This window comes from Salmo salar, chromosome 18, assembly GCF_965601325.2.
Source record: "Salmo salar chromosome 18, fSalSal1, whole genome shotgun sequence".
Taxonomy (NCBI): Eukaryota; Metazoa; Chordata; class Actinopteri; order Salmoniformes; family Salmonidae; genus Salmo; species Salmo salar.
In genome coordinates this window covers 96,481,849-96,551,160 of record NC_138308.1, presented here as the reverse complement: position 1 = coordinate 96,551,160, position 69,312 = coordinate 96,481,849, and the positions used below count along the sequence as shown (strand labels likewise).

At 42.3% G+C, this 69,312-nt stretch overlaps 1 protein-coding gene and 2 long non-coding RNA genes across 3 annotated transcripts; 2 read left to right on the top strand and 1 right to left on the bottom strand.

Annotated features, from left to right (window-relative positions):
• Positions 1 to 15,693: 15,693 nt before the first annotated feature.
• LOC123728652 (uncharacterized) lies at positions 15,694 to 19,972 on the bottom strand. The gene is made up of 3 exons (XR_014381502.1): positions 19,874 to 19,972; positions 19,330 to 19,415; positions 15,694 to 15,979 (listed from the first exon to the last, which is right to left on the bottom strand). It is a non-coding gene; the product is annotated as an uncharacterized LOC123728652 (long non-coding RNA).
• A 5,138-nt stretch (positions 19,973 to 25,110) lies between these two features.
• Positions 25,111 to 40,168, top strand: LOC106592598 (endonuclease domain-containing 1 protein). The gene is made up of 3 exons (XR_014381500.1): positions 25,111 to 25,253; positions 28,574 to 28,830; positions 36,705 to 40,168. It is a non-coding gene; the product is annotated as an endonuclease domain-containing 1 protein (long non-coding RNA).
• A 23,042-nt stretch (positions 40,169 to 63,210) lies between these two features.
• On the top strand, positions 63,211 to 66,881 carry LOC123738283 (endonuclease domain-containing 1 protein-like). Its single transcript, XM_082965366.1, has 2 exons — positions 63,211 to 63,766; positions 64,007 to 66,881. Exons 1-2 carry the CDS (start codon positions 63,419 to 63,421, stop codon positions 64,706 to 64,708), a joined length of 1,050 nt encoding a protein of 349 aa, XP_082821492.1. The 5' UTR covers positions 63,211 to 63,418; the 3' UTR covers positions 64,709 to 66,881.
• Positions 66,882 to 69,312: the final 2,431 nt, after the last annotated feature.

Sequence of the window (69,312 nt, the reverse complement as noted above, 5' to 3'; positions counted from 1 at the left end):
AGGAAGGAAGGAAGGAAGGAAGGAAGGAAGGAAGGAAGGAAGGAAGGAAGGAAGGAAGGAAGGAAGGAAGGAAGGAAGGAAGGAAGGAAGGAAGGAAGGAAGGAAGGAAGGAAGGAAGGAAGGAAGGAGGGGAGGGCTAGAGGAGGGGCGGAGTGGAGATATGGAGGAAGGGAGAAATGGAGAGACGGAGGGAGGGGGAGGGAGGGGAGAGAGGGATAGAGGGGAGAGAGGGATGAGGGGAGATATGTGGGAGGAGGGGAGAGAGGGATGGAGGGGATTGAGGGGAGATATGTGGGAGGAGGGGAGAGAGGGATGGAGGGGATAGAGGGATGGAGGGGAGAGAGGGATGGAGGGGAGAGAGGGATAGGGAGAGGAGGGATAGAGGGGAGAGAGGGATAGAGGGGAGAGAGGGATAGAGGGATGGAGAGGAGGGATAGAGGGAGGAATGGAGGGAAGAGAGGGAGAAAATGAGTAATGCTTCCTTTGATTCAATCACACACACACACACCTCTCAATGTGGCGAGGTGACACCTGGTGTCAGTAATCACGTGGCCCTACATGTGTTCATGTTGCACCAGCACACAAATACACACAGACGTAAAACACCTTCAATCAGCGAGATCATAGAGACGGCTGAATCATCCGGGACAGAGAGAACTACAGTAGGGGTCAGCATCATCGCAAGTACTGTGTGTGTGTGTGTGTGTGTGTGTGTGTGTGTGTGTGTGTGTGTGTGTGTGTGTGTGTGTGTGTGTGTGTGGTGTGTGTGTGTGTGTGTGTGTGTGTGTGTGTGTGTGTGTGTGTGTGTGTGTCTCTACGGTGCCATTTTGTACAAGGAAAACAAAAGATTTTGCCGCACAGAAATGAAACATATTTGAGGTATTAAAGCGGCATTCCACAGTTTAAGCAATAAATAAGTTTCTCTCCCGCCACTGCCACTGTTACTGTAAAAGGTTGAAGGATCATTGAAGCTGGAGACTCATATCTCCCTCACTAACTTTAAGCACCAGCTGTCAGAGTAGCTCACAGATCACTGCACCTGTTCATAGCCCATCTGTAAACAGCCCATCTATCTACCTCATCCCCATACTGTATTTATTTATCTTTCTCCTTTTCACCCCAGTATCTCTACTTCATCTTCTGCACATCTACCATTCCAGTGTTTAATTGCTATATTGTAATTATTTCGTCTCTACAGCCTATTTATTGCCTTACCTCCCTTATCCTACCTCCTTTACACACACTGTATATAGACTTTTTTTCTATTGTATTATTGACTGTACATTTGTTTATTCCATGTGTAACTCTGTATTGTTGTTTGTGTCGTACTGCTTTGCTTTATCTTGGCCAGGTCGCAGTTGTAAATGAGAACTTGTTCTCAACTGGCCTACCTGATTAAATAAAGGGGAAATAAAAAGTAAAAAAATAAAAAGGATGGGCCTGAAGAAATGTAACCACACTCAAATCCATTAGACAGAGCTATGGATGCAAGGACTGACCATCCAATTCCCTCGATTACCAAAGCCAAAACATTTTGAATTGCTTGCGGTTAAAGTGAACGTATATAAGGTCTCCCACCGCCCTCGACTGTTACAGACCGCCCTCGACTGCTACAGACCGCCCTCGGCTGTTACAGACTGTTACAGACCGCCCTCGGCTGTTACAGACCGCCCTCGGCTGTTACAGACTGTTACAGACCGCCCTCGACTGTTACAGACCGCCCTCGACTGCTACAGACCGCCCTCGGCTGTTACAGACTGTTACAGACCGCCCTCGGCTGTTACAGACCGCCCTCGGCTGTTACAGACTGTTACAGACCGCCCTCGACTGTTACAGACCGCCCTCGGCTGTTACAGACTGTTACAGACCGCCCTCGACTGCTACAGACCGCCCTCAACTGCTACAGACTGTTACAGACCGCCCTCAACTGCTACAGACCGCCCTCAACTGCTACAGACCGCCCTCAACTGCTACAGACCGCCCTCGACTGCTACAGACTGCTACAGACCGCCTTTGGCTGCTACAGACCGCCCTTGGCTGCTACAGACTGGTACAGACCGCCCTCGACTGCTACAGACCGCCCTCAACTGCTACAGACTGTTACAGACCGCCCTCAGCTGTTACAGACCGCCCTCGGCTGCTACAGACCGCCCTCGACTGCTACAGACTGTTACAGACCGCCCTCGGCTGCTACAGACCGCCCTCGGCTGCAACAGACTGCTACAGACCGCCCTCGACTGCTACAGACCGCCCTCGACTGCTACAGACCGCCCTCAACTGCTACAGACCGCCCTCGACTGCTACAGACCGCCCTCGGCTGTTACAGACTGTTACAGACCGCCCTCGACTGTTACAGACCGCCCTCGGCTGTTACAGACTGTTACAGACCGCCCTCAACTGCTACAGACTGCCCTCAACTGCTACAGACTGTCACAGACCGCCCTCAGCTGCTACAGACTGTCACAGACCGCCCTCAGCTGCTACAGACTGTTACAGACCGCCCTCGACTGCTACAGACTGTTACAGACCGCCCTCAACTACTACAGACCGCCCTCGGCTGCTACAGACTGCCCTCGGCTGCTACAGACCGCCCTCGACTGCTACAGACCGCCCTCAACTGTTACAGACCGAGCTCAACTGCTACAGACTGTTACAGACCGCCCTCAACTGCTACAGACCACCCTCGGCTGTTACAGACCGCCCCGACTGCTACAGACTGCTACAGACCGCCCTCGGCTGTTACAGACTGTTACAGACCGCCCTCAACTGCTACAGACCGCCCTCAGCTGCTACAGACTGTTACAGACCGCCCTCGGCTGTTACAGACTGTTACAGACCGCCCTCAACTGCTACAGACCGCCCTCAGCTGCTACAGACTGTTACAGACCGCCCTCAACTGCTACAGACTGCCCTCAACTGCTACAGACCGCCCTCAGCTGCTACAGACTGCTACAGACCGCCCTCGACTGCTACAGACCGCCCTCGGCTGCTACAGACTGCTACAGACCGCCCTCGGCTGCTACAGACTGGTACAGACCGCCCTCAGCTGCTACAGACTGTTACAGACCGCCCTCGACTGCTACAGACTGTTACAGACCGCCCTCAACTGCCACAGACCGCCCTCAGCTGCTACAGACTGTCACAGACCGCCCTCAGCTGCTACAGACTGTTACAGACCGCCCTCGACTGCTACAGACTGTTACAGACCGCCCTCAACTGCCACAGACCGCCCTCGGCTGCTACAGACCGCCCTCGGCTGCTACAGACCGCCCTCGGCTGTTACAGACCGCCCTCGACTGCTACAGACTGCTACAGACCGCCCTCAGCTGTTACAGACCGCCCTCGACTGCTACAGACTGTTACAGACCGCCCTCAACTGCCACAGACCGCCCTCAGCTGCTACAGACCGCCCTCGGCTGCTACAGACCGCCCTCGGCTGTTACAGACCGCCCTCGACTGCTACAGACTGCTACAGACCGCCCTCGGCTGCTACAGACCGCCCTCGGCTGTTACAGACCGCCCTCGACTGCTACAGACTGCTACAGACCGCCCTCGGCTGCTACAGACCGCCCTCAACTGCTACAGACTGTTACAGACCGCCCTCGGCTGCTACAGACCGCCCTCGGCTTCGGGAGACGCACTTACCTCTCTTTCTGATGTCCTGGACAAACTAAATGACTCTGAATTGATTATTTTAGGAGATTTTAACTGGGACATGCTGATAACTGTACCCAGACTCTTTTAAAGAAGTGTGTGGCTCTCTGAATCTGAAGCTCAATTCATTAATGTTAACGCTATTGGACATTATTCTAACAAACACCACTCACAAATACACACGGACTGGGATATTCTGTAATGATATCAGTGATGAAATACACATGGACTGGGATATTCTGTAATGATATCAGTGATGAAATACACATAGACTGGGATATTCTGTAATGATATCAGTGATGAAATACACATGGACTGGGATATTCTGTAATGATATCAGTGATCACGGTACAATCGCTTGTGTTAGAAATACAAAAAATGACCAAAGCCAAACCCCGTTATATTTTTAAAAGACATTTTAGACAGTTTGATGAGCAAGCGTTCTTACATGATCTGTACCATAATATTGACAGAGTAAGTCTGATTCTGAGATGTTGACACTGCATGGGACAAATTTTTACATGAAAGTTGTGTCCATTTGTCATAAACATGCCCCTGTGAAGACATGTAGAATCAGTGGAAGGGACGATCCCTGGGTTTTCAGATAACTTGGCAGAATTAATTAGAAAGAGAAATATCTCTTGGGCTCAAGCTGCTCCTATTGACTGGGCCTCCTTCAGAGCGCTAAGAAACAAATGTAGAGGATTGATCAGGAAGTCCAAATCAGATGACTATTTAAACGCAGTCACAGAGAACCTAAACAACCCTACCAAGTTCTGGAAGCTAATCAAATCAGTGGCAGGTTCTAATCTATCCTCTAGCCTTCCTGACCATTTAATGATGGATTCTAATGAAGTGAAGGATAAAGGGGATACTGTAGGGGTTTTTAACAAGCACTTCATATGTGCTGGTTCCGTTTTTGATAATGGTGGGGCCCAGGCCTCTAATGTAAGCTCTGTTTCTCTCTTTCTGTCTTTCTCTCGGAGGACCTGAGCCCTAGGACCATGCCTCAGGACTACCTGGTATGATGACTCCTTGCTGTCCCCAGTCCACCTGGCCGTGCTGCTGCTCCAGTTTCAACTGTTCTGCCTGCGGCTATGGAACCCTGACCTGTTCACCGGACGTGCTTGTTGCACCCTCGACAACTACTATGATTATTATTATTTGACCATGCTGGTCATTTATGAACATTTTAACATTTTAACATCTTGACCATGTTCTGTTATAATATCCACCCTGCACAGCCAGAAGAGGACTGGCCACCCCTCATAGCCTGGTTCCTCTCTAGGTTTCTTCCTAGGTTTTTGGCCTTTCTAGGGAGTTTTTCCTAGGGAGTTTTTCCTAGCCACCGTGCTTCTTTCACATGCTTTGCTTGCTGTTTGGGGTTTTAGGCTGGGTTTCTGTACAGCACTTTGAGATATCAGCTGATGTACGAAGGGCTATATAAAAATAAATTTGATTGAAATTTGATTGATTGTTACAGTCAACAATGGTATAGGCCCTCATGTGAACCATTTTAACGTTGAGCCTGTTTCTTATACTGAGGTCTATAAAGCACTAAAAGGCTATAGACACTAAACAGGCTGCAGGTCCAGACAACCTGGACCCCCTACTTCTTAAAGATAGCACCCAGTCAAAAGCATAGACACTAAAAAGGCTGCAGGTCCAGACAACCTGGACCCCCTACCTCTTAAAGATAGCACCCAGTCAAAAGAATAGACACTATAAAGGCTGCAGGTCCAGACAACCTGGACCCTCTACCTCTTAAAGATAGCACCCAGTCAAAAGAATAGACACTATAAAGGCTGCAGGTCCAGACAACCTGGACCCCCTACCTCTTAAAGATAGCAGCTGATATTATTACTGAACCTGTGGTTCACATTTTCAACTTGTGTCTCTTGACCAATTCCATAACCAGCATTTTGGAAATCAGCTTATGTCCTCCCACTGCTAAAGGGTTGAGATCCCTCAGATGCTAATAACTATCCTCCTATCTCCAAACTCCCTATCCTGGCCAAAGTCTATGAACCCCTAGTGAACTCCCTATCTTGGACAAAGTCTATGAATCCCTAGTGAACTCCCTATCCTGGCCAAAGTCTATGAACCCCTAGTGAACTCCCTATCCTGGCCAAAGTCTATGAATCCCTAGTTAACTCCCTATCCTGGCCAAAGTCTATGAATCCCTGGTGAACTCCCTATCCTGGCCAAAGTCTATGAACCCCTAGTAAACTCCCTATCCTGGCCAAAGTCTATGAACCCCTAGTGAACTCCCTATCCTGGCCAAAGTCTATGAATCCCTGGTGAACTCCCTATCCTGGCCAAAGTCTATGAATCCCTAGTAAACTCCCTATCCTGGCCAAAGTCTATGAACCCCTAGTAAACTCCCTATCCTGGCCAAAGTCTATGAACCCCTAGTGAACTCCCTATCCTGGCCAAAGTCTATGAATCCCTAGTTAACTCCCTATCCTGGCCAAAGTCTATGAACCCCTAGTGAACTCCCTATCCTAGCCAAAGTCTATGAACCCCTAGTTAACTCCCTATCCTTGCCAAAGTCTATGAATCCCTAGTAAACTCCCTATCCTGGCCAAAGTCTATGAACCCCTAGTAAACTCCCTATCCTGGCCAAAGTCTATGAACCCCTAGTGAACTCCCTATCCTGGCCAAAGTCTATGAATCCCTGGTGAACTCCCTATCCTGGCCAAAGTCTATGAACCCCTAGTAAACTCCCTATCCTGGCCAAAGTCTATGAACCCCTAGTAAACTCCCTATCCTGGCCAAAGTCTATGAACCCCTCGTGAAAACATAGTTAAAAAATATGTTAATTGAAAATAACATACTGAGCGGGGTTCAGTCTGGCTTTAGATTGGGGCACAGCACCACAACTAGAGCCATGGCAGTGGCAAACAACATCATCAATGCACTTGTTAAAAAGCAACATTGTGCTGCTCTGTTTGTTGATTTTTCAAAGACATTTGATTCAGTTGACCATGAATTGTTTCTAGCTAGACTCAGTAACATTTGGTCTCAGTGAAGGGGGCAGTAAATTGGTTTAGGAACTATCTTTCTGACAGAACACAGTGTGTATATACTGACAGTCACAAGTCTAGCTTTCTAGAGATTAATAGAGGTGTCCCCCAGGGTTCCATTTTAGCTCCAGTGTTGTTCTCCATTTTTGTTAATGATTTGGGAAAGGGGATGCAACCAGCAAAGCTACATCGAAACTCAGCAAAAAAAGAAATAACTTCACAGATCTTCATTGTAAAGGGTTTAACCTGTTAGGGCTAGGGGGCAGTATTTACACGGCCGGATAAAAAACTTACCCGATTTAATCTGGTTACTACTCCTACCCAGTAACTAGAATATGCATATAATTATTGGCTTTGGATAGAAAACACCCTAAAGTTTCTAAAACTGTTTGAATGGTGTCTGTGAGTATAACAGAACTCATATGGCAGGCAAAAACCTGAGAAGATTCCTTAAAGGAAGTGCCCTCTCTGACAAGATCTTGTTGTTCTTGTCTCTGTTTATTGAAGACTGAGGATCTTTGCTGTAACGTGACACTTCCTACGGCTCCCATAGGCTCTCAGAGCCCGGGAAAAAGCTGAATGATGTCATTCCAGCCCCAGGCTGAAACACATTTGCGCTTTTGGCAAGTGGCCGATCAGAGGACAATGGGCTTAGGCGCGTGCACGAGTCGATCCCGTGCTTTATTTTCTGTCATCTATTTACCTAAACGCAGATTCCCGGTCAGAATATTATCGCTTTTTACGAGAAAAATGGCATAAAAATTTATTTTAAACAGCGGTTGACATGCTTCGAAGTACGGTAATGGAATATTTAGAATTTTTTTGTCACGAAATGCGCCGTGCTCGTAACCCTTATTTACCATTCGGATAGTGTCTTGAACGCACAAACAAAACGCCGCTGTTTGAACATAACTATGGATTATTTGGGACCAAACCAACATTTGTTATTGAAGTAGAAGTCCTGGGAGTGCATTCTGACGAAGAACACCAAAGGTAATCAAACTTTTCTAATAGTAAATCGGAGTTTGGTGAAGGCTAAACTTGCTGGGTGTCTAAATAGCTAGCCCTGTGATGCCAGGCTATCTACTTAGAATATTGCAAAATGTGCTTTCACCAAAAAGCTATTTTAAAATCGGACATATCGAGTGCATAGAGGAGTTCTGTATCTATAATTCTTAAAATAATTGTTATGCTTTTTGTGAACGTTTATCGTGAGTAATTTAGTAAATTGTTAGTAAATTCGCCGGAAGTTTGCGGGGGGTATGCTAGTTCTGAACGTCACATGCTAATGTAAAAAGCTGGTTTTTGATATAAATATGAACTTGATTGAACAAAACATGCATGTATTGTATAACATAATGTCCTAGGTGTGTCATCTGATGAAGATCATCAAAGGTTAGTGCTGCATTTAGCTGTCTTCTGGGTTTTTGTGACATTATATGCTAGCTTGAAAAATGGGTGTCTGATTATTTCTGGCTGGGCACTCTGCTGACATAATCTAATGTTTTGCTTTCGTTGTAAAGCCTTTTTGAAATCGGACAGTGTGGTTAGATTAACGAGAGTCTTGTCTTTAAAATGCTGTAAAATAGTAATATGTTTGAGAAATTGAAGTAATAGCATTTCTAAGGTATTTGAATAACGCGCCATAGGATTACGCTGCAAAGAGGCAGATGTGGCCAGGGCAATAAATTGCCATGTCCGTACTGTGAGACACCTAAGACAGGGCTACAGGGAGACAGGACGGACAGCTGATCGTCCTCACAGTGGCAGACCACGTGTAACAACACCTGCACAGGATTGGTACATCTGAACATCACACCTGCGGGACAGGTACAGGATGGCAACAACAACTGCCCGAGTTACACCAAGAACGCACAATCCCTCCATCAGTGCTCAGACTGTCCGCAATAGGCTGAGAGAGGCTGGACTGAGGGCTTGTAGGCCTGTTGTAAGGCAGGTCCTCACCAGACATAACCGGCAACAACGTCGCCTATGGGCACAAACCCACCATCGCTGGACCAGACAGGACTGGCAAAAAGTGCTCTTCACTGACGAGTCGCAGTTTTGTCTCACCAGGGGTGATGGTCGGATTCGCTTTTATTGTCGAAGGAATGAGCGTTTCACCGAGGCCTGTACTCTGGAGCGGGATTGATTTGGAGGTGGAGGGTTACAGGGAAGACATCTTCCTCCCACATGTGGTACCCTTCCTGCAGGCTTATCCTGACATGACCCTCCAGAAGGACAATGCCACCAGCCATACTCCCCGTTCTGTGCGTGATTTTCTGCAAAACAGGAATGTCAGTGTTCTGCCATGGCCAGCGAAGAGCCCGTATCTCAATCCCATTGAGCACGTCTGGGACCTGTTGGAACGGAGGGTGAGCGCTAGAGCCATTCCCCCCTGAAATGTCCGGGAACTTGCAGGTGCCTTGGTGGAAGAGTGGGGTAACATCTCACAGCAAGAACTGGCAAATCTGGTGCAGTCCATGAGGAGGAGATGCACTGCAGTACTTAATGCAGCTGATGGCCACACCAAATACTGACTGTTACTGTTGACCCCCCCCCCTTTGTTCAGGTACACATTATTCAATTTCTGTTAGTCACATGTCTGTGGAACTTGTTCAGTTTATGTCTTAGTTGTTGAATCTTGTTATGTTCATACCAATATTTACACATGTTTAGTTTGCTGAAAATAAACGCAGTTGACAGTGAGAGGACGTTTATTTTTTTGCTGAGTTTATATGCAGACGATACAGTCATATATTCATGTGCTCCTTCTCTGGTTCAGGCTGCTGAAGAAGCTTTTCAGTCACTGCAGACCTCCCTTTATGGTCTCAAACTGGTCTTGAATGTACAAAAAACCAAATGAATGACCTTTACCAGAGCTCAAACTCTGCCAGAAAAGGTTAGCATTGTCATATCTGGTGGCTTATCCATTGAAAAGTGTCATCCTACAATTAGTGTACCTAGGTATATGTTTGGATGACAAGTTGTCCTTTAAAGTTCATGTGGATAATCTTGTGAGGAAGCTTACATTTTAAATTTGGTTTTCATTTTCGTAATATGGCTTGCTTATGCTTATGGCTAGAAAGAAGCTTGTTCAGGCAAATTTTCTCTCTGTAATTGATTACGGTGACTTGTTGAATATTCATGTAGCCTCCTCTGTCTTACAGAGACTGGACTCTGTTTATCATGCATCCTTGGGCTTTATTACAAATGCCAAGTCACTCACCCACCATTGCACATTGTACCAAATGGTAGATTGGACCTCACTTTATATGTGTTCTTCTACATAGCCCTTTTGGGTAAACTCCCTCTTTACCGCTGTAGTCTGGTCTCCTTCACCACCAGCAGTTCCCATAACCGGTCTGCTAGGTGGTTGCTACTTAAAGTCCCCAGGACATACACAGTATTAGGCAAGACTGCCTTCTCTTCTTGTGCACCAGAGGCATGGAATAGTCTATAACCCATGCTTCATCTAGATATGTTAGTGCCACTGAATGAATTTAAAATATTGATGGGAGACTCTGTTACAGAGGAGTGTAAATGCTTTTTTAAATCTGGATCATGTTGTATTGTATTGTTGTATGTATTAAATCTGTAATGTATTGATTGTTGCTACCTTCTTGGCCAGGTCTCCCTTGAAAAAGAGGCTCTGGGTCTCAATGGTTAAATAAAGGATAAATAAATAAACATTCCATAACATCAACATGATAGGGTTTAACATGTTTAGAGACGATACAGTGTTTGTTTACATGTTTTGTTTAATACGTTGGTTTCCGTGGGGTATGACAGTTGAACTAGCCTACTCTTCAAGAACCAATGGGTTTATATCATTCATTTATAAATCCAAAAATGTATGTAGTAACTGCAGATTTCCCCTTTAATGAGAACACTTGTTCAGGAGCACCAGAAACACGTGTACTTGTGCTTGTATTTCTAAGGTTGAGATACAGCCTACATTTATGAATCCAGCTACATTTACAGCTCATAAAGAAGCTCTCTATATTCCTTTCTCTCTTTCTTTCTCTGTCTATTTCTTTCTCTCTCTTTCTTTCTTTCTCTCTTTCTCTCTTTCTCTCTTTCTTTCTTTCCCTCTTTCTTTCTCTCTTTCTCTCTTGCTGTCACGTCCTGACCAGTAAAGAGGTTATTTGTTATTGTAGTTTGGTCAGGACGTCGCAGGGGGTGTTTGTTTAATGTGTTTCGGGGTTTGTTGGGCAATGTTCTATGTTAGTCTATTTATATGTCTGTGTCTAGTTTATCTATTTCTATGCTTAGTTTATTGGTTTGACCTTCAATTGGAGGCAGCTGTTTCTCGTTGCCTGTAATTGAAGGTCCTATTTAGTAGGGGTGTTTTTTTCATGGGTTTTTGTGGGTAGTTGTTCCTTGTGTAGTTGTGTTCCTTACAGGACTGTTTCTCGTCGTCGTTTTGATTAAGTGTTTTGTTTCGTTTTCGTCTCATTAAATAAAGAAGATGAGCAGACACATTCCCGCTGCGCCTTGGTCTCATCTTTACGACGAGCATGACACTTTCTTTCTCTCCTTCTTTCTCGTTTTATTTCTCTCTTTCTTTCTTTCTTTCTTTCTTTCTTTCTTTCTTTCTTTCTTTCTTTCTTTCTTTCTTTCTTTCTTTCTTTCTTTCTTTCTTTCTTTCTCTCTCTCTGTCTTTCTTTCTCTCTGTGCCACCACATGCATACTGCTGAGGCTGCGGGACAGCAAAGAAATCATTACAACCACTATTACCTGAGTGATTATTTTTCTAGGGGCGCTGGTGCTCCTAAATTAGAAGTCCAGGCAGCACAGCAAAATATTTTAGGAGAATATTCCCCCCGAAAACGGTAGCATTGTAGAGACATGTCGGTCTGTGTGTGTATGTGAACAGTTCTCTGTTGAAACACATATCGCCTGCTGAGAAGTTCTCATCAGGATCATCGAAGAACCTCGACTGTTCAACTTCCCATGTCACACACACACACACACACACACACACACACACACACACACACCACACACACACACACACCACACACACACACACACACACACACACACACACACACACACACACACACACACACACACACACACACACACACACACCAGTGGCGGTCGGTGCAGTTTCAGATGAGGAATGAGGATTGGCCTTATTTCTATTACAGCATAATGGATGACTGTCATTCATATTCCATTCACCCAGTTCAATGTAACAGTGATGGGTTTAGGATACTGTCATTCATATTCACCCAGTTCAATGTAACAGTGATGGGTTTAGGATACTGTCATTCATATTCACCCAGTTCAATGTAACAGTGATGGGTTTAGGATACTGTCCTTCATATTCACCCAGTTCAATGTAACAGTGATGGGTTTAGGATACTGTCCATTCATATTCACCCAGTTCAATGTAACAGTGATGGGTTTAGGATACTGTCCTTCATATTCACCCAGTTCAATGTAACAGTGATGGGTTTAGGTTACTACATGATACTAGAATGTTCCCTGTACCCATCGTGAGGTTGCTACAGCCTGGCCTATGAATGAAAGGTTACAACGTAGGTGTTAGTAATCAAGCGTTGTGTGGTACAGAGGGGAGACGGCTCCCCCTTCTGGATAGAACATGCAACTACAGCAAGGTGAGACCAGTTGTTCTCCAGTTGATCAAAACCTGACTGTCTTCGATGTTTGACGGGTTTTTTAATCCTCTTTGGTACATTTTCACAACTCATAACTGGTCACGCTTGTAGAACAGCCAGTCTTTCATTCAAAACCTGTCATTCTGCATCATTTGGATTGTAAACATCTCTCACCACATAACCATTGATTCAAAATATAAGTTTATTGTGAAATGTAATGAGAACATTGATTTAATCACCAAAACACAGCATAATAATATATTTTTTCTTTTGTCGTTTTAACTACCAGTTTAATCAAATAGCAAACAATACAAGATACGTGTTTCAAATCGTGTACTGTCTGTAATCAAATGTAAGAAAGTAAATGAAACAAACGAAATGAATGAAATGACAGAAACATAATGTTTAGTAGGCATTCATTAGCATCAAGCCTGTCTTGAGCATTTAGCTGTAAATTCTCATCCACATCACAGTGAATGTCCTCATTGTTCATGAATCCAAGCTTGACATTAGTCTGCATTGATGTTGTCGCATGCCTCATCCATGGCCAGAAGGTGGTCGACACGCCGATCGTACACCTTCCACCTCCATGCTGAAAAACAAATCCTCAATAGTGTGGAGGGGAAGGAGAGTATGGGGGCAGGTGTAGAGTCACGAATCAGGGCTGGTCCCGAAAACTATGCCTGAACCACCTCTGCAGGGTGGAACCTGACATTGTCCCACACAATGACATATGTGACCCCTTGACCTTGACAGGCCTGCTCAATTTCACTGAGAAACACAATGACATATGTGACCCCTTGACCTTGACAGGCCTGCTCAATTTCACTGAGAAACACAATGAGGTGTGTGACCCCTTCACCTTGACAGGCCTGCTCAATTTCACTGAGAAACACAATGAGGTGTGTGACCCCTTGACCTTGACAGGCCTGCTCAATTTCACTGAGAAACACAATGAGGTGTGTGACCCCTTGACCTTGACAGGCCTGCTCAATTTTACTGAGAAACACAATGAGGTGTGTGACCCCTTGACCTTGACAGGCCTGCTCAATTTCACTGAGAAACACAATGAGGTGTGTGACCCCTTTCACCTTGACAGGCCTGCTCAATTTCACTGAGAAACACAATGAGGTGTGTGACCCCTTGACCTTGACAGGCCTGCTCAATTTTACTGAGAAACACAATGAGGTGTGTGACTACTTTCACCTTGACAGGCCTGCTCAATTTCACTGAGAAACACAATGAGGTGTGCAGCGTTGTAGGATCCAAGTAATTGTCTACGTCCTACCACACCATCTTCATCTTCAGAGATAGCAGCGCACATGGAGATGTTTCCTCTCCGTTGTCCAGGCACCTGGACGGACGCCCGTTGGCCGATGAGGTTCTGACCCACGGCGCTGAGTTTTGGCCAGATTGAAGAACCACTTCATCAACAAAGATATAGTTGTGATGGTTCACAGCAGCATCAAGCACCATCACTCTATAACAATATATTGTGGCTAGTTATTTTTACAGTATAGTTCCAGTATGATATTGTGAAGTATCATGTGCATTAATAGTAACAGTAAAACAGTATATAGTATCGTACAGTAAAACAGTATATAGTACTGTACAGTTAAACAGTATATAGTACTGTACAGTAAAACACAGTATATAGTACTGTACAGTAAAACAGAATATTAGTACTGTACAGTAAAACAGTATATTAGTGCTGTACAGTAAAACAGTATATAGTACTGTACAGTAAAACAGTATATTAGTGCTGTACAGTAAAACAGTATATTAGTGCTGTACAGTAAAACAGTATATAGTACTGTACAGTTAAACAGTATATAGTACTGTACAGTCAGTAAAACAGTATATTAGTACTGTACAGTAAAACAGTATATAGTACTGTACAGTTAAACAGTATATAGTACTGTACAGTAAAACAGTATATTAGTGCTGTACAGTAAAACAGTATATTAGTACTGTACAATAAAACAGTATATTAGTGCTGTACAGTAAAACAGTATATAGTACTGTACAGTAAAACAGTATATAGTACTGTACAGTAATACAGTATATAGTGCTGTACAGTAAAACAGTATATAGTACTGTACAGTAAAACAGTATATAGTACTGTACAGTAAAACAGTATATAGTACTGTACAGTAAAACAGTATATAGTACTGTACAGTAAAACAGTATATAGTACTGTACAGTAAAACAGTATATAGTACTGTACAGTTAAACAGTATATAGTACTGTACAGTAAAACAGTATATAGTACTGTACAGTAAAACAGTATATAGTACTGTACAGTAAAACAGTATATTAGTACTGTACAGTAAAACAGTATATTAGTGCTGTACAGTAAAACAGTATATAGTACTGTACAGTAAAACAGTATATTAGTGCTGTACAGTAAAACAGTATATAGTACTGTACAGTAAAACAGTATATAGTACTGTACAGTTAAACAGTATATAGTACTGTACAGTAAAACAGTATATAGTACTGTACAGTAAAACAGTATATAGTACTGTACAGTAATACAGTATATAGTGCTGTACAGTAAAACAGTATATAGTACTGTACAGTAAAACAGTATATAGTACTGTACAGTAAAACAGTATATAGTACTGTACAGTAAAACAGTATATAGTACTGTACAGTAAAACAGTATATAGTACTGTACAGTAAAACAGTATATAGTACTGTACAGTTAAACAGTATATAGTACTGTACAGTAAAACAGTATATAGTACTGTACAGTTAAACAGTATATAGTACTGTACAGTAAAACAGTATATTAGTACTGTACAGTAAAACAGTATATTAGTGCTGTACAGTAAAATAGTATATAGTACTGTACAGTAAAACAGTATATTAGTGCTGTACAGTAAAACAGTATATTAGTGCTGTACAGTAAAACAGTATATAGTGCTGTACAGTAAAACAGTATATTAGTGCTGTACAGTAAAACAGTATATAGTACTGTACAGTAAAACAGTATATAGTACTGTACAGTAAAACAGTATATAGTCTGTACAGTAAAACAGTATAAGTGCTGTACAGTAAAACAGTATATAGTACTGTACAGTTAAACAGTATATAGTACTGTACAGTAAAACAGTATATAGTACTGTACAGTAAAACAGTATATAGTACTGTACAGTAAAACAGTATATAGTACTGTACAGTTAAACAGTATATAGTACTGTACAGTTAAACAGTATATAGTACTGTACAGTAAAACAGTATATAGTGCTGTACAGTAAAACAGTATATAGTACTGTACAGTAAAACAGTATATAGTACTGTACAGTTAAACAGTATATAGTACTGTACAGTAAAACAGTATATAGTACTGTACAGTAAAACAGTATATAGTTCTGTACCTGAACAAAACTCAGCCTGTAGTTGTTTCACCTGGTCGTTGTTTCTCTCAAAAGGCACCAGGTAAATGTGTTTCAGAAACACCTGGTGACTCTTCTAAAAGCAGGGTGATTGATGGTAGGCTGATGGATATCACATTGGCAAAGGCGTCATCGTTCTCCTCAATGGCCTGCTTTATTTCAGACAGCCGTATGTCATTCCCTGGCCCTCACCATTTCCTCCACGGCCCACTTCTACTGGTCGGTCAGCACACGACCACGCCCACCACCATGGGGTCTTCTGTCTATTCTGAGGGTAGAACAGAGTCCACTGTCAATAGATCAAACTGTAAGAATACTGTAACGTTTTGTGAATTTACATGCATTACAATATGTAATTTACTGTAAATGTAATGGTAAGGCATAGTGCATATCCTGCAGACTTGCCGCTTTTCTTGCCAAAATATTCTAATGATGGAATTTTTCAGATCGGACTGAACTAATGTGTCAGCCTCTGCCATGCTAAGGCAGTTTACAGTAGTGATGTTCTGGTGCCGCTCAGGCAGTTTACAGTAGTGATGTTCTGGTGCCGCTCAGGCAGTTTACAGTAGTGATGTTCTGGTGCCGCTCAGGCAGTTTACAGCAGTGATGTTCTGGTGCCGCTCAGGCAGTTTACAGTAGTGATGTTCTGGTGCCGCTCAGGCAGTTTACAGTAGTGATGTTCTGGTGCTGCTCAGGCAGTTTACAGTAGTGATGTTCTGGTGCCGCTCAGGCAGTTTACAGTAGTGATGTTCTGGTACCCCTCAGGCAGTTTACAGTAGTGATGTTCTGGTGCCGCTCAGGCAGTTTACAGTAGTGATGTTCTGGTACCGCTCAGGCAGTTTACAGTAGTGATTTTCTGGTACCGCTCAGGCAGTTTACAGTAGTGATTTTCTGGTGCCGCTCAGGCAGTTTACAGTAGTGATGTTCTGGTGCCGCTCAGGCAGTTTACAGTAGTGATGTTCTGGTACCCCTCAGGCAGTTTACAGTAGTGATGTTCTGGTGCCGCTCAGGCAGTTTACAGTATTGATGTTCTGGTACCGCTCAGGCAGTTTACAGTAGTGATGTTCTGGTACTGCTCAGGTAGTTTACAGTAGTGATGTTCTGGTACCGCTCAGGTAGTTTACAGTAGTGATGTTCTGGTGCCGCTCAGGCAGTTTACAGTAGTGATGTTCTGGTTGATTAGTGATTGAAGACCTGGTAGTTTAGACCTGGTAGTTTAGAGATGTCATCTATGAAAGTATTCAGACTTTTTCCACATTTTGTTACATTACAGACTTGGGTATGACGCTACAAGCTTGGCACACCTGTATTTGGGGAGTTTCTCCCATTCTTCTCTGCAGATCCTCTCAAGCTCTGTCAGGTTGGATGGGGAGCGTTACTGCACAGCTATTTTCTGCGTCTCTCCAGAGATTTTTGATCGGGTTCAAGTCTGGGCTCTGGCTGGGCCACTCAAGGACATTGAGACTTGTCCTGAAGCAACTTCTGAGTTGTCTTGGCTGTGTGCTTAGTGTCTTTGTTCTGTTGGAAGGTGAGCCCTCTGGAGCCCTCTGGAGCCCTCAATTTTCATCAAGGATTTCTCTGTACTTTGCTCTGTTCATCTTTGCCTCGATCCTGACTAGTCTCCCAGACCCTGCCGCTGAAAAACATCCCCACTGCATTATGCTGCCACCAGCATGCTTCACCGTAGGGGATGGTGCCAGGTTTCCTCCAGACATGACACTTGGCATTCAGACCAAATAGTTCAATCCTGGTTTCATCAGACCAGAGAATCTTGTTTCTCATGGTCTGAGAGTCCTTTAGGTGCCTTTTGGTAAACTCCAAGCGGTCTGTCATGTGCCTTTTACTGAGCAGTGGCTTCCGTCTGGCCCCTCTACCATAAAAGCCTGATTGGTGGTGCTGCAGAGATGGTTGTCCTTCTGGAAGGTTCTCCCATCTCCACAGAGGAACTCTGGAGCTCTGTCAGAGTGACCATCGGGTTCTTGGTCACCTTCCTTACTAAGGCCCTTCTCCCCCGATTGCTCAGTTTGGCCGGGCGGCCAACTCTAGGAAGAGACATGATGGTTTCAAACGTATTCCATTTATGACTGATGGAGGCCACTGTGTTCTTGGGGACCTTCAATGCAGCAGACATTTTTTAGTACCCTTCCCCAGATCTGTGCCTACGGACAATTCTTTCGTCCCTCATGGCTTGGTTTTTGCTCTGACGCACTGTCCAATGAATTGAATTTACCACAGGTGGACTCAATTAAAGTTGTAGAAACATCTCAAGGATGATCAATGGAAACAGGGTGCACTTGAGCTCAATTTCGAGTCTCATAGCAAAGGTCCTGAATACATAAGTAAATAAGGTATTTGTTTTTTATTTTTAATACATTTCCCCAAAAATCTAAAAACCAGTTTTTTGCTTTGTCATTATGGGGTATTGTGTGTAGATGGATTAAATAACAAAAATCTTCATCAATTTTAGAATAAGGCTGTAACGTAACAAAATGTGGAAAAGTCCAGGGGTCTGAATACTTTCCGAAGGCTCTCTACGTAGATATATAATTATGTTCTTCTTTTGTGTATTTTAGCTGTTGCTTATAAAAATGTCTAAATTGTAAAATGAGTGAAATGTAAAATGAACACAGGGATCTTGTTTGTTGTGTCATAGAGAGTTGCAAACGTAGGTGTTGTAAACTTCCTTTTTCTTCATGTATTTAAACAACTGGCAGATCAGCTTGTAGCTGTTCTGGTCCTGGACTGTCCCACCAACCGAAGTACCCTGGATATTTGAAGTTGACCCATCCAGGAAGACATCATTGCCCTCTGGTACAACACTGTACCCCGGGAGCTTTGCTCGCTGCCTCTCTTTTCCTCCCCCGCAGTGCTCCATTTATGTGGCCTGCACGGCTGGTTGGCACTCTCCCCTAATTGGTGCCATCGGCGTCTCCATTCCGGGTACTCCCAGCAGAGGGAGCCAACGTCCCGGCATGTACCTCCCCTCTATCACCAACCCCCGGGGTCGACCTCCCAGGATACCACAATTATTGTCTTTCTCCTTGCAGGGTATTAGACAGATAAACTGCATCCTGTCCAAGCCTCCAAACCAGAACCGTGGAGAGACATCAGCACTTGTCATTTTTAATAATATAAACTCTTATTGGTTTCCTGTATCTGTGCATGAACCCTTAGAACACAGTCCATTGTACAAAATAAGTCATCCCCAAGTGAGGGACATCAAGGAGATGAACCTCCAACACTCAAAAGCTTGTTGGGTACATGAAGGCTCATGACAGTGACGTTTTTTGTTTGTTCCAGACTCTTTCTGAATGAAGGCTCATGTTCCAGACCCTTTCTGAATGAAGGCTCATGTTCCAGACCCTTTCTGACCTCATTCAACTCATTGTGATCTACATTGAGCACCATGAGTAGTTGAACAAGGTGTTTGTGCTGGGCTGGCAGAAAAGAAAACTTGTACACAGTGCAGTACCCTGGGACAGAAATCACCCACATCTGTATTTTACAATGAGCTTTATAAGTTACAATGAGATGGCAATTCTGCATGATAGAGAACAACATGTGTGGATCTACTTCCATCTAACCATAGTGATGTTGCTGAATAAACTCCTGACTGACCTCCTGAGATAGGGGGATGTTCCTGTTGGACGGGAGGTTCCCAACTTCATTACATCTGTCTGGGTGATGGGGGGATGTGCTTCAGCCTGAGGAGAACAGAGCAGAAACATAAGGGGGGGAAATTACCTTATTGCTCAAATTTCAGTGTTGGTTCAAGTTGCTGAGAACCTCAACTCCCTTTATTAATGTGCAATGGTTTTATAAAGAGTTTTGCATATTCATGGTCTTGATCAAGTTGTATGCAATCAGCTATACACTCGTGGTGGTGGAAAACGGTGTCTTTCCGTTTTTTTCTGTCTTCGACATTAAATCGAGTACTGGAGAAAATAGACGCCTTGCAGCAGAATACATTTACTTATGAACCGGTCCACGGGGAATACAGCCGTCTGTAGGTCGTGCATATAGCGGTGGCAGGGTAGCCTAGTGGTTATCCCTAAAAGCACTGACTCAACATTTGAATTAAAAATTCACATTAAAGTAATTTGTTGGGCATTTAAACAATTTGGTAAATAAATACATTAATTCAATAGTTAAATAAACGTACATTTCAAAGTTATTCGCTATGTTCGCTCAGGAACATGTCTATCCCCAGCGGAGGGACAGAATAAGGCCGCTTCACGAATGTGCGTGTAATCTGTTGCGCATTATTTTCCTGTGCAGACCAACCGGATGTCTATCCAGTCTCAACTAGCGTAAATCCACCAATGGGAATGCGAGACAGTCTCAAAGATCCGTATCATCTACGTGTGGTCCAATCAGATTCGCCCTTTGACCTTAGCTCCGCCCTAACCGGAAGTTTGAAAAACCAAACGGCGCCATGACACTTTCCCCTCATCGGATCTTTGTTTACATCAAACGGAGAGTTACAGAGTAAATATCTTTTACAAGGTTGGATGAAATCAGTTGTAAATCTTATTGCTACATCTGTGAAGTTGTAAGAAGAATGGAAAAGTGAATGTAAAACATCTCAGCAGTCATCTACCTATGATACCCGTAGCATTGGTTTGGTATCGGTAACTACCTGTACAATCACACACCACTTGTCTGCATTTTCAATACTATTTTTACAATCGGAGCTATTTTAATTCATACTATCGCTTAAATTGGTGCTTTGTTGTGTGCTGTAAGACGTCTGTGAAGTTGTGAAATCGTGTGAACGTGATGCAGGCTACAGTTGAGTAACTTTAACATGCTACTGTACAGTAGTTTATGTTTCAGTGTAAAACAGTTTTATTCAACATGTATCAGTCATGGATTAGATAATAGATGTATTATGTTGTCTAGTTTCATGGTGTCATAATCATGATATTTGCTTTGCATTTCAATCTACACATGAATATGGTTCTGCAATGTTAGGTAGGCTATTCTGTTCCCTTGACATTCTGCAAGCATGAATACTTTACAATAATGGAAGATATGCATTGTGTTAATCTTACTATTTGTCCATGTATTGAATGTGACACTCCTCAGCATCATGACACTCCCTTCCTGAATCTGTCATAAAGGGCTATGCATTCTTTGTCCTTTAGTTACACAACTAAATCTAGTATCTGTCTCTTACCTTTCATGCTGTAGATTTACTGTCATGGTGCTGAGAATGCTTAGTACTGTATCTGTCACTTACCTTTCATGGTGTAGTTTTACTGTCATGGTGCTGAGAATGCTTAGTGCTGTATCTGTCTCTTACCTTTCATGCTGTAGATTTACTGTCATGGTGCTGAGAATGCTTAGTGCTGTATCTGTCACTTACCTTTCATGCTGTAGATTTACTGTCATGGTGCTGAGAATGCTTAGTACTGTATCTGTCTCTTACCTTTCATGCTGTAGATTTACTGTCATGGTGCTGAGAATGCTTAGTACTGTATCTGTCTCTTACCTTTCATGCTGTAGATTTACTGTCATGGTGCTGAGAATGCTTAGTACTGTATCTGTCACTTACCTTTCATGCTGTAGATTTACTGTCATGGTGCTGAGAATGCTTAGTACTGTATCTGTGTCTTATGTATTCTCTGTATGTATTAGGTATGAACCCGTGGACATGCAGGTACCTGCAGCACTCCCTCCTGCCTCACGTTCGGCCCCTGTCCCTGGTGATCTATCCCAGGCCCTCTTGTATCCACCCCAGGCTTCTGAACTTGCCCCAGTGGGGTGAAGACCAGAAGAGGGTGATGTCCTTCCTGCCTCAGAATGTGCTGGGGTGAGTTTTAACATAATAAATGAGCAGCTTAGAAATGGTAATTTAATATTTTCTTCTCTCATGATCTATCAATGTCTCAGGATGCCACTGGGTAAATATTATCTAACTGATTAACTTTTCTGTGATGATATGTGGAAGAATATATGTCTGAAGTAAACAGAGGAACTGGCCTAGAGCGAGTCCTGTCTGGTATAATTAGTGGTCAGACTGGACAAGGAGGGTTGGATAAACTCCTCTGTATGAAGATGAGTCCTGTCTGGTATAATTAGTGGTCAGACTGGACAAGGAGGGTTGGATAAACTCCTCTGTATGAAGATGAGTCCTGTCTGGTATAATTAGTGGTCAGACTGGACAAGGAGGGTTGGATAAACTCCTCTGTATGAAGATGAGTCCTGTCTGGTATAATTAGTGGTCAGACTGGACAAGGAGGGTTGGATAAACTCCTCTGTATGAAGATGAGTCCTGTCTGGTATAATTAGTGGTCAGACTGGACAAGGAGGGTTGGATAAACTCCTCTGTATGAAGATGAGTCCTGTCTGGTATAATTAGTGGTCAAGACTGGACAAATCAAAACAAATGTATTTATAAAGCCCTTCTTACATCAGCTGATGTCACAAAGTGCTGTTCAGAAACCCAGCCTAAAACCCCCAGACAGCAAGTAATGCAGGTGTAGAAGCACGGTGGCTAGTTCAAACTCCCTAGAAAGGCCAGAACCTAGGAAGAAACCTAGAGAGGAACCAGGCTATGAGGGGTGGCCAGTCCTCTTCTGGCTGTGCCGGGTGGAGATTATAACAGAACATGGCCAAGATGTTCAAATGTTCATAAATGACCAGCATGGTCAAATAATAACAAGGAGGGTTGGATAAACTCCTCTGTATGAAGATGAGTCCTGTCTGGTATAATTAGTGGTCAGACTGGACAAGGAGGGTTGGATAAACTCCTCTGTATGAAGATGAGTCCTGTCTGGTATAATTAGTGGTCAGACTGGACAAGGAGGGTTGGATAAACTCCTCTGTATGAAGATGAGTCCTGTCTGGTATAATTAGTGGTCAGACTGGACAAGGAGGGTTGGATAAACTCCTCTGTATGTGGAACAGGTGGAACTATTTAGAATGTGTAACAATCAAACCTCCCTATTGGCTGTGTTCCACATTCTAAAGTAGAACCATCATTTTACTTGCTGAAATATTGTCCAGAAATGACCTCATTGGACAGAAAGGGGAACTCCTCCCCACACGCATGTTGAACAAATATAATGTTTCCCTGAAACAAAGGATTCCTGTAGTTTCATGAAATATAAATTGATTCATAGTGTCCTTTGCATGGTGTGATGTAAGTTTCTTTCAACAATCAGTCTTCCAGATAGATGACACAGGAACCTTGATATAAAATTCTTTACTAATAAAATACAATTGCAGACAGAGATTGAGACCCAGAATACCTCAGGAGTCTATAGTGATGATCTGTGTTGTGAAACAGGAGACAACACTCTTTATACTGGGTGGTGTGAACAACCTACCGTCAATCATATCTTAACATTGTTGCATTGGATTAGATACAAGGTATCTCAGATGAGAAAAACATGTGGTTTCACACTCTGCTACAAGCCATCAACCACACCTGTGTGGTCTCAGACGCTTTGCTATTTTCAGAACATCTTGGCCTTGAGGCTACGTGACTATCAGTAGGTGCAGGTAGGTCTCAGCCTGAGAACTAAAGCAGTACATCTCCATTACCCAGTACTTTACCCCAACAATAGTATTTTATTTTCTTAGCAAGTTAAGCTAAATCGTGTTTGCCACTAATGGCTAACACGCTAGTTAGCTGGCTAAATCAGCATGTTGATTGTGCAACAGTATCTTCTAAATCAAAGAGAAATAGGCAAAGCATGAATATGCTGGCAATATGAATAAAGTTTTAATGTAGCCAAAGATTATAGGGTCCCCAAGGAAGCGCTGAACATCACTTTGGTTCCTACCCTGTCACAATAACTGGTCCTTTCATTCGTTGTCATGTCAAACAACACTGTATTCAAAGTGCCCACTGTTATTTATATTCTAACTATAGAATTATAATAAACATTCTATTTCCATGATTCCAAATGTTCACCCAAGTGTTTTGATCTAAATCGCAATTGCAACATTTGGTTAAAAATGAGGCCTAGTATTTTTGCCCATATCGTGGAAATGATCTGAAATGAGTGCAGGAAATGCAGAAATTGATGTAAATGCAGGAAATGATTTTAGGTTGAAGTTTAATTGAAGAGAATAAACCAATCAGAATGTAGAAAGACCCATTGAAATAATTCAGAATATATGTGTTGCCACGGTAGGATCACACACTACTCATAAAGAAAATGTACAACTTTTATTCATCAAAAACATAAAATACCGTCAAAAATGACAAAAATATAATGATATGATATTTTGGCCATATCACCCAGCTCTAGTCGCTACATGACCAAGAGGTTTTGTTTAAATCCATTGATGACTTTTAGTTTTATTGAAGAAGAAAAAAGGTTTTGAGGTCCTAAAGTAAATATTCTATCCTCCTGTCTTTTTGTTAAATTATTGACCTGTGGAACATTCACCTACTGGGTCAATTATAACATTTAATATCCTCCACTTGGTTCAATTGTAAATGACTGGTAGGTCCTGGGAACATACTTAGTGTGTAAAGGTAGCTGAGGTATGTATGTTTATATAAAAATATGATTAATCTAACTTAAATAATATTTTCATAATAAACTAAAGTCTAAAAGTGTTAGTTTGTTCCCCAGTCTCCTCTACTCTGACTGAGAAAAGGCCTCCTCAACTGAAGAATCTACAGCTGCTGAGTCTGAGGTGTTAATCAGTCCAGTGCTGCTCTGACCACAGTGTTGTTAGGAACCACATTTTCTAATGCTACATACACAGCCTTGTGTCAACTCTTACTGTGACCTACTTTAGTTACTGGAAATAAACTCAGCAGAGGTCAGACCACAATACACCAACATAAACAACACCAGTAAATGAAACATCCATTATTGCCATCTTCTGGTTTCCAGGAAGTGTGTTCGACCGTGCTTCTACACCTGCATTGCTTGCTGTTTGGGGTTTCAGGCTGGGTTTCTGTACAGCACTCTGTGACATCAGCTGATGTAATAAGGGTTTTATAAATACATTTGATTGATTGATTGATTGATTGATTGATTGATTGATTGATTGATTAGAGGCCAAATCAGAGGTGGAAACTTGATTGACATTTGATAGCTTCCTCCATTTCATTCAGTTGAACACATCTTCCTCCATTCCATTCAGTTGAACACATCTTCCTCCATTCCATTCAGTTGAACACATCTTCCTCCGTTTCATTCAGTTGTACACCTCTTCCTCCGTTTCATTCAGTTGAACACATCTTCCTCCATTTCATTCAGTTGGACACATCTTCCTCCATTCCATTCAGTTGAACACATCTTCCTCCATTCCATTCAGTTGAACACATCTTCCTCCGTTTCATTCAGTTGAACACATATCTGTATCACGTCCTGGTACGGCAACTGCTCCGCCCACAACAGCAGGGCTCTCCAGAGGGTAGTGAGGTCTGCACAACGCATCACCATGGGGCAAACTACCTGCCCTCCAGGACACCTACACCACCCGATGTCACAGGAAGGCCAAACAGATCATCAAGGACAACATCCACCCGAGCCACTGCCTGTTCACCCCGCTATCATCCAGAAGGCGAGGTCAGTACAGGTGCATCAAAGCTGGGACTGAGAGATTGAAAAACAGCTTCTATCTCAAGGCCATCAGACTGTTAACCTCTTACATCTAGATGTGCCGCTAGCGGAACGCCTCTCCAATATCCAATGATAGAGCGTGGCGCGAATTACAAACACCTCAAAAATCCCAAAACTTCCATTTCTCAAACATATGACTATTTTACACCATTTTAAAGACAAGACTCTCCTTTATCTAACCACATTGTCCGATTTCAAAAAGGCTTTACAATGAAAGCAAAACATTAGATTATGTCAGGAGAGTACCCAGCCAGAAATAATCACACACCCATTTTTCAAGCTAGCATATAATGTCACAAAAACCAAAACCACAGCTAAATGCAGCACTAACCTTTGATGATCAGATGACACTCCTAGGACATTATGTTATACAATACATGCATGTTTTGTTCAATCAAGTTCATATTTATATAAAAAACCAGCTTTTTACATTAGCATGTGACGTTCAGAACTAGCATACCCACCGAAAACTTCCGGTGAATTTACTAAATTACTCACGATAAACGTTCACAAAAAAACAAAACAATTATTTTAAGAATTATAGATACAGAACTCCTTTATGCAATCGCGGTGTCCGATTTTAAAATAGCTTTTCGGTGAAAGCACATTTTGCAATATTCTGAGTAGATAGCCCGGCCATCACGGCTAGCTATTTTGACACCCACCAAGTTTGGCACTCACCAAACTCAGATTTACTATAAGAAAAATTGGATTACCTTTGCTGTTCTTCGTCAGAATGCACTCCCAGGACTTCTACTTCAACACCCAATGTTGTTTTGGTTCCAAATAATCCATAGTCATATCCAAATAGCGGCGTTTTGTTCTTGCGTTCAAGACACTATCCGAAGGGTGACGCGCCGGCGCGTATCGTGACAAAAAATTTCAAAATATTCCATTACCGTACTTCGAAGCATGTCAAACGCTGTTTAAAATCAATTTTTATGCGATTTTTCTCATAAAATAGAGATAATATTCCGACCGGGAGACCTTGTTTTCGTTCAAACACTGAAGATAGAAAATGGAGTCTTCACATGCACGCGCGCACCCGTGTCATTGTTCTCAGAACGACCACTTTCCAAAACCCCTACTGTTTTTCGCCCAGGGACTGCAGAGATCTCATTCCACGTTCTGGCGCCTTCTGAGAGCCTATGGGAGCCTTAGAAAATGTCACGTTACAGCAGAGATCCTCTATTTTCGATAAAGAGGCTATAGAAGGCCAAGAAATGGTCAGAGAGGGCACTTCCTGTATGGAATCTTCTCAGGTTTTGGCCTGCCATAGGAGTTCTGTTATACTCACAGACACCATTCAAACAGTTTTAGAAACTTTAGGGTGTTTTCTATCCAAATCAAATAATTATATGCATATTCTAGTTTCTGGGCAGGAGTAATAACCAGATTAAATCGGGTACGTTTTTTATCCGGCCGTGAAAATACTTCCCCCTATCCTAAACAGGTTAAACAGCCATCACTAGCACAGAGAGGCAGCTGCCCACATACAGACTTGAAATTATCGGCCACTTTAATAAATGGAACACTAGTCACTTTAATAATGCCACTTTAAGAATGTTTACATATCTCACATTATTCATCTAATATGTATATATTGTATTCTGTCACACCCTGATCTGTTTCACCTGTCCCTGTTGTCTCCACCCCCCTCCAGGTGTCGCCCATCTTCCCCATTATCCCCTGTGTATTTATACCTGTGTTCTCTGTTTGTCTGTTGCCAGGTCAACCAGCTTTTTTTTTTCTGAGTCTCTCTTTTTCTCACCCTCCTGGTTTTGACCCTTTCCTGTCCTGACTCTGAGCCCACCTGCCTGACCTCTCTGCCTTCCCTGACCCGGAGCCTGCCTTTACTGACCCCTGCCTGCCTTGACCTGTCTATTGCCCCTGTTGGATTATTAATCCATTGTTAATTCAACTTGTCTGCATCTGGGTCTTACCTTCATACCTGATAGTATAGAATACTATCTATTGCATCTTAGCCTTCGTACCTGATAGTATAGAATACCATCTATTGCGTCTTAGCCTATGCCACTCTGACATTGCTGATCCATATATATACTGTATTTTACACTATCTATTCTACACTATCTATTCTATACTATCTATTCTACACTATCTATCCTATACTATCTAGTCTATACTATCTACACTATACTATCTATTCTACACTATCTATTCTACACTATCTATACTACACTATCTATTCTACACTATCTATTCTATACTATCTATTCTATACAATCTAGTCTACACTATCTATTCTATTCTATCTATTCTACACTATACTACACTATCTATTCTATACTATCTATTCTATACTATCTATTGCATCTTAGCCTCTCTGACACTGCTCATCCATATATTTATATATTATTATTCTTATTCCATTCCTTTACTAGATTTGTGTGTATTAGGTATTTGTTGTGGAATTATTAGATATTACCTGTTAGATATTACTGCACTGTTGGAATAAGAAGCACAAGCATTTCCCTACATTTCCCTTTACTTGCTTGTCAAGGGAAATGCAAGTTTACTTCTTTGAGTTTTTGAGTCAGAGTCGCTAAGCCTTGTGGGATATTAATGAATGTGAACTCAGCAACCGTAATTCCAGAACAGTCCCTCTGTTACAATAGTCTGATGTGTATCTTCTGACAGACTCTATGCTGAGTAAAGTCATGTTTTATCCTAAAACGTTTTTCTACCAGAACCAAAGTGTGGATGCAGTCACTATTTAGAGCAGTCTAATCTCATTAACCCAGAACTATAATATTGTGTGATTCAGTTCTGGGTCCATACGTGTTAGAAACTACAGGAGGTGATAGTATACTATACTATCTATTCTATACTATCTATTCTACACTATCTATTCTATACTATCTATTCTACACTATCTATTCTATACTATCTATTCTACACTATCTATTCTATACTATCTATTCTACACTATCTATACTATCCTATACTATCTATTCTATACTATCTATTCCATTTTATGTGTTACAGCAGTTTCCATGGAAACATAGGGAGGAGTTTATGCAAATCAACCCTATCTGTCTTGACATCTGAAGGAGGAGTCTCTGTAATAACTATTTAAAGCAGTCTGTCCTGACTCAGCTCAACAGTCTCCAGTCTACCAACTGGTCTCTGTAACTTCATCTTTGTCTCTGTGGTGTACAGTCTTCAGGTGATGATGGGGGTATTGAATCATCTCTCTACTCTCCTCCTCCTCTCTCTCCTTCCTCCTGCTCTCTCTCATGTAGTGGAGAAGTTCAGTGATGTTCCACAGTGCAAGAATTTCTTCATGAATGGGACAACTCCAAATCTCCCAGGTATTTTGGTTGGTGGGACGGTCCAGGACCAGAAACGCTACAAGCTGATTTGTCAGTTGTTCAACAACATCTACAGGTTTGCAACTCTCTACGACACGACCAACAGGATCCCTGTGTTCTCAGCCTACACCTTCACTGGTCCTCCTACAGACCCCAGACCAAATCCAACCTGGATGATCGAGCCCCAGGTAGGACTAATGTTTTGTCATATAACATAACATTATTTGTTTACTGCTGTACAGTTGAAGTCAGAAGTTTACATACACTTAGGTTGGAGTCATTAAAACTCGTTTTTCAACCACTCCACACATTTCTTGTTAACCTCTATGGGCTAGGTGGGACGCAAGCGTCCCACCCGTGGTGCACTCCATCAACAGCAGGTGCATTTCAAGAGCGGCAAATTTGAATCCAAATAAATGTCAAAATTCAAATTTTTCAAACATACAACTATTTTACACCCTTTGAAAGATAAACATCTCCTTAATCTAACCACGTTTTACGATTTCAAAAAGGTTTTACGGCGAAAGCATAAATTTAGAGTATGTTAGGACAGTACATTTACAAGAGTTGTGTGTAATGTTTTGTCAATTCAAAGACAGGGTCACCAAAACCATAAAACCAGCTAAAATGATGCACTAACCTTTTACAATCTCCATCAGATGACACTCCTAGGACATTATGTTAGACAATGCATGCATTTTTAGTTCTATCAAGTTCATATTTATATCCAAAAACAGCGTTTTACTATGGCATTGATGTTGAGGAAATCGTTTCCCTCCAATAACCGGCAGTCAAGTCAGCAACACAAATTAAATAATTAAAATTAGAAAACATTGGTAAAATATTATATTGTCATTTAAAGAATTATAGATTTACATCTCTTGAACGCAATCAACTTGCCAGATTTAAAAATAACCTTACTGGGAAATCACACTTTGCAATAATCTGAGCACTGCGCCCAGAAAAATACGCGTTGCGATACAGACTCGCCGTCATGTTGGGGAGATCTAAAATCGAAAATACTATGTAAATAATCCATTACCTTTGATTCTCTTCATCAGATGTCACTTCCAGGTATCACAGGTCCATAACGAATGTAGTTTTGTTCAAAAAAGCTCATCATTTATGTCCAAAAATCTCCGTCTTGTTAGCACATGATCTAAGCCCGCCGGACTTCACTTCATGAACGAGGGGAAAAAAGATATTTACGTTCGTTCAAACATGTCAAACGTTGTATAGCATAAATCATTAGGGCCTTTTTTAACCAGAACATGAATAATATTCAAGGTGGACGAATGCATCCTCTTTTATAACGTATTGGAACGAGGGTGCCCAACATGAACTCGCGCGCCAGGTGTCTAATGGGCCATCATCGTTCCATGGCTCTTGTTCGGTCAGATCTCCCTCCAGAAGACTCAAAACACTTTGTAAAGGCTGGTGACATCTAGTGGAAGCAATAGGAAGTGCCAAAATATTCCTCAGCCCCTGTGTTTTTCAATGGCATAGGTTTAAAGGTAATACAACACATCAGGTATACACTTCCTGTCAGAAAATGTCTCAGGGTTTTGCCTGCCAAATGAGTTCTGTTATACTCACAGACACCATTCAAACAGTTTTAGAAAATTTAGGGTGTTTTCCATCCATATATAATAAGTATATGCATATTCTAGTTACTGGGTAGGATTAGTAACCAGATTAAATCGGGTATGTTTTTTTATCCAGCCGTGCAAATACTGCCCCCTAGCCCCAACAGGTTAACCTCTATGGGCTAGGTGGGACGCTAGCGTGCCACCCGTGGTGCACTCCATCAACAGCAGGTGCATTTCAAGAGCGGCAAATTTGAATCCAAATAAATGTCAAAATTCAAATTTTTCAAACATACAACTATTTTACACCCTTTGAAAGATAAACATCTCCTTAATCTAACCACGTTTTACGATTTCAAAAAGGTTTTACGGCGAAAGCATAAATTTAGAGTATGTTAGGACAGTACATTTACAAGAGTTGTGTGTAATGTTTTGTCAATTCAAAGACAGGGTCACCAAAACCATAAAACCAGCTAAAATGATGCACTAACCTTTTACAATCTCCATCAGATGACACTCCTAGGACATTATGTTAGACAATGCATGCATTTTTAGTTCTATCAAGTTCATATTTATATCCAAAAACAGCGTTTTACTATGGCATTGATGTTGAGGAAATCGTTTCCCTCCAATAACCGGCAGTCAAGTCAGCAACACAAATTAAATAATTAAAATTAGAAAACATTGGTAAAATATTATATTGTCATTTAAAGAATTATAGATTTACATCTCTTGAACGCAATCAACTTGCCAGATTTAAAAATAACCTTACTGGGAAATCACACTTTGCAATAATCTGAGCACTGCGCCCAGAAAAATACGCGTTGCGATACAGACTCGCCGTCATGTTGGGGAGATCTAAAATCGAAAATACTATGTAAATAATCCATTACCTTTGATTCTCTTCATCAGATGTCACTTCCAGGTATCACAGGTCCATAACGAATGTAGTTTTGTTCAAAAAAGCTCATCATTTATGTCCAAAAATCTCCGTCTTGTTAGCACATGATCTAAGCCCGCAGGACTTCACTTCATGAACGAGGGGAAAAAAGATATTTACGTTCGTTCAAACATGTCAAACGTTGTATAGCATAAATCATTAGGGCCTTTTTTAACCAGAACATGAATAATATTCAAGGTGGACGAATGCATCCTCTTTTATAACGTATTGGAACGAGGGTGCCCAACATGAACTCGCGCGCCAGGTGTCTAATGGGCCATCATCGTTCCATGGCTCTTGTTCGGTCAGATCTCCCTCCAGAAGACTCAAAACACTTTGTAAAGGCTGGTGACATCTAGTGGAAGCAATAGGAAGTGCCAAAATATTCCTCAGCCCCTGTGTTTTTCAATGGGATAGGTTTAAAGGTAATACAACACATCAGGTATCCACTTCCTGTCAGAAAATGTCTCAGGGTTTTGCCTGCCAAATGAGTTCTGTTATACTCACAGACACCATTCAAACAGTTTTAGAAAATTTAGGGTGTTTTCTATCCATATGTAATAAGTATATGCATATTCTAGTTACTGGGTAGGAGTGGTAACCAGATTAAATCGGGTATGTTTTTTTATCCAGCCGTGTCAATACTGCCCCCTAGCCCTAACTGGTTAACAAACTATAGTTTTGGCAAGTCGGTTAGGACATCTACTTTGTTCATGACACAAGTCATTTTTCGAACATTTGTTTACAGACAGATTATTTCACTTATAATTCACTGTATCACAATTCCAGTGGGTCAGAAGTTTACATACACTAAGTGGACTGTGCCTTTAAACAGCTTGGGAAATTTCAGAAAATGGTGTCATGGCTTTAGAAGCTTCTGATAGGCTAATTGGCATAATTTGAGTCAATTGGAGGTGTACCTGTGGATGTATTTCAAGGCTTACCTTCAAACTCAGTGCCTCTTTGCTTGACATCATGGGAAAATCTAAAGAAATCAGCCAAGACCTCAGAAAAAAATGTAGACCTCCTCAAGTCTGGTTCATCATTGGGAGCAATTTCCAAATGCCTGAAGGTACCACGTTCATCTGTACAAACAATGTACGCAAGTATAAACACCATGGGACCACGCAGCCGTCATACCGCTCAGGAAGGAGACGCGTTCTGTCTCCTAGAGATGAACGTACTTTGGTGCGAAAAGTGCGAATCAATCCCATAACAACAGCAAAGGACCTTGTGAAGATGCTGGAGGAAACAGGTACAAAAGTATCTATATCCACAGTAAAACGAGTCTTATATCGACTTAACCTGAAAGGCAGCTCAGCAAGGAAGAAGCACTGCTCCAAAACCACCATAAAAAAGCCAGACTACGGTTTGCAACTGCACATGGGGACAAAGATCGTACTTTTTGGAGAAACTTCCTCCGGTCTGATGAAACAAAAACAGAACTGTTTGGCCATAACGACCATCGTTATGTTTGGAGAAAAAAGGGGGATCCTTGCAAGCCGAAGAACACCATCCCAACCGTGAAGCACGGGGGTGGCAGCATCATGTTGTGGGGGTGCTTTGCTGCAAGAGGGACTGGTGCACTCCATAAAATAGATGGCATCGTGAGGCAGGAAAATTATGTGGAAATATTGAAGCAACATTTCAAGACATCAGTCAGGAAGTTAAAGCTTGGTCGCAAATGGGTCTTCCAAATGGACAATGACCCCAAGCATACTTCCAAAGTTGTGGCAAAAGGGCTTAAGGACAACAAAGTCAAGGTATTGGAGTGGCCATCACAAAGTCCTATAGAAAATTTGTGGGCAGAACTGAAAAAGCTGAACCTCGGCAAGACGGAGCTGCTCTTCCTCCCGGGGAAGGACTGCCCTTTCCATGATCTCGCCATCACGGTTGACAACTCCCTTGTGTCCTCCTCCCAGAGTGCTAAGAGCCTCGGCGTGACCCTGGACAACACCCTGTCGTTCTCCACTAACATCAAGGCGGTGACCCGATCCTGTAGGTTCATGCTCTACAACATTCGCAGAGTACGACCCTGCCTCACACAGGAAGCGGCGCAGGTCCTAATCCAGGCACTTGTCATCTCCCGTCTGGATTACTGCAACTCGTTGTTGGCTGGGCTCCCTGCCTGTGCCATTAAACCCCTACAACTCATCCAGAACGCCGCAGCCCGTCTGGTGTTCAACCTTCCCAAGTTCTCTCACGTCACCCCGCTCCTCCGCTCTCTCCACTGGCTTCCAGTCGAAGCTCGCATCCGCTACAAGACCATGGTGCTTGCCTACGGAGCTGTGAGGGGAACGGCACCTCCGTACCTTCAGGCTCTGATCAGGCCCTACACCCAAACAAGGGCACTGCGTTCATCCACCTCTGGCCTGCTCGCCTCCCTACCGCTGAGGAAGCACAGTTCCCGCTCAGCCCAGTCAAAACTGTTCGCTGCTCTGGCACCCCAATGGTGGAACAAGCTCCCTCACGACGCCAGGACAGCGGAGTCAATCACCACCTTCCGGAGACACCTGAAACCCCACCTCTTTAAGGAATAACTGGGATAGGATAAAGTAATCCTTCTAACCCCCCCTTAAAAGATTTAGATGCACTATTGTAAAGTGGTTGTTCCACTGGATATTATAAGGTGAATGCACCAATTTGTAAGTCGCTCTGGATAAGAGCGTCTGCTAAATGACTTAAATGTAAATGTAAAAAGTGTGTGCAAGCAAGGAGGCCTACAAACCTGACTCAGTTACACCAGCTCTGTCAGGAGGAATGGGACAAAATTCACCCAACTTATTGTGGGAAGCTTGTGGAAGGCTACCCTAAACATTTGACCCAAGTTAAACAATTTAAAGGCAATGCTACCAAATACTAATTGAGTGTATGTAAACTTCTGACCCACTGGGAATGTGATGAAAGAAATAAAAGCTGAAATAAATAATTCTCTCTACTATTATTCTGACATTTCACTTTCTTAAAATAGTGGTTTTCCTAACTGACCTAAGACAGGGAATTTTTACTAGGATTAAATGTCAGGAATTGTGAAACTGAGTTTAAATGTATTTGGCTAAGGTGTATGTAAACTTCCGACTTCAACTGTATGTCACAGACAGTTATGTTACAAAATATAGAACTACCACTATGGAGGGTATAGAGACTTGATTGTCTTGATTGTGAACCCCCCCAGTAGAGGGTTTATTGTACAGAAAGGAGGGTTTATTGTACAGAAAGGAGGGTTTATTGTACAGAAAAGAGGGTTTATTGTACTGAAAGGAGGGTTTATTGTACTGAAAGGAGGGTTTATTGTACTGAAAGGAGGGTTTATTATACTGAAAGGAGGGTTTATTGTACAGAAAGGAGGGTTTATTGTACAGAAAAGAGGGTTTATTGTACTGAAAGGAGGGTTTATTATACTGAAAGGAGGGTTTACTGTACAGAAAGGAGGGTTTATTGTACAGAAAAGAGGGTTTATTGTACTGAAAGGAGGGTTTATTATACTGAAAGGAGGGTTTATTGTACTGAAAGGAGGGTTTATTGTACTGAAAGGAGGGTTTATTCACTGAAAGGAGGGTTTATTGTACTGAAAGGGGGGTTTATTATACTGAAAGGAGGGTTTATTATACTGAAAGGAGGGTTTATTATACTGAAAGGAGGGTTTATTGTACAGAAAGGAGGGTTTATTGTACAGAAAGGAGGGTTTATTATACTGAAAGGAGGGTTTATTGTACTGAAAGGAGGGTTTATTGTACTGAAAGGAGGGTTTATTGTACTGAAAGGAGGGTTTATTGTACTGAAAGGAGGGTTTATTGTACTGAAAGGAGGGTTTATTGTACTGAAAGGAGGGTTTATTGTACTGAAAGGAGGGTTTATTGTACTGAAAGGAGGGTTTATTGTACTGAAAGGAGGGTTTATTGTACTGAAAGGAGGGTTTATTGTATTTAAAGGAGGGTTTATTGTACTGAAAGGAGGGTTTATTGTACTGAAAGGACGGTTTATTGTACAGAAAGGAGGGTTTATTATACTGAAAGGAGGGTTTATTGTACTGAAAGGAGGGTTTATTGTACTGAAAGGACGGTTTATTGTACAGAAAGGAGGGTTTATTATACTGAAAGGAGGGTTTATTGTACAGAAAGGAGGGTTTATTCACTGAAAGGAGGGTTTATTATACTGAAAGGAGGGTTTATTGTACTGAAAGGAGGGTTTATTGTACTGAAAGGAGGGTTTATTGTACTGAAAGGAGGGTTTATTGTACTGAAAGGGGGGTTTATTATACTGAAAGGAGGGTTTATTCACTGAAAGGAGGGTTTATTGTACTGAAAGGAGGGTTTATTGTACTGAAAGGAGGGTTTATTGTACTGAAAGGAGGGTTTATTATACTGAAAGGAGGGTTTATTGTACTGAAAGGAGGGTTTATTGTACTGACAGGAGGGTTTATTGTACTGAAAGGAGGGTTTATTATACTGAAAGGAGGGTTTATTATACTGAAAGGAGGGTTTATTATACTGAAAGGAGGGTTTATTGTACTGAAATGAGGGTTTATTGTACTGAAAGGAGGGTTTATTATACTGAAAGGACGGTTTATTGTACTGAAAGGAGGGTTTATTGTACTGAAAGGAGGGTTTATTGTACTGAAAGGAGGGTTTATTGTACTGAAAGGAGGGTTTATTATACTGAAAGGAGGGTTTATTATACTGAAAGGAGGGTTTATTGTACTGAAAGGAGGGTTTATTGTACTGAAAGGAGGGTTTATTGTACTGAAAGGAGGGTTTATTCACTGAAAGGAGGGTTTATTATACTGAAAGGAGTGTTTATTCACTGAAAGGAGGGTTTATTGTACTGAAAGGAGGGTTTATTGTACAGAAAGGAGGGTTTATTGTACTGAAAGGATGGTTTATTGTACTGAAAGGAGGGTTTATTGTACTGAAAGGAGGGTTTATTGTACTGAAAGGAGGGTTTATTGTACTGAAAGGAGGGTTTATTGTACTGAAAGGAGGGTTTATTATACTGAAAGGAGGATTTATTCACTGAAAGGAGGGTTTATTGTACTGAAAGGAGGGTTTATTGTACTGAAAGGAGGGTTTATTGTACTGAAAGGAGGGTTTATTGTACTGAAAGGAGGGTTTATTGTACTGAAAGGAGGGTTTATTATACTGAAAGGAGGGTTTATTATACTGAAAGGAGGGTTTATTGTACTGAAAGGAGGGTTTATTGTACTGAAAGGAGGGTTTATTGTACTGAAAGGAGGGTTTATTGTACTGAAAGGAGGGTTTATTGTACTGAAAGGAGGGTTTATTGTACTGAAAGGAGGGTTTATTGTACTGAAAGGAGGGTTTATTGTACTGAAAGGAGGGTTTATTGTACTGAAAGGAGGGTTTATTGTACTGAAAGGAGGGTTTATTGTACTGAAAGGAGGGTTTATTATACTGAAAGGAGGGTTTATTATACTGAAAGGAGGGTTTATTCACTGAAAGGAGGGTTTATTGTACTGAAAGGAGGGTTTATTCACTGAAAGTTTGTAAATTAATGAACGTATGATTGTGTCCTGCAGCTCAACGGTGTAAACAACAGCCCTGAAATGAAGAATATGGGAGAACACTACCAACACCAGGCTGGGAACTACGACTATAGTAACTCAATACAAAATAAAGGGGTGAACAAAGGTCACCTCTTCCCAAATTCACATGCGCATGACCTTGATACTCAGAAGTCCACCTTTACCCTGACCAACATCGTTCCCCAGGTGGTGTCCTTCAACAATGGCAGGTGGATGAAAATGGAGGAAAATGTCAGAGAGAAGCTGATGACGGACTGTTTTAGTAACAACAGGAAGATAAAGGCCTATGTGGTGACTGGAGCGGTGCCCAGTAAGAACAAAACACTGAAGAACAGAGTGAACATCCCTGATCTCATGTGGACAGCCTACTGCTGTTACAACAAGAAGAAAAAGTGGAAGGCCGAAGCACACTGGGGGTGGAACAAGAAGGGAAAGAGGAAAACATTGAAACCAGAAACCTTGGGAGCACTCGAAAAGGAGTTGAACCAATTTCACCAAGGTGGTTGTGTCCAGGTGTTCCCAAAGGATTGTCCAAGAGGTCCTAAACCTACCACTAACCAACCCAGTTGGAAGAATTATCTTGAAAGAATTTCTTCCACAGTCAGGAATCTTTCCAATTCCATGATGAATAGAATTGGATGATCTGGGTACAGATGCTCAGACTATATCAACAAACGACCAACTAAACTCTGTTGAAATGATGTTGATATGCAGCCACTTGTTACGGTTATAGTGGTTATAAGGGTTATAGTGGTTATAAGGGTTATAGTGGTTATAATGGTTATAGTGGTTATAAGGGTTATAAGGGTTATAAGGGTTATAGTGGTTATAAGGGTTATAGTGGTTATAAGGGTTATAGTGGTTATAAGGGTTATAGTGGTTATAAGGGTTATAGTGGTTATAAGGGTTATAAGGGTTATAGTGGTTATAATGGTTATAGTGGTTATAAGGGTTATAAGGGTTATAGTGGTTATAAGGGTTATAGTGGTTATAAGGGTTATAAGGGTTATAGTGGTTATTGGGGTTATAGTGGTTATAGTGGTTATAAGGGTTATAGTGGTTATAAGGGTTATAGTGGTTATAGGGGTTATAGGGGTTATAGTGGTTATAAGGGTTATAGTGGTTATAAGGGTTATAGTGGTTATAGGGGTTATAAGGGTTATAGGGGTTATAGTGGTTATAAGGGTTATAGTGGTTATAAGGGTTATAGTGGTTATAAGGGTTATAGTGGTTATAAGGGTTATAGTGGTTATAGGGGTTATAGTGGTTATAGGGGTTATAGTGGTTATAAGGGTTATAGTGGTTATAGGGGTTATAGTGGTTATAAGGTTTATAGTGGTTATAAGGTTTATAGTGGTTATAAGGGTTATAGTGGTTATAAGGGTTATAGTGGTTATAAGGGTTATAGTGGTTATAAGGGTTATAGTGGTTATAAGGGTTATAGGGGTTATAAGGGTTATAGTGGTTATAGGGGTTATAGTGGTTATAGGGGTTATAAGGGTTATAATGGTTATAGGGGTTATAGTGGTTATAGGGGTTATAGTGGTTATAGGGGTTATAGTGGTTATAAGGGTTATAGTGGTTATAGGGGTTATAAGGGTTATAGTGGTTATAAGGGTTATAGTGGTTATAATGGTTATAGTGGTTATAGTGGTTATAAGGGTTATAGTGGTTATAAGGGTTATAGTGGTTATAAGGGTTATAGTGGTTATAGGGGTTATAGTGGTTATAAGGGTTATAGTGGTTATAAGGGTTATAAGGGTTATAGGGGTTATAGTGGTTATAGGGGTTATAAGGGTTATAGTGGTTATAAGGGTTATAGGGGTTATAAGGGTTATAAGGGTTATAGTGGTTATAAGGTTTATAGGGGTTATAGGGGTTATAAGGGTTATAGTGGTTATAAGGGTTATAGTGGTTATAGTGGTTATAGTGGTTATAAGGGTTATAGTGGTTATAAGGGTTATAGTGGTTATAAGGGTTATAGGGGTTATAGTGGTTATAGGGGTTATAGTGGTTATAAGGGTTATAGTGGTTATAGTGGTTATAAGGGTTATAGTGGTTATAGTGGTTATAGGGGTTATAAGGGTTATAGTGGTTATAATGGTTATAGTGGTTATAAGGGTTATAGTGGTTATAAGGGTTATAGTGGTTATAAGGGTTATAGTGGTTATAAGGGTTATAGTGGTTATAAGGGTTATAGTGGTTATAAGGGTTATAGTGGTTATAGTGGTTATAAGGGTTATAGTGGTTATAGGGGTTATAGTGGTTATAGGGGTTATAGTGGTTATAGTGGTTATAGTGGTTATAAGGGTTATAGTGGTTATAGTGGTTATAAGGGTTATATGTGGTTATAAGGGTCATAGGGGTTATAAGGGTTATAGTGGTTATAAGGGTTATAGTGGTTATAGGGCTTATAGTGGTTATAAGGGTTATAGTGGTTATACGGGTTATAGTGGTTATACGGGTTATAGTGGTTATAAGGGTTATAGTGGTTATAAGGGTTATAGTGGTTATAAGGGTTATAGTGGTTATAGTTGTTAAGGGTTATAGTGGTAATAATTGTTATAGTGGTAATACGGGTTATAGTCTCTTCTCTTCCCTCTCTACCCATCTCTTCTATGTCTATATATATCTATAGTCTATACTCTTCTCTGTCTATATCAAATATAAAAAGTACAAAAGGGAACAGAATTCTATTCTAAGAAATAAAATACAGTTTAATTCCTTGATGATGTGCTGCCATTACTCTTGTTAATGTTAATAATTATGCTCACAGCAGGGTTGAGGTCAATTCCATTTCAATTCCAGTCAATTCTAGAAATACACTGGAATTCCAGTTCTCTTCAATGCTTTTCAATGAGGAACATTTGGAATTGAAATGGAATTAACCCCAACCCTGGACTACAGTTTGTCAGGTTGTGACTTCCATATGACTGTTACCATAGAGATACTATTATATCTTCTGAATGTAATTCAATCACTGTTACCATGGAGATACTATTATATGTTCTGAATGTAATTCTATCACTGTTACCATAGAGATACTATTATATGTTCTGAATGTAATTCTATCACTGTTACCATAGAGATACTATTATATGTTCTGAATGTAATTCTATCACTGTTACCATAGAGATACTATTATATGTTCTGAATGTAATTCTATCACTGTTACCATAGAGATACTATTATATGTTCTGAATGTAATTCTATCACTGTTACCATAGAGATACTATTATATGTTCTGAATGTAATTCTATCACTGTTACCATAGAGATACTATTATATGTTCTGAATGTAATTCTATCACTGTTACCATAGAGATACTATTATATGTTCTGAATGTAATTCTATCACTGTTACCATGGAGATACTATTATATGTTCTGAATGTAATTCTATCACTGTATGTATCCATCTTCTTCCCATCTGAAGGAATAAACATCTATAATGAATGAAGCCTGTGAGAGTCTGGTGTTTTGTTCTCATAGTAATTAAATGTAGCCAAGAGACTCCAATGTTCCAATTCAACATTAGACCAAGTTATTTGAGCTAAAAACATAAATGATTGAAAGTACATTTACATTTAAGTCATTTAGCAGACGCTCTTATCCAGAGCGACTTACAAAATGGTGCATTCACCTTATGATATCCAGTGGAACAACCACTTTACAATAGTGCATCTAAATCTTTTAAGGGGGGGGGGGTTAGAAGGATTACTTTATCCTATCCCAGGTATTCCTTGAAGAGGTGGGGTTTCAGGTGTCTCCGGAAGGTGGTGATTGACTCCGCTGTCCTGGCGTCGTGAGGGAGCTTGTTCCACCATTGGGGTGCCAGAGCAGCGAACAGTTTTGACTGGGCTGAGCGGGAACTGTGCTTCCTCAGAGGTAAGTACTCTTAAAAGTAAACTCCTAAAGTACTCTTTTAGTTGTCGGTTTATCATTCAAACTTTGCCGTAACTATGTGTCCAACCAGCTATGGTCCAAGATACCAGCTATCTACCATGTCTCTAAACATACCTGGAGCTGGTCAAGAAGCTACCATGTCTCTAAACATACCTGGAGCTGGTCAAGAAGCTACCATGTCTCTAAACATACCTGGAGCTGGTCAAGAAGCTACCATGTCTCTAAACATACCTGGAGCTGGTCAAGAAGCTACCATGTCTCTAAACATACCTGGAGCTGGTCAAGAAGCTACCATGTCTCTAAACATACCTGGAGCTGGTCAAGAAGGATTTACAAACATTGTTCTGGAATCATCAAAATCCAGGCTGCATCACATCCGGCCGTGATTGGGTGTCCCATAGGGCGGCGCACAATTGGCCCATCATCGTCCAGGTTTGGCCGGGGTAGGCCGTCATTTTAAATAATAATTTGTTCTTAACTGACTTGTCTAGTTAAATAAAGGTTAAAAAAAAGTTTTAAAAGTATTTTCAAGCAGTGTTCTCCAATCATCTCACCAGCAGGTGGCAGCCTTGTTCCAGTTTTCAAACCTCCACTCCATGAGCTCTGTGAACAGAACAGGTTTCAATTGATTGATTGAATGATTGATATATGTCCAATTAGTCACCATCATCTGTGTTTTAGATCTATTATCCATATCATTGATAATTAGCATATTTGCATTCAGTTACGCTAAACAAGCAGACTAAAAACAGATTGTGAGACTTTACATCCCACATTCAGCCACACTTGAACCAGGAAATGTCCCCCTTTTGTCCAAGTCCACAAACAAGAAATACTATTATTTTTCCTCAAAATGTCACTGGTTGAGCTGCTGTGAAAAATAATTACAAAATGTTTCCCTGCATTCAGTGGAAGGCAACAAAAGACACACCTGACGCTGAGGTCAGAGAGACAGACTGACCTGACGCTGAGGTAAGAGAGACAGACTGACCTGACGCTGAGGTAAGAGAGACAGACTGACCTGACGCTGAGGTAAGAGATACAGACTGACCTGACGCTGAGGTAAGAGAGACAGACTGACCTGACGCTGAGGTAAGAGAGAAAGACTGACCTGACGCTGAGGTCAGAGAGAAAGACTGACCTGACGCTGAGGTCAGAGAGACAGACTGACCTGACGCTGAGGTAAGAGAGACAGACTGACCTGACGCTGAGGTAAGAGAGACAGACTGACCTGACGCTGAGGTAAGAGAGACAGACTGACCTGACGCTGAGGTAAGAGAGACAGACTGACCTGACGCTGAGGTAAGAGAGACAGACTGACCTGACGCTGAGGTAAGAGAGACAGACTGACCTGACGCTGAGGTAAGAGAGACAGGCTGACCTGACGCTGAGGTCAGAGAGACAGACTGACCTGACGCTGAGGTAAGAGAGACAGACTGACCTGACGCTGAGGTAAGAGAGACAGACTGACCTGACGCTGAGGTAAGAGAGACAGGCTGACCTGACGCTGAGGTAAGATAGACAGACTGACCTGACGCTGAGGTAAGAGAGACAGACTGACCTGACGCTGAGGTAAGAGAGACAGGCTGACCTGACGCTGAGGTAAGATAGACAGACTGACCTGACGCTGAGGTAAGAGAGACAGACTGACCTGACGCTGAGGTAAGAGAGACAGACTGACCTGACGCTGAGGTAAGAGATACAGACTAACCTGACGCTGAGGTAAGAGAGACAGACTGACCTTGGGGGATGAAAGGAGAACCAATGTTGGAAAAAGCTGATGGTTTGAGTAGCTTAATCAGGTGATATTAATGACAGAGAAATGATTTTAAAGAATAGCATGTCATATCACTTAATCCGGCATAGCCAAAGTCACGACAGCCACTTCCGTTTTACTTCCGGGTCGTGTCCCCAAATCTTTTGAAATGACTTGAACTTCATATCATAACATTTGTGAAAACACGGTCATTTACGATATATATAAAACACATATTTTGTTTTGGATGAATTTACCTCTGCCTGGATTCCTTTTATGGATTATTTGGCTTGAAGACCATTGTGATGCGTTTTTGCCCATTGAAGACTATTCAGAAAGACAACAAAATACTACAATGCCACTTCCTGGAAAATGACGTGTCACTTTAGTAGTCTATAGAAAAAAATACCTTGATGAGTAAAATATAGAGAGATAGTGAGAGGCAGAGAGCGAGGGAGGCAGAGAGAGAGAGATATGCCATATATTCATTTGAGACAGTTTCACACAGCAAGAAAATGATCCTTCAGCAACAGGAAATTGTAATTGTTATGTTGTTTATAATTAATGGACATTTTTTGTAGGGGTTGTTACAAAAATAGTTAAGTCAAAAAAAGTCTGACATTTTTAAAGAAGTCATTACAAACTTTAGAAGCCTTTTTAACCTGGAATACATTACAAATTAGCATTTCATTTTGTACAGGAAAATTCCTACACAACAAGATGATCAAATTAAGATACGGCTCCTGTAGGTTTCACAGCAGTATTTCGTTCCAAGCAGGTTTTTCAGTTTTTGCAGCAAACAAAAAGAAAATACCCTTTTACAATGAACAAAATACAGCAAATATCATATCTGGTGTCAGAGATATGATGCAAAACGTACGTTCAGAGTGTCAAGATCCAGACGGGTTTGAGCGCTATCAGGAGAACCTTCCTTGGGAACCTAAATCTAGACAGATACACAGACAGAATGACAGACAGACAGATACACAGACAGAATGACAGACAGACAGATACGCAGACAGAATGACAGACAGACAGATACACAGACAGAATGACAGACAGACAGATACACAGACAGAATGACAGACAGACAGACAGACAGACAGAATGACAGACAGACAGACAGACAGACAGACAGACAGAATGACAGAAAGACAGAAAGACAGATACACAGACAGAATGACAGACAGACAGACAGACAGACAGACAGACAGACAGAATGACAGAAAGACAGAAAGACAGATACACAGACAGAATGACAGATACACAGACAGAATGACAGACACACAGACAGAATGACAGACAGACAGACAGACAGACAGACAGACAGACAGACAGACAGACAGACAGACAGACAGACAGACAGACAGACAGACAGACAGACAGACAGAGTGGTGAAGATCAGTGACGTTGAGGTCGCAATTTACGTGACAAATTGGTCCATGCCAAACTTCCAGCCACAAAAGAAAACGAGCCAGGCTCTTTACGTCCTCTTCTGAATGGTAGCTATAAATGCAGATGCTGAGCTCAGTACAACAATATGATGAAGTGTGAATGTTTCTACCACCCACATACAGGAAAACGGTTCCAAATAAATGACATCATTACCTGGTCCACCACCCATGTTATCTACATTATTACATGTCCATGTGGGCTGTGTTATGTAGGTAAAACCTCTCGTTATCTCAGAGAATTAGTGAACATAAAAGTTAAATCAGGAGTAAAGACAGGGATTATCCAGTCGCAGTACATTGTAATGACCTAAAACATGACATTTCTACCTTTAGGTTGTGTGACATAGAGAAAGTCAAGATATCAGACAGGGGAGGTGATATAACACTGAGCTAATGAGAATGTTTTGGGATTTTCACCCTCCAGACATTATTCCCTAAAGGTCTTAATGATGAAATGTCCATGTATGTTATGTTGTAAATGTGAACATGAATTAATGCCTCCACTTCGGACTACTCTGACGTTTTTTCTTGAACGGAACCCAATGATTTATGAAAACTTACTTGATGTCCTCATTGTGGGTTTACAGACGTGTTCAGGGCCAGCCCTCCCATTAGACCGTCGCCTATGGCAGCACTTGTCTGCCGCCCTCCGGTGCCCTTGTTCGGTCACTACACCGCATGCTGCGCCCAGCCACCAGCTCATAGTGTTGCTACAGTCCCCCCCACCCCATTCCCTCTTCTCCTGAAGTTCATACCACTATCCTTGGTAGCTATGGTGATGTGTGTGTTTATATCTCCTGAAGTTCATACCACTATCCTTGGTAGCTATGGTGATGTGTGTGTTTATATCTCCCGAAGTTCATACCACTATCCTTGGTAGCTATGGTGATGTGTGTGTTTATGGGATTATCCAATTATGAAACATTAATAAATGAATCTGCCAAATAAATGATTGTATTTTTTGTAAGTGTGTGTGGAAGACGATTAGTGATTAAGACAGTTACCTAACCTGTTAACGTTAGTGATTAAGACAGTAACCTAACCTGTTAACGTTAGTGATTAAGACAGTTACCTAACCTGTTAACGTTAGTGATTAAGACAGTAACCTAACCTGTTAACGTTAGTGATTAAGACAGTAACCTAACCTGTTAACGTTAGTGATTAAGACAGTAACCTAACCTGTTAACGTTAGTGATTAAGACAGTAACCTAACCTGTTAACGTTAGTGATTAAGACAGTAACCTAGCCTGTTAACGTTAGTGATTAAGACAGTAACCTAACCTGTTAACGTTAATTGATTAAGACAGTAACCTAACCTGTTAACGTTAGTGATTAAGACAGTAACCTAACCTGTTAACGTTAGTGATTAAGACAGTAACCTAACCTGTTAACGTTAGTGATTAAGACAGTAACCTAACCTGTTAACGTTAGTGATTAAGACAGTAACCTAACCTGTTAACGTTAGTGATTAAGACAGTAACCTAACCTGTTAACGTTAGTTATTAAGACAGTAACCTAACCTGTTAACGTTAGTGATTAAGACAGTAACCTAACCTGTTAACGTTAGTGATTAAGACAGTAACCTAACCTGTTAACGTTAGTGATTAAGACAGTAACCTAACCTGTTAACGTTATTGATTAAGACAGTAACCTAACCTGTTAACGTTAGTGATTAAGACAGTAACCTAACCTGTTAACGTTAGTGATTAAGACAGTAACCTAACCTGTTAACGTTAGTGATTAAGACAGTAACTTAACGTTAGTGATTAAGACAGTAACCTAACCTGTTAACGTTAGCTAGCTACTACTAGTGGATATCATTTTAGATAAAAGTCATCTATAGAGATATAAAACAATTTGCTACCACGTCTAATAGACAAAAAATATCAGGAAGTGAAAATTAAAAAAAATAAAAAACATTGAGAAAAGAGTCACAATCTCGATGCTTCAAGACCAACCCAGAAACCCAGCCTAAAACCCCAAACAGAAAGCAATGCAGGTGTAGAAGCACGGTGGCTAGGAAAAACTCCTAGAGAGGAACCAGGCTGAGGGGTGGCCAGTCCTCTTCTGGCCTTGCCGGGTGGAGATTATAACAGAACATGGCCAAGATGTTCAAATGTTCATAGATGACCAGCAGGTTCAAATAATAATAATCACAGTGGTTGTAGAGGCTGCAACTGCTCAGCACCTCAGGAGTACTACTAGTGGATATCATTTTAGATAAAAGTCATCTATAGAGATTTCAAACAATTTGCTACCATGTCTAATAGACCAAAAATATCAGGAAGCGAATATAAAAATAAAAAACAATGAGAAAAGAGGCAAAATCTCTAAACCAAAGAAATTGTCTGGTGAAATGTATCAGTGTGCAGCAACGTCCATCAGCCGGTGTGGAGAATTACAAGCCTACGAGGACAAGAATCAGTGTCTCCTCCTCAGCCTCTCATGAGAAGTCGCATGACCACCCAGATAGTTTCCAGAGGTGGAAGGAGCTGGAGATCAGGCTGCTGTCCAAGCAAACTCACATGATTTGATTTCAGGACCATGGACAGCTACCGAGAGAAAACATCGCTGACTGCAATGCAGCACCACAGCAGAGGAAAGAGGCCACTCTACACAATAAATACATGCTGATGTTGGACCATCACATTCGATATGGAAATAAACATCATTCATTAAGGCTGGGTCATTGACAGAAAGCGTATTTTACACTGCTACAGCGAAACGAGGCCCGCCATGCATTTATGAAAGCGCTTGTTTCCAAAGCTCAAATTATCTGTATTTTACAGTTCTACAGGAATATTAAAATATATGTTCAATATGTTATATAAAAGTGTTATTTTTACTGTAATTGTAACATTTATGGGGTCGTTCCATGTGTGATAACAGGTGTGATATTATTCATCAGAAACCCGTTTTCCTACTGTAGGTAGTAGGTTGCATAGTGACAGCAACATTGTAACTCTCCGATGCAGCGGTTCAAGTTAAATTCCCTTCTGCCTGGTAAGGAACCTCCTATATGTACACGCGTCCACACAACATGGTAACGGTCATAAACACACAACTACACAGATAATTGGAGCTTATTTCTTCATCCTCCAATAAATAAGTGGTGAGACTCCCTGTTTGACGGACACAATTATCCTCCATAGATGTCGGTATAGACATATACTCCAATACTGTCTCATGTTCTGATTAAATACCTCCGTGTCTGGGAAGGGCTTGGTGTGTTTGGTTCTGATTAAATACCTCCGTGTCTGGGAAGGGCTTGGTGTGTTTGGTTCTGATTAAATACCTCCGTGTCTGGGAAGGGCTTGGTGTGTTTGGTTCTGATTAAATACCTCCGTGTCTGGGAAGGGCTTGGTGTGTTTGGTTCTGATTAAATACCTCCGTGTCTGGGAAGGGCTTGGTGTGTTTGGTTCTGATTAAATACCTCCGTGTCTGGGAAGGGCTTGGTGTGTTTGGTTCTGATTAAATACCTCCGTGTCTGGGAAGGGCTTGGTGTGTTTGGTTCTGATTAAATACCTCCGTGTCTGGGAAGGGCTTGGTGTGTTTGGTTCTGATTAAATACCTCCGTGTCTGGGAAGGGCTTGGTGTGTTTGGTACTGATTAAATACCTCCGTGTCTGGGAAGGGCTTGGTGTGTTTGGTTCTGATTAAATACCTCCGTGTCTGGGAAGGGCTTGGTGTGTTTGGTACTGATTAAATACCTCCGTGTCTGGGAAGGGCTTGGTGTGTTTGGTTCTGATTAAATACCTCCGTGTCTGGGAAGGGCTTGGTGTGTTTGGTTCTGATTAAATACCTCCGTGTCTGGGAAGGGCTTGGTGTGTTTGGTTCTGATTAAATACCTCCGTGTCTGGGAAGGGCTTGGTGTGTTGGACTAAAACCAAGGCTCCAATTGACTGAGGGTATCACATATCCTTTGTTAAAGAAAATAGCAAAAATGATATCTATTGTTTGCTTTATATTTGTGAATAAATAAAACGTATCCAGATTATATCCAGCGGTCTATAACAATGCTTAACTCTGTGACGTCTTATGGTAGAAACAACCTCTAAAATGCCGAGAAAGACGGGACTCCGATGCATATGGAGATAAACTGATTCCTCTCTATGACAATCTGAAACTGAGCTGCAGCCTATAATATTCTTAGAGATACAAAAAATGGACTTTGCTATTCTGTCCCTATTAATTGAGCTTTTCTCTTTCTGAAAGAGAAGATGTTTGTTTAAACCCAGGCAGCTTTTAATAAGGAAGCACTTCTGTTGTTGGGTTTTACAACAGACGAGAAGCCAGCAGTTGAAGCTTACAGTTTTCTGCGACAGTAGAGCCTCTGTCTGGGTGGAAAGGTCACTTTTGAAAGTGCCATGCTTGGATTCATCAGGATGTCTAAGATGTCATTATTTTTCTCTCGTCTAGGATGGCAGAACATCCGGGCCATTGGTGATTTTATCAATGTAATCAGATATACCAGGCTGTGTTATTGACATTGAACTGATTATATAGCCTACTAACCAGATGTGTTAAATGGTGTTTAATTTGTAGCAGAGGAATATTAATTGGGCTGCTATTATGTTTTGTTCCTCCGACTTTTAGCTGAGAAAAAATGAACCCAAACACATTGGGGGGCAGAACGTCCAGGTCCGGTCCTGGAAGTGTTTAACACGTTTTATGTACACACTTTATTATAATACTTATGAAAAACACATTGTTATATTTGGTAACACATGTTTATTTCCCCTCGACTCCAACCCCATTCGATGTAATGTCTACATAAGGGTCCAAACGACAAAACACTCACACAGCTCTGAGGAAGGCCTTGAGGCCGATACGGACAGCTGAATAAAGAGCAGTGATACTAGCAAGAGCAGTGGGCTGGTTTCTCCTTTTTTATCAGTTTAACAACGTATAAAATACAACATTATTCAGAATATCAGATAACAGGACTTATTATCCAGCTGCGTATTGTTAGGTAGCTCTGGTCCAGGGTGTTATATCCATCAAGACGGTTCAGCACCATCAAGATGCACGTCACACCCTGGTCCAGAGCTAATCATTAGGACCTAGTGCAACAACATATTCCAGTTATCTACGTCCCTAATGGCCCCCTATTCCCTTTATAGTGCACTACAATAGGGTACCATTTGGGAAGGAAATAAGTTCGTAATTACAACAAATAACCACTGGGGGGCGACAGACAACAGTAGACAACTCTGTACAATAGAACATAAATACATAAATTACTTTAAAATGCCAATCACTGCAGAAAGTGTGTGTGTGTGTGTGTGTGTGTGTGTGTGTGTGTGTGTGTGTGTGTGTGTGTGTGTGTGTGTGTGTGTGTGTGTGTGTGTGTGTGTGTGTGTGTGTGTGTGTGTGTGTCAGTATGACCCCACTTACAATGAAAATACCTTTGTTCAACAGACATCCTGGTACTAGAGAGAGAGAGAGACAGTTACAATACATCCTGGTACTAGAGAGAGAGAGAGAGACAGTTACAATACATCCTGGTACTAGAGAGAGACACAGTTACAATATATCCTGGTACCAGAGAGAGAGAGACAATACCTAGTTACAATATTAACCCCTTAGCCAAGACAACAGTTTTCAGCTGTGCTAACATAATTGCAAAAGGGTTTTCTAATGATCAATTAGCCTTTTAAAATGATAAACTTGGATTAGCTAACACAATGTGCCATTGGAACACAGGAGCGATGGTTGCTGATAATGGGCCTCTGTAGATATTCCATTAAAAATCAGCCGTTTCCAGCTACAATAGTCATTTACAACATTAACAATGTCTACACTGTATTTCTGATCAATTTGATGTTATTTTAATGGACGAAAAATTTGTTTTTCTTTCAAAAACAAGGACATTTCTAAGTGACCCCAAACTGTTGAACGGTAGAGATCAGAACCTCTAGTACCAGGATGTATTCTAACTATGTACACAATACACACACTCAACAGACCTGGAGATATTTATTGGTTATTGATGGATCAGCAAAGTGATTGGTGATTGATTGGTAACATGGTGAGTACACGCCCTGACCACTCTACCATAGAAAATAAAAACTTACTATGGTCAGGACGTGACAAGGATGTAGTAGACATCCCCCCAGGAATATATTTCAGGATGTAGAAGACATCCCCCCCGGAATATATTTCAAGATGTAGAAGACATCCCCCCCGGAATATATTTCAAGATGTAGAAGACATCCCCCCCGGAATATATTTCAGGATGTAGAAGACATCCCCACCAGGAATATATTTCAGGATGTAGAAGACATCCCCCCAGGAATATATTTCAGGATGTAGAAGACATCCCCACCAAGAATATATTTCAGGATGTAGAAGACATCCCCACCAGGAATATATTTCAGGATGTAGAAGACATCCCCCCCGGAATATATTTCAGGATGTAGAAGACATCCCCACCAGGAATATATTTCAGGATGTAGAAGACATCCCCCCAGGAATATATTTCAGGATGTAGAAGACATCCCCACCAAGAATATATTTCAGGATGTAGAAGACATCCCCACCAGGAATATATTTCAGGATGTAGAAGACATCCCCCCCTGGAATATATTTCAGGATGTAGAAGACATCCCCCCCCTGGAATATATTTCAGGATGTAGAAGACATCCCCCCCTGGAATATATTTCAGGATGTAGAAGACATCCCCACCAGGAATATATTTCAGGATGTAGAAGACATCCCCCCAGGAATATATTTCAGGATGTAGAAGACATCCCCCCCTGGAATACATTTCAGGATGTAGAAGACATCCCCACCAGGAATATATATCAGGATGTAGAAGACATCCCCCCAGGAATATATTTCAGGATGTAGAAGCCATCCCCCCAGGAATATATTTCAGGATGTAGAAGACATCCCCACCAGGAATATATTTCAGGATGTAGAAGACATCCCCCCCTGGAATACATTTCAGGATGTAGAAGACATCCCCACCAGGAATATATATCAGGATGTAGAAGACATCCCCCCAGGAATATATTTCAGGATGTAGAAGACATCCCCCCCAGGAATATATTTCAGGATGTAGAAGACATCCCCCCAGGAATATATTACAGGATGTAGTAGACATCCCCCCCCAGGAATATATTTCAGGATGTAGAAGACATCCCCGCCCAGGAATATATTTCAGGATGTAGAAGACATCCCCCCAGGAATATATTTCAGGATGTAGAAGACATCCCCCCAGGTAGAAGACATCCCTGATAAGGGATTTATATGTTTAAATGTAATGATTAAATAATTCTACCCTGAAACCTAACTATTAGTGATTATTAGGTTATGTAGCATGTATAATGAATAATTAAAGTACTAAACGTAAGTCCCATAAGGTTTAGTAGAGACCTGTGAGGAAGAGATCTGTATGTGTGTGCCTAAGAAAATACCGAGAACAATTAGACTGTGTTTGGCCCGACCTGGCTAAAACTCTGAGGAACTTATGATAGGACAGGGAATACTTCTCAAGGTTTCTCTAATCTCGGGGGAATGGAATGGACAGTGCTGGGTAGTGATAAACAGTGGTGAGAACTCTGGGGAGGGATACAACTCACCTACCGTTCATGTGTATGTATGTGTGTAGGATATCTACATTCGTGTGTATGTATGTGTGTACGTAGGCAGTGAACTATAAAATGGATGTCTTTGGATTATGAACTTCAGAACGTTCTCTGAATTAAACTGTACGGACCTTTTGCAGAAGCTGAGTCTTTGCCTAATTATTATTAACCCAGTGTCTTACAAACCTCGGGGATTAGTCAAAGCTTATTGACTGTTAGTTATCATCATTGGGATTGAAAAATTCTTATGACAGCTTGGTCCTTCGAGCCGGATCTCAATACCTTTTTCTGTCGTTCCATGGAGACACCGAAACCGTGCACGGGCGGATGAGATATCCATAGATTAAAGACCTGGCCCCAGACTGAGGGTTCTTTACAGACCGATGGCGAATTGGTATGCAACAGAAACGGTGACGAGATCCAACCTACATTGAATTCTCAGCTGCAAGAATAAGGTCAGTAGTCTTTATTCATGGATTTTGGGGGTAGGATCTAAACTTGCATTAGACGTATACATTGTTATAAATCTTGTGTAGGTAAGGTGATAATTACTAAAGTCTGTCACGGTTGTCGTAGGGTGTAGACCAAAACGCAGCGGGAAAATGTATACTCATCTTTTTTTTATTTAGTGAAGAAGGAAAAACACAGAAAAACGTATGCAAAAAAAACTAAACGAACTTGACAGTCTTCTCAGGCACACACAGCTAAACAAGAACACATAATCTCCCACAAAATACTCAAACAAACACATACCTATATATAGGACTCTCAATCAGAAGCAACTAGAAAACACCTGCCTCCAATTGAGAGTCCAACCCCCAATTACCTAAACATAGAAATACAAATAACTAGACTAAACATAGAAATACATAAACATAGAACATTGCCCAAAAAACCCGGAATAATAAATCAAACACACCACTAAACACACAACCACCCGAACCACCTAAAACAAATACCCTCTGCCGCGTCCTGACCAAACTACAATAACAAATAACCCCTATTACTGGTCAGGACGTGACATTACCCCCCCCCCCCCCCCAAAGGTGCAGACCCTGTATGCACCTCAACAAAACCCCCCAAAATAAACCCCTAACTAAAGGGAGGGAAGGGAGGGTGGCTGCCGTCAACGACGGCTACTGTGCTACACCCCCCCCTCCCCAACCCACCTATACTGGAGGTGGCTCAGGCTCTGGTCTACTTCCCCCACCAAACCTGTCCACCCCTGCTGAATGCTTGGGGCTGTAGAGCGTCTCTGGGAGCTCCGGACTGTAGGCCAACTCACTCGGTTCCAGACTGTAGGCCAACTCACTCGGTTCCGGACTGTAGGCCGACTCACTCGGTTCCAGACTGTAGGCCGACTCACTCGGTTCCAGACTGTAGGCCGACTCACTCGGTTCCAGACTGTAGGCCGACTCACTCGGTTCCAGACTGTAGGCCAACTCACTCGGTTCCAGACTGTAGGCCGACTCACTCGGTTCCAGACTGTAGGCCGACTCACTCGGTTCCAGACTGTAGGCCGACTCACTCGGTTCCAGACTGTAGGCCGACTCACTCGGTTCCAGACTGTAGGCAGACTCACTCGGTTCCAGACTGTAGGCCGACTCACTCGGTTCCAGACTGTAGGCCGACTCACTCGGTTCCAGACTGTAGGCAGACTCACTCGGTTCCAGACTGTAGGCCGACTCACTCGGTTCCGGACTGTAGGCCGACTCACTCGGTTCCAGACTGTAGGCCAACTCACTCGGTTCCAGACTGTAGGCAGACTCACTCGGTTCCAGACTGTAGGCCAACTCACTCGGTTCCAGACTGTAGGCCAACTCACTCGGTTCCAGACTGTAGGCAGACTCACTCGGTTCCGGACACTCTGGACGAGGCACTGTTGCCGGAAGCTCGGGACTGGGCTGACGCACTGGACGCCTGATGCGTGGGGCTGGTAGTGGAGGTACCAGACTGGGGACACGCACCTCAGGGCTAGTGCGAGGAGCGGGAACAGGACATACTGGACTGGGCTGATGTACTGGACCGTAGAGGCACACTGGCGGTCTCGAGCGCAGGACTGGCAACGCCCTTACTGGCTGGGTGCCCAATTACCCCTGGCAAATGCGGGGCACTGGCACTGCGCACACCGGCCTAAAAACACCTGGCCTCTCCACAGTACGCAATAACCCGAAGCACGGGACCTGTCCAGTCAAAGGTTGCTCAACAAAAGCACGGGGATTTGGCTTGGGGCTTAATCCTTGCCCAGCCAAACTACCGTCCTCAACACCTTTACCTGTTTCCCAGGCAGGCTGTCACAATGGTCCAGTAGTTGTACCCACGTCCAGTCAATCCTTGCCTCTAATACCTCCAGCGACCAGGATGCCATTACCTCCCGAGCGCGCTGTTTTCTCCACTCCAGGTGCTGCTCCCGACAGTCCACCCGTTGCTCCTTCCTCCGCTGCTTGGTCCTTGGTTGGTGGGAGATTCTGTCACGGTTGTCGTAGGGTAAAGTGGACCAAGACGCAGCGGGTATATGTACACTCATCTTCTTTTATTAACGGCAAAGAAGGAAAAACCAAAATAAACACGTATACAGAAAACACGACTACAAATAACAGGCCGGTAAGGCACAAAGCTATACACAGCACATAATCTCCCACAAAATACTCAAACAAACACATACCTATATATAGGACTCTCAATCAGAGGCAACTAGAAAACACCTGCCTCCAATTGAGAGTCCAAACCCCAATTACATAAACATAGAAATACAAATAACTAGACTAAACATAGAAATACATAAACATAGAACATTGCCCAAAAAACCCGGAATAATAAATCAAACACACCACTAAACACACAACCACCCCAAACCACCTAAAACAAATACCCTCTGCCACGTCCTGACCAAACTACCATAACAAATAACCCCTATTACTGGTCATGACGTGACAACGTCCAGGAGGATTCATATTCAGTATAGCGTTTTTAGAAGTTTATATAGAGAAAGTTCAAAAGTAACAAAGTATCTAGATAGTCTGGGACTATTTGGGGTATATGGGAAGTAGTCTGGGACTATTAGGGGTATATGGGAAGTAGTCTGGGACTATTAGAGGAATATGGGAAGTAGTCTGGGACTATTAGAGGTATATGGGAAGTAGTCTGGGACTATTCAAGAATATATGGGAAGTAGTCTGGGACTATTAGAGGAATATGGGAAGTAGTCTGAGACTATTTGGGGTATATGGGAAGTAGTCTGGGACAAGTAAAAACATATGGGAAGTAGTCTGGGACTATTAAAAATATATGAGAATAAGAGCACACACATAGATTGTAAGATTTAAGTATAAAAACAGTAAAAGCACACACATAGATTGTGAGAATAAGCATAATAACAAGGAAAGTAATTGAATAATATGGGTGGTAAATCCTCAAAGGAGGTCCCGGAATTAAGAGAGATATATTGAATCCAAGGATAATGGCCCAAAATGGAGAAATAAGTACGAATTTGATGGACGTTTAGATGTAGAAAAGCTAGAGTTAATGGTAGAACATAGACATGTTGATAGTGAAGAGGACAGGACAGTCAAAGCCCTGAGAAGTGTGGCGGATGAATCAGAATTAGTTGGGTAACATAGATAATTAAGATGTTGTATTTGCATAATATGCTTATGTGAGATGCTTGTCATTAGAATGTATCCCTTTGGATAATGAATGTTGGCAGTTGCACTTTGCCCTTAGCATTTTCTTGTTTGCTTATGGTGGAATACAGCTCATTCAATGCTATCTTGGTTCCAGCCTCTGACTGCTGTAGTATGTAAACAGCTGCAAAGAATATAGATAAAAACTCTCTCAGTAGGTAATGTGGTCTACAGCTCTTTCATGAGAAACTACCTCAGTAGAGCAATGACTCGAGACTTCCTTACATATCGTGCACCAGCTGTTGTTTTCTCTCCCCTAATCAAATCAAATGTTATTTGTCACATGCGCCGAATACAACAGGTGTAGACCTTACAGTGAAAAGGGAGGGGAGAGAAAACATTGGATATTTACAGTATCTCACAAAAGTGAGTAAACCCCTCACATTTTTGTAAATATTTGAGTATATCTTTTCATGTGACAACACTGAAGAAATTACACTTTGTTACAATGTAAAGTAGTGAGGCAAGGTTTACTTACTTAAGTAGTCAGTTGACAACAGTTAAAACGATAGTTCACTCATTTTGTTTCCAAAGAAACAGGTAATATGGTATTGCCTGAGCCAGAATGTCCCAAAGGGCAAGAGCCACTGGACACTGCAAAAACGCCTCTGTGGTGAGTGGAGCAGTGTCAAGATAATACTGGTAAACCCAAGGTCTATGTGGTGACTGGAGCAGTGTCTAGATAATACTGGTAAACCCAAGGTCTATGTGGTGACTGGAGCAGTGTCTAGATAATACTGGTAAACCCAAGGTCTATGTGGTGACTGGAGCAGTGCCTAGATAATACTGGTAAACCCAAGGTCTATGTGGTGACTGGAGCAGTGTCTAGATAATACTGGTAAACCCAAGGTCTATGTGGTGACTGGAGCAGTGTCTAGATAATACTGGTAAACCCAATGTCTATGTGGTGACTGGAGCAGTGTCTAGATAATACTGGTAAACCCAAGGTCAATGTGGTGACTGGAGCAGTGTCTAGATAATACTGGTAAACCCACGGTCAATGTGGTGACTGGAGCAGTGTCTAGATAATACTGGTAAACCCAAGGTCAATGTGGTGACTGGAGCAGTGTCTAGATAATACTGGTAAACCCAAGGTCTATGTGGTGACTGGAGCAGTGTCTAGATAATACTGGTAAACCCAAGGTCTATGTGGTGACTGGAGCAGTGTCTAGATAATACTGGTAAACCCAAGGTCTATGTGATGACTGGAGCAGTGTCTAGATAATACTGGTAAACCCAAGGTCAATGTGGTGACTGGAGCAGTGCCTAGATAATACTGGTAAACCCAAGGTCAATGTGGTGACTGGAGCAGTGTCTAGATAATACTGGTAAACCCAAGGTCAATGTGGTGACTGGAGCAGTGCCTAGATAATACTGGTAAACCCAAGGTCTATGTGGTGACTGGAGCATTTCTTAGATAATACCATACTACTCCCGGCGCCGACAGAGATGGCCGCCTCGCTTCGCGTTCCTAGGAAACTATGCAGTATTTCGTTTTTTTTATGTGTTATTTCTTACATTTTTACCCCAGGAAATCTAAGGTTTTATTACATACAGTCGGGAGGAACTATTGGATATAAGAGCAATGTCAACGCACCAACATTACGACCAGGAATACGACTTTCCCGAAGCGGATCCTCTGTTTGGCCCACCACCCAGGACAATGGATCGGATCCCAGCAGGTGACCCAAAACAACGGTGCCGCAGAAGGGGCAGATGGAGCGGTCTTCTGGTCAGGCTCCGTAGACGGGCACATCGCGCACCGCTCCCGAGCGTACTACTCGCCAATGTCCAGTCTCTTGACAACAAGGTAGACGAAATCCGCGCAAGAGTTGCCTTCCAGAGAGACATCAGAGACTGTAACGTTCTTTGTTTCACCGAAACATGGCTCACTCGAGACACGCTATCTGAATTTCAGTACAGCCACCTGGTTTCTTCATGCATCGCGCCGACAGAAACAAGCATCTCTCTGGTAAGAAGAAGGGCGGGGGTGTATGCCTTATGATTAACGAGACGTGGTGTGATCATAACAACATACAGGATCTCAAGTCCTTGTGTTCACCTGACTTAGAATTCCTCACAATCAAATGCCGACCGCATTATCTACCAAGAGAATTCTCTTCGATCATAATCACAGTTGTGTATATTCCCCCCCAAGCAGACACATCGACGGCCCTGAAATAACTTAATTCGACTCTATGTAAACTGGAAACCACATATCCTGAGGGTGCATTTATTGTAGCTGGGGATTTTAACAAGGCTAATTTGAAAACAAGGCTCCCTAAATTCTATCAGCATATCGATTGCACTACCAGGGCTGGCAAAACCCAAGATCATTGCTAATCTAACTTCCGCTAAGCATATAAGGCCCTCCCCCGCCCTCCTTAAGGAAAAGCTGACCACGACTCCATTTTGTTGTTCCCAGCCTGTAGACAGAAACTAAAGCAGGAAGCAACAGCGCTCAGGTCTATTCAATGCTAGTCCAACCAATCGGATTCCACTCTTCAAGATTGCTTCAATCACGTGGACAAGGATATGTTCTGCATAGCGTCGAAAAACAACATTGATGAATACGCTGATTCGGTGAGCGAGTTTATTAGGAAATGCATCGGTGATGTTGTAGCCACAGCATCTATCAAAACATTCCCCAACCAGAAACCGTGGATTGGTGGCAGCATTCAGCGCAAAACTGAACGCGCAAACCACTGCTTTTAATCAGGGCAAGGTGACTGGAAACATGACTGAATACAAACAGTGTAGCTATTCCCTCCACAAGGCAATCAAACAAGCTAAGCGTCAGTATAGCAACAAAGTAGAGTCACAATTCAATGGCTCAGACACGAGAGGTATGTGGCAGGGTCTACAGTCAATCACGGACCACAAAAGAAAAACCAGCTCCGTCACGGACCACGATGTCTTGCTCCCAGACAGACTAAACAACTTCTTTGCTCGCTTTGAGGACAATACAGTGCCACTGACACGGCCCGCTACCAAAACCTGCGGGCTCTCCTTCACTGCAGGCAACGTGAGTAAAACATTTAAACGTGTTAACCCTCGCAAGGCTGCAGGCCCAAACGGAATCCCCAGCCGCGTCCTCAGAGCATGCGCAGAACAGCTGGCTGGTGTGTTTACGGACATATTCAATCAATCCTTATCCCAGTCTGCTGTTCCCACATGCTTCAAGAGGGCCACCATTGTTCCTGTTCCCAAGAAGCTAAGGTAACTGAGCTAAATGACTACCGCCCCTTGGCACTCACTTCCGTCATAGTGAAGTGCTTTGAGAGACTAGTCAAGGACCATATCACCTCCACCTTACCTGACACCCTAGACCCACTCCAATTTTCTTACAGCCCCAATAGGTCCACAGACGATACAATCGCAATCACACTGCACACTGCCCTAACCCATCTGGACAAGAGGAATACCTATGCAAGAATGCTGTTCATCGACGACAGCTCAGCATTTAACACCATAGTACCCTCCAAACTCATCATTAAGCTCGACGCCCTTGCGCAGACCCTGGGTCTCGACCCCGCCCTGAGCAACTGGGTCCTGGACTTCCTGACGGGCACCCCCAGGTGGTGAGGGTAGGTAACAACATCTCCACCCCGCTGATCCTCAACACTGGGTCCCCACAAGGGTGCATTCTCAGCCCTCTCCTGTACTCCCTGTTCACCCACGACTGCGTGGCCATGCACGCATACAACTCAATCATCAAGTTTGCAGATGACACTACAGTGGTAGGCTTGATTACCAACAACGACGAGGCGGCCTACGGTAGGAGGTGAGGGCCCTTGGAGTGTGGTGTCAGGAAAATAACCTCACACTCAATGTCAACAAAACAAAGGAGATGATCGTGGACTTCAGGAAACAGCAGAGGGAGCCGCCCCCTATCCACATCGGTGGGACAGTAGTGGAGAGGGTGGAAAGTTTTAAGTTCCTCGGCGTACACATCACGGACAAACTGAAATGGTCCACCCACACAGACAGCGTGGTGAAGAAGGTGCACTAGCGCCTCTTCAACCTCAGGAGGCTGAAGAAATTCGTCTTGTCACCAAAAACACTCACAAATTTTTACAGATGCACAATCGAGAGCACCCTGTTGGGCTGTATCACCGCCTGGTACGGCAACTGCTCCGCCCATAACCGTAAGGCTCTCCAGAGGGTAGTGAGGTCTGCACAACGCATCACCGGGGGCAAACTACCTGCCCTCCAGGACACCTACACCACCCGATGTCACAGGAAGGCCAAAAAGATCATCAAGGAAATCCACCCGAGCCACTGTCTGTTCACCCCGCTATCATCCAGCAGGAGAGGTCAGTACAGGTACATCAAAGCGGGGACCGAGAGACTGAAAAACAGCTTCTATCTGAAGGCCATCAGACTGTTAAACAGCCATCACTAACATTGATTGGCGGCGGCCAACATACTGACTCAACTCCAGCCACTTTAATAATGGAAAAATTGATGTAATAAATGTATCACTAGCCACTTTAAACAATGCCACTTCATATAATGTTTACATACCCTACATTACTCATCTCATATGTATATACTGTACTCTATAGCATCTACTGCATCTTTGCCATCTTGATGTAATGTATCACTAGCCACTTTAAACAATTCCACTTTTATATGTTTACATATCCTACATTACTCATCTCATGTGTTTATACTGTACTCTATACTATCCACTGCATCTTGCCTATGCCGTTCTATACCATCATACATATATATAATTTTTTTAATGTACATATTCTTATTCATTCCTTTACACTTGTGTGTATAAGGTAATTGTTGTGAAATTGTTAGGTTAGATTACTTGTTGGATATTACTGCATTGTTGGAACTAGAAGCCCAAGCATTTCGCTACAAATAAAATGTGATTTGATTTGATTCAAGGCAACACTGTGTTGTATGGTATTGAAGCTAGTTTGGTTGAAAAGCATGCATTTGGTTTTACTAGTGTTTAAAAGCAGTTGGAGGCCACGGAAGGAGTGTTGTATGGCATTGAAGCTCGTTTGGAGGTTAGTTAGCACAGTGTCCAAGGAAGGGCCAGAAGTATACAGAATGGTGTCGTCTGCGTAGAGGTGGATCAGGGAATCGCCCGCAGCAAGAGCGACATCATTGATATATACAGAGAAAAGAGTCGGCCCGAGAATTGAACCCTGTGGTACCCCCATAGAGACTGCCAGAGGTCCGGACAACAGGCCCTCCGATTTGACACAGTGAACTCTGTCTGAGAAGTAGTTGGTGAACCAGGCGAGGCAGTCATTTGAGAAACCAAGGCTGTTGAGTCTGCCGATGAGAGTACGGTGATTGACAGAGTCAAAAGCCTTGGTCAGCTCGATGAAGACGGCTGCACAGTACTGTCTTTTATCTATGGCGGTTATGATATCGTTTAGTACCTTGAGTGTGGCTGAGGTGCACCCGTGACCAGCTCAGAAACCGGATTGCACAGTGGAGAAGGTACGGTGGGATTCGAAATGGTCAGTGATCTGTTTATTAACTTGGCTTTCGAAGACTTTAGAGAGGCAGGGCAGGATGGATATAGGTCGATAACAGTTTGGGTCTAGAGTGTCAACCCCTTTGAACAAGGGGATGACTGCGGCAGCTTTCCAATCTTTAGGGATCTCGGACGATACGAAAGAGAGGTTGAACAGACTGGTAATAGGGGTTGCAACAATGGCGGCGGATAATTTTAGAAAGAGAGGGTCCAGATTGTCTAGCCCAGCTGATTTGTACGGGTCCAGGTTTTGCAGCTCTTTCAGAACATCTGCTATCTGGATTTGGGTGAAAGAGAAGCTGGGGAGGCTTGGGCAAGTAGCTGCGGGGGGTGCGGAGCTGTTGGCTGGGGTTTGGGTAGCCAGGAGGAAGGCATGGCCAGCCGTAGAGAAATGCTTCTTGAAATTCTCAATTATAGTGGATTTATAGGTGGTGACAATGTTACCTAGCCTCAGTGCAGTGGGCAGCTGGGAGGAGGTGCTCTTATTCTCCATGGACTTTACAGTGTCACAACATTTTTTGGAGTTAGAGCTACAGGATGCAAATTTCTGTTTGAAAAAGCTAGTCTTTGCTTTCCTGACTGACTGCGTGTATTGGTTCCTGACTTCCATGAACAGTTGCATATCGCAGGGACTATTTGATGCTAGTGCAGTCCGTCACTGGATGTTTTTGTGCTGGTCGAGGCCAGTCAGGTCTGGAGTGAACCAAGGGCAATATCTGTTCTTAGTTCTACATTTTTTGAAAGGGGCATGCTTATTTAAGATGGTGAGGAAATTACTTTTAAAGAACGTCCAGGCATCCTCAACTGACAGGATGAGGTCAATATCCTTCCAGGATACCCGGGCCAGGTTGATTAGAAAGGCCTGCTCGCAGAAGTGCTTTAGGGAGCATTTGATAGTGATGAGGGGTGGTCGTTTGACCGCGGACCCATAGCGGATGCAGGCAATGAGGCAGTGATCGCTGAGATCCTGACTGAAAACAGCAGAGGTGTATTTGGAGGGCAAGTTGGTCAGGATAATATCTATGAGGGTGCCCATGTTTACAGGTTTAGGGTTGTACCTTGTGGGTTCCTTGATGATTTGTGTGAGATTGAGGGCATCAAGCTTAGATTGTAGGACTGCCGGGGTGTTAAGCATATCCCAGTTTAGGTCACCTAACAGAACGAACTCTGAAGATAGATGGGGGAAATCAATTCACATATGGTGTCCAGGGCACAGCTGGGAGCTGAGGGGGGTCTATAACAGGTGGCAACAGCGAGTGACTTATTTCTGGAGAGATTCATTTTTAAAATTATAAGATCAAACTGTTTGGGCATAGACCTGGAAAGTATGACAGACCTTTGCAGGCTATCTCTGCAGTAGATTGCAACTCCTCCCCCTTTGGCAGTTCTATCTTGATGGAAAATGTTGTAGTTGGGGATGGAAATCTCAGAATTTTTGGTGGCCTTCCTAAGCCAGGATTCAGACACGGCAAGGACATCAGGCTTGGTGGAGTGTGCTAAAGCAGTGAGTAAAACAAACTTAGGGAGGAGGCTTCTGATGTTAACATGCATGAAACCAAGGCTTTTTCGATTACAGAAGTCAACAAATGAGAGTGCCTGGGGACATGCAGGTCCTGGGTTTACCTCCACATCACCCGAGGAACATAAGGGTACGGCTAAAGGCTATCAAAACTGGCCGTCTAGTGCATTGGGGACAGAGAATAAAAAAAGGAGCAGATTTCTGGGCGTGGTAGAATAGATTCAGGGCATAATGTGCAGTGGAGGTAAGCCCAGGCACTGAGTAATGATAAGAGAGGTTGCATCTCTGGGTGAGCTGGTTATACTGGGTGAACTTTGAAATATTGTTGTCAGGAAATACAATTTTTAGGGAAAGCGAATATGAACTGGAACTGGTGTGACAAATTAAATGTAAACCTACAGTAGGTCTACTTCCTGGAACTGGTGCGACAAATCAAATGTAAACCTACTGTAGGTCTACTTCCTGGAACTGGTGCGACAAATCAAATGTAAACCTACTGTAGGTCTACTTCCTGGAACTGGTGTGACAAATCAAATGTAAACCTAATGTAGGTCTACTTCCTGGATCTGGTGTGACAAATCAAATGTAAACCTACTGTAGGTCTACTTCCTGGGACTGTGTGGTGATCAGTCCTTTTAACAAGAACCATCACAGACGTGTTTGAGGAATTAAAAATTGGCCCTAACTCTGTCATTGTAAAAGTAATTTCCCCAACCCCTGCCCCCCTCCTTGATTTTTCTTAAAATAGTGTTTTTAACATAGGTTTTAGAATTTCAAAATCAAACAACACAGTTTATAAGGAATTTTAGTTTATCTTTAATGTCCCCCCTCTCCTTCCCCCGACAGTTTCCTGCTCACCCAAGTATTCCATAGTAACATCTGACAAAAATATCTAAAGACACTGAGGCAGCAGACTTTGTGAAAAATTTAAATTCGTGTCATTCTCAAATCTTTTGGCCACGACTGGGCAGGAGGTGAGTCACATGTTATTTGTTACAGCAGTTTCCATGGAAACATACAGAAGAGTTTATGCAAATCAACCCTTTCTGTCTCACATGAAGGAGGAGTCTCTGAAAACCTATTTAAAGCAGCCAGTCCTGACTCAGCTCAACAGTCTCCAGTCTACCAACTGGTCTCTGTAATAACTATTTAAAGCAGTCTGTCCTGACTCAGCTCAACAGTCTCCAGTCTACCAACTGGTCTCTGTAATAACTATTTAAAGCAGTCTGTCCTGACTCAGCTCAACAGTCTCCAGTCTACCAACTGGTCTCTGTAACTTCATCTTTGTCTCTGTGATGTACAGTCTTCAGGTGATGATGGGGGTATTGAATCATCTCTCTACTCTCCTCCTTCTCTCTCTCCTTCCTCCTGCTCTCTCTCATGTAGTGGAGAAGTTCAGTGATGTTCCACAGTGCCAGAATTTCTTCCTGGAGGGGACAACTCCAAATCTGACGGGTATTTTGGTTGATGGGACGGTCCAGAACCAGAACCGCTACAAGCCGATTTGCCAGTTGTTCAACAACATCTACAGGTTTGCAACTCTCTACGACACGACCAACAGGATCCCTGTGTTCTCAGCCTACACCTTCACTGGTCCTCCTACAGACCCCAGACCAGATCAACCCTGGATGATTGAGCCCCAGGTAGGACTAATGTTTTCTCATATAACATAACATTTGTATTTGTTTACTGCTATAAATCACAGACAGTTATGTTACAGAATATAGAACTACCACTATGGAGGGTATAGAGACTTGATTTGTCTTGATTGTGAACACCCCCAGAAGAGGGTTTATTGTACAGAAAAGAGGGTTTATTGTATAGAAAGGAGGGTTTATTGTACAGAAAAATGTGAATGAATGTATGACTGTTGTTTCCTGCAGCTCAACGGGGAAAACAACAGCCCTGAAATGCAGAAGGATAGTAAAGAGATTGAATATCAAAAGCAGGCTGGGGACAACGACTATAAGAACTCAATACCAATTAAAGGGGTGAACAGAGGTCACCTCTTCCCATGTTCACATGCTCATGACCTTGATACTCAGAAGTCCACCTTTACCCTGACCAACATCGTTCCCCAGGTGGTGTCCTTCAACAATGGCAGGTGGAGGAAAATGGAGTGCAAAGTCCAAACGACTCTTAAGCTTAACTGTAAGGATGCTAACGACCAGATAAAAGCCTATGTGGTGACTGGAGCAGTGCCCAGTAACAACAACACACTGAAGAACCGAGTGAACATCCCAGATCTCATGTGGACAGCCTACTGCTGTTACAACAACAACCTGAAACAGTGGGTGGCCCAAGCACACTGGGGGGAGAACCAAAAGGAGGACAATAAAACATTGCCCTCAAATACCTTGGCAGAACTGTATGACATGCTGGACAGGCATTATGGTGGTGGTGGTGATGTCCAGGTGTTCCCAGATCAGTGTCCAAAAGGTGATATTCTGAGAGAGCTTCCCCTCAGGGATGGGGATGTATATGATCATAGTGTCTATGATGATGACTGTGTCTATTCCTCTGTTGGGGTCAAAGGTTATTACCTACCTGTTGTATTAGTTTCTGTGCTGGTGATGATGATGTAGTGACATAACCACCAGGAACCTGTGACATCATCAGGTCAAGCAGGTAATAATGGACCTGGTTTAGTCTGACCTGAGTTTCACGCTGTGATCAACAATCACTTTTAATGACAATACTTTCTGAACTATCAGCACAGGAGACTACTGACCTGACCTGCTTTAGTAGACTACTGACCTGACCTGCTTTAGTAGACTACTGACCTGACCTGCTTTAGTAGACTACTGACCTGACCTGCTTTAGTAGACTACTGACCTGACCTGCGTTAGTAGACTACTGACCTGACCTGCTGTAGTAGACTACTGACCTGACCTGCTGTAGTAGACTACTGACCTGACCTGCTTTAGTAGACTACTGACCTGACCTGCTTTAGTAGACTACTGACCTGCTTTAGTAGACTACTGACCTGACCTGCTTTAGTAGACTACTGACCTGACCTGCTTTAGTAGACTACTGTACTGACCAGCTTTAGTAGACTACTGACCTGCTTTAGTAGACTACTGACCTGACCTGCTTTAGTAGACTACTGACCTGACCTGCTTTAGTAGACTACTGACCTGACCTGCTTTAGTAGATTCACTCTGTATATTATTTATAAGTCTATTTCTCTTGTTAAAGGGGCAATCTGAAATGATTGATATGTACCCATTGATTCTTAGAGAATATAACCGAGTAGCTGATTTGGTTAGGGTTTGGTTTGGTAAGGGGAATATTAAAATGTGTATTTCCTGGTTCAAGTGAGGTTGAATAGGGATTGAAAATGTGATCATTGTTAGACAATATGAGTCTTGTACAGTAAACAAAGCAGGTCCCTAATCTTTTCTCAGCTTTGTTCCGTTCAGTGGGTCTGCCGGGTGTGGATTAAAGCATTGAGTGACGTGTTTTAAGGGCAACGATGCATCTTGAACCCACAACCCAACCGCTCCCCATTTCTTCAGCTGGTTGTTCAGTACAGCACCATTTCTATTCAACTGAACGCTCCACTACGTTTTAATATACTGAACGTTCTATTTAGTTTTAATATACTGAACGTTCTATTTAGTTTTAATGTACTGAACGTTCTATTTAGTTTTAATATACTGAACGTTCTATTTAGTTTTAATATACTGAACGTTCTATTTAGTTTTAATGTACTAAACGTTCTATTTAGTTTTAATGTACTGAACGTTCTATTTAGTTTTAATGTACTGAACGTTCTATTTAGTTTTTATGTACTGAACGTTCTATTTAGTTTTAATGTACTGAACGTTCTATTTAGTTTTTATGTAGGGTTAGGGAATAGGGTTCATATAGGCCCTGGTCTAAAGTAGTGCACTACATAGGGAATAGGGTTCCATTTGGGACAAAGCAATACATTACTGACCTGGGAGAAAACATGGAGAACCCTGTACTCACCATGTTACCAATCAATCACCAATCACTTTGCTGATCCATCAATAACCAATAAATATCTCCAGGTCTGTTGAACAAAGTGATTTTCATTGTAACTGGAGTCATACTGACACACACACACACACACACACACACACACACACACACACACACACACACACACACACACACACTTTCTGCAGAGATTGGCATTTTAAAGTAATTTATGTATTTATGTTCTATTGTACAGAGTTGTCTACTGTTGTCTGTCGCCCCCCAGTGGTTCTTTGTTATAATTACGAACTTATTTCCTTCCCAAATGGTACCCTATTGTAGTGCACTATAAAGGGAATAGGGGGCCATTAGGGACGTAGCTAACTGGAATATATTGTTGCACTAGGTCCTAATGATTAGCTCTGGTCCAGGGTGTGACGTGCATCTTGATGGTGCTGAACCGTCTTGATGGATATAACACCCTGGACCAGAGCTACCTAACAATACGCATCTGGATAATAAGTCCTGTTATCTGATATTCTGAATAATGTTGTATTTTATACGTTGTTAAACTGATAAAAAAGGAGAAACCAGCCCACTGCTCTTGCTAGTATCACTGATCTTTATTCAGCTGTCCGTATCGGCCTCAAGGCCTTCCTCAGAGCTGTGTGAGTGTTTTGTCGTTTGGACCCTTATGTAGACATTACATCGAATGGGGTTGGAGTCGAGGGGAAATAAACATGTGTTACCAAATATAACAATGTGTATTTCATAAGTATTATAATAAAGTGTGTACATAAAACGTGTTAAACACTTCCAGGACCGGACCTGGATGTTCTGCCCCCCAATGTGTTTGGGTCCATTTTTTCTCAGCTAAACGTCGGAGGAACAGAACATAATAGCATTCCAATTAATAGTCCTCTGCTACAAATTAAACACCATTTAACACATCTGGTTAGTAGGCTATATAATCAGTTCAATGTCAATAACATAGCCTGGTATATCTGATTACATTGATAAAATCACCAATGTCCCAGATGTTCTGCCATCCTAGACGAGAGAAAAATAATGACATCTTAGACATCCTGATGAATCTAAGCATGGCACTTTCAAAAGTGAACTTTCCACCCAGACAGAGGCTCTACTGTCACAGAAAACTGTAAGCTTCAACTGCTGGCTTCTCGTCTGTTGTAAAACCCAACAACAGAAGTGCTTCCTTATTAAAAGCTGCCTGGGTTTAAACAAAAATCTTCTCTTTCAGAAAGAGAAAAGCTCAATTAATAGGGACAGAATAGCAAAGTCCATTTTTTTGTACCTCTAAGAATATCAAAGGCTGCAGCTCAGCTTTAGATTGTCATAGAGAGGAATCAGTTTATCTCCATATGCATCGGAGTCCCGTCTTTCTCGGCATTTTAGAGGTTGTTTCTACCATAAGACGTCACAGAGTTAAGCATTGTTATAGACCGCTGGATATAATCTGGATACGTTTTATTTATTCACAAATATAAAGCAAACAATAGATATCATTTTTGCCAATTTCTTTAACAAAAGATATGTGATACCCTCTGTCAATTGGAGCCTTGGTTTTAGTCCAACACACCAAGCCCTTCCCAGACACGGAGGTATTTAATCAGAACCAAACACACCAAGCCCTTCCCAGACACGGAGGTATTTAATCAGAACCAAACACACCAAGCCCTTCCCAGACACGGAGGTATATAATCAGAACCAAACACACCAAGCCCTTCCCAGACACGGAGGTATTTAATCAGAACCAAACACACCAAGCCCTTCCCAGACACGGAGGTATTTAATCAGAACCAAACACACCAAGCCCTTCCCAGACACGGAGGTATATAATCAGAACATGAGACAGTATTGGAGTATATGTCTATACCGACATCTATGGAGGATAATTGTGTCCGTCAAACAGGGAGTCTCACCACTTATTTATTGGAGGATGAAGAAATAAGCTCCAATTATCTGTGTAGTTGTGTGTTTATGACCGTTAACATGTTGTGTGGACGCGTGTACATATAGGAGGTTCCTTACCAGGCAGAAGGGAATTTAACTTGAACCGCTGCATCGGAGAGTTACAATGTTGCTGTCACTATGCAACCTACTACCTACAGTAGGAAAACGGGTTTCTGATTAATAATATCACACCTGTTATCACACATGGAACGACCCCATAAATGTTACAATTACAATAAAAATAACACTTTTATATAACATATTGAACATATATTGTAATATTCCTGTAGAACTGTAAAATACAGATAATTTGAGCTTTGGAAACAAGCGCTTTCATAAATGCATGGCGGGCCTCGTTTCGCTGTAGCAGTGTAAAATAATCTTTCTGTCAATGACCCAGCCTTAATGAATGATGTTTATTTCCATATCGAATGTGATGGTCCAACATCAGCATGTATTTATTGTGTAGAGTGGCCTCTTTCCTCTGCTGTGGTGTTGCGTTGCAGTCAGCGATGTTTTCTCTCGGTAGCTGTCCATGGTCCTGAAATCAAATCATGTGAGTTTGCTTGGACACCAGCCTGATCTCCAGCTCCTTCCACCTCTGGAAACTATCTGGGTGGTCATGCGACTTCTCATGAGAGGCTGAGGAGGAGACACTGATTCCTCCAGTCCCTGGTTCCATCCCTGACCACCGCAGATTTACACTCTTGTGAAAAAAGTTTGCAGCAAAAACAGAAGGCTGCATCGTTTTTCTTGGAATAGACAAGCCTTGGTCTCTCCACTCTCTCCCCGTTCACCATCCTCCTATTGTAGTTGGCCACCGAAAACTGTCGTTGCACCTCATCTCTTGGTAAATTCCCCTCCTTATCCTGATGTGGCCCAGCCTGTTCTAACATATCCCGTAAAGATATATTCATATATTTTGGCAACTCACTGGGATCTTCTATGATTTTTGTCTCATCTGAGTCTGGGTCCAAAATAGTAAGGTCTTCTCCGGCATTGTTTGGAGGTGTAGCTGGGTCTGGTGCGACCACCTGTTCTTGTCCAGCCAGAGAGCTGTCATCATCGGTGGAAGTGCATGGCTCGGACTCCTCCGGTTTGTCCTCTTCGCTGCTAGAATCAGCTAACGGGGGCTCGTCGTTCTCGGTGAATGAATGGCCTGTCCTCGTAGGCTTGTAATTCTCCCCACCGGCTGATGGACGTTGCTGCACACTGATACATTTCACCAGACAATTTCTTTGGTTTAGAGATTTTGCCTCTTTTCTCATTG

Coding starts and splice junctions, on each gene's coding strand:
- LOC123738283 (XM_082965366.1), top strand. CDS start 63,419: ATGTACAGTCTTCAGGTGATGATGGGGGTATTGAATCATCTCTCTACT. Junction 63,767..64,006: donor CCTGGATGATTGAGCCCCAG/GTAGGACTAATG, acceptor TGTTTCCTGCAG/CTCAACGGGGAAAACAACAG.